We start from the raw sequence: 72,089 nt of genomic DNA, 5'->3' as shown, positions 1-72,089 counted from the left end.
CATCAGACCCTCCTAAGTAGTATCATCAAAGCTCAATTGTCACATAATTATGCTCAATTTTGAACAAATAGAAGCAGTTCTAACTTGTTAATATATAAAATTAAACATATTACAAGTGAATTAGGAAACTTACTTTGAATGAGCGCACAATTTGTTTCACCTACACAGAGAAATAATGAACCACACTTCGATGCCTTGACACTAGAACTAGGGTTTGGATATTCGATGAATTTGGAACTTATGGATGATGGAAACCTAGTTATTCTTGCGATAACCATTATGGAAGAGAGAATGGGAAGAAAAGATGACCTTTGGGGCTTTAGGGACTTAATATACATTTCTTTTAATTTTGGAGTCAGCGCGGGTTGGGTCGGGTACTGGTACTATTAGGTAGCAAACGATGGATCGTGAAGTTGCCCATGAAGGGCATCACGGTCCGTGGACACGTCCATGAATATGAGTTGAAGACAAAGTACTTACCTATGTTTTACGAGAGGCTAGACGGTCCGTACAAATCCTGACAGACCATGAACCTTTCCATGAACCAAGTTATGGCAATTTTCACTAGCCTCAGTTGGCTGTTGTTCAGGATGACGGGCCATGAAGTTGCCCATTAAGGGTATCACGGCTCGTGGGACTGCTTGTGAAGAGCTGTCTGCACCCAGTTTCTGCAATTCTTAGTCCAAAACCTTCCTGCACGCATCAACACACAGTGACTCTTTAAAAATAAACAAAAATGAGAAAAAGGGAAAGTACCCATTATAATGACAATCTTGGGTTGCCTCCCAAGCAGCGCACAATTTAACGTCGCAGCGCTACGTAGGTTACTTGATTACTCAGATTTCATCAAGTTTACATTCCTCCACAATCTTCACTTCTTCTAGAACACCCAAGTATGCTTTTATTCGCTGACCATTGGCTTTGAACCTCTTGCCTTTGTCATTTAGAAGCTCAATAGCACCAAACTAGAAAACCTGAGTTACCTTAAAAGGTCCAGACCATTTGGATCTCAACTTTCCCGAAAACAGACAAAGTCTGGATATGAGATGTAACACCAAGTCACTAGGAGAAAGTTTTCTTCTCAATATGATTATCATGATAAAGTTTCATCCTCTCCTTGTATGATGCAAACCTCTCATATGCTCTCAAACGAAACTCATGTATCTCATTCATCTGATCCAGTCTCAGGTTTGTTGTTTCACCCCAACTATGATTCAATTTCTTCAAAGCCCAAAGTGCTTTATGCTCAAGCTCTACCGTTAAATGATATGCCTTTCCAAACACCAATTGATATGGAGACATACCAATAGGTGTCTTGAAAGCTGTCTGATATGCCCATAAAGCATCATCAAAATTTCGTACCCAATCTGTCATGTTGGCATTCACTATTTTTGCCAGAATCGTGTTAATTTATCTATTGGACACCTCCACTTGGCCACTGGTTTGTGGGTGATAAGGTGTTGCCATCTTGTGTTGTTTAACCCCATATTTGTCCAGAAGCGCACTGAATACCTTGTTGCAGAAATGGGAACCGCCATCGCTGATAATGGCTCTAGGTGGGCCAAACCTTAAGAGGATATTCTTCTACAGAAAGACAGCAACACCCTTGCCATCATTCTCGGGAAAAGCAACTGCCTCAACCCATTTGGACAAATAGTCCACTGCCACCAATATATATTTCTGCCCATAGGAGTTTACAAATGGGCCCATGAAATCAACTCCCCACACATCAAATAGCTCCACCTCCAGAATAGGTGTCATGGGTAACTCGTGGCGCCGAGAGATGGCTTCTTGTCGCTGGCACACATCACAACTCCTTACTATTTCCATCGCATCCTGATGAATTATAGGCCAATAGTACCCACACCGAAGAATCTTGTGGGTTGTCCTAGTGTCACGACCCAAGCCTAGGGCCTAGACGTGACATGGCGAATAAGGAACCCCAAACAAGCCTCTCAAACTTGTCATCACACTTCATAGGTCGCGGAAGCACATTCAACATTAATTAACGGGAAATAGGGACTAAGGGCAAACCATTTCAAAATGACATCATAGAACAATAGTCAAGCTCATTTACAAAATTCTTGTCCAACGCACACCTCTACATACATAGATAGGACGGGGGCCATGACATACTACCGGCTCCCCTCATAGTCAAAATACAATTGCAAGCTAAAGTCTCAAAACATAGGAGTAGGAAACATAACATAGCCCTCGAATCATTGAGGACTCACCAACAAACTCGGATAAGCACCGTACTAGCCACGTGAATGGAGAGAAGGATCAAGAGTAGCTCCGGTCCCTACATGGTGACATCATGTAGGCAAAATATGCGTTAGTACTTGGAATGTACTAAGTATGCGGGGTGCAACACAACAATAGACAAGGACACAATCGAAATACAAGAAATAGTTTCATAGGCATTATGAATAACAATATGAGGATGCATGATCAAAGTGAAGTCAAAACATGTTTAAGTAAATCTATACTAATAGTAGATATCATATGTGTATGCATGATCCAACCAATCTATAACCCCAACTTAGGATGGGGGATGCCGTTCACACCCGGACACCCTGGTGGCAAGGTATAAACCCCTCACATGGTTGATGTTGGTCACACCCCAAGCATCCTAGGTGGTGAGATATAAACCTCTCACATGGTTGATGTTGGTCACACCCCAAGCATCCTAGGTGGTGAGATATAAACCTCTCACATGGTTGTCCGGTTCTTTTCCCCCGGACCGGGCATGGTCATGCAACACTTTATATAGGAAATTCCCATTAGGCTCTAATGCAATCTCACGTATGGAATGAACATATACACAAGCTTAGTTTGTCATCAACACATCTCTGGATTGCCATACATCTCATAACTCAAGCTTTAAAGCATCGATTCATCAATTCTCCATAGTTGGACATTTTGTCAAACACCTTGAAGGCATGTAATGGAATCAAAGAGCATGGAAAATAGGGTAGTAATTATGCAGCCAAACCAGTGAACAACCTACAACAACACCTTTTAACACCCACAATACCACATGAAAATCTCCACATCCATTCCAAATTTAGATTCAAGTTCTAGAGTCACAACATGCTCAAAACAATCACTTTTCATGTTTAAAATTCAATGTGCAGGAAATTATTACAAAGAACAAGACTAATTTATGAATCTTAACTTAAACCATGAATTAGTGAGTAGAATAGAGTCTAGGCACTATGGGTGGAAGGACCCATGAGTTCAACACCACATACCTTGAGTTCTTATGAAGGTCTTGAGAGTGTCTTCAATGGAAGCTTGGAACTTGGAGCAAGAGTCTCTTCAATCTTGAGGAAGGTTTTGGATTAGGGTTCTTGAGAGAACTTGAGAGAAAATGTGTCTAAGTATGGGAGAGGTGTTTTGGGAAATGTTTTAGAGATGGGAATTGAACTAATGGTATATAGGAAATAACATATGCCCTTTGGAAAAATGGTCCAACACTTAGAAAAAAAAATGAGGCGGGTGAACAGTAAAAACGCTCACTGGAAATTGCATTTCCTGCCGGACAGATTTTACGAAAATGGGCATAACTTCTTCGTCCGAACTCCGAATGAGGTGAAACGAAGTGCGTTAGGTAGCTAACTCAAAGGGCTTTCCATGGATATGTTATGGGCCACCCAATTATTTGTGTGCTAGGAGATATGACCCTCCAAAGTAGACCCTCGAAAAAGGCTTCACTTGGAAATTTCGGATTTTGATACGGTTGCTCTAAAATTTGGGTTAGACCCATTTCCCACTCAATTTGACCCCCTAAACAAGAATATGAAGTCGGATTTTCGAAAAACGAAACGGATTTTTTTTGATATAGCTAAACAAGTTTCCGGTAACTTCCGAAGCACATTTTTAAGAACCTTTTGGGTCATTTCAATATCTCCCCCTTGGGAACATTCGTCCCCGAATGTGGAAGAGACGTACAAGGCAAGACTTAGTAAGAACATATCAGCCCCAACATGAATGCAAAAATTTTATTTAAACATCACTTCAAGATTTCAAAACTTAGTGTAAAGCATCCATAACTCATCAATTTAAACATATATGCACATTAATGATTCAGGGGCTGAAATGTAAGACTCAATGGAGTACAAAGGACTTGATTTAATACCTTAGGCTTGAGTGGAGTTGAATAGATAAGGATAACGTCTTTGCATGTCCGCTTCGGCCTCCCAAGTAGCACTCTCCACTTGTTGATTTCTCCAAAGCACCTTAACGGACGCCACTTCTTTGTTCCTCAACCTTTTAACTTGTCTATCTAAGATCTGAACCGGGACTTCTTCATACGTCAAATTATCTTCTACAACACCCACAACCTCAAGAGGTACAATAGCGTTAGGATCACCAACACATTTCCTCAACATCGATACATGGAATACCGGATGAACTAATTCCATCTCCTTGGGCAACCCCAACTCATAGGCTACTTTACCAACCCTTCTTATTATCTCATAAGGACCGACATACCTAGGACTTAATTTCCCCTTCTTACCAAAACGAACCACACCTTTCATTGGAGAAACTTTCAAATAAACCCAATCACCCACTTTGAATTCAAGATCCCGTCTCCTCACATCGGCATAAGACTTTTGACGACTTTGGGCTGTTTTCAACCTCTCCCTAATCATCCTTACCTTCTCAAGAGCATCCATGACCAGATCCGGACCCAACAAGGCCACCTCTCCAACTTCAAACCACCCAACCGGTGACCTACACCGTCTACCATAAAGTGCCTCAAAAGGAGCCATACCGATACTAGAATGATAACTATTGTTGTATGCAAATTCAATCAAAGGAAGATGATCATCCCAACTACCTTTCAACTCCAATACACAAGCTCTAAGCATATCCTCCAAGGTTTGAATTGTTCTTTCGGCTTGGCCATCCGTTTGAGGGTGGAAGGCCGTGCTAAGCTTTACCTTTGTACCAAGACCCCTTTGGAATGACTTCCAAAAGTGAGAAGTGAATTGGGCACCACGATCCGAGATGATAGACAAAGGAATCCCATGCAACCTTACCAATTCATGAATGTACAACTTGGCATACTCTTCAGCCCCGTAAGTAGTTTTAACCGGTAGGAAATGAGCCGACTTTGTCATCCGATCAACCACCACCCAAACCGAATCAAAGCCTCTTCTAGCCTTGGGTAAGCCCACTACAAAATCCATGTTGATTTCTTCCCACTTCCAAGTAGGTATCTCAATGTCTTGAGTTAGGCCACCCGGCCTTTGATGTTCGGCCTTGACTTGTTGACAACTATGGCAACCCGAAACAAATTTTGCAATGTCCTTCTTCATACCGCCCCACCAATACACATCCCTCAAGTCTCTATACATCTTTGTTGACCCCGGATGAATAGAATAAAAAGAATTATGAGCCTCATCAAGGATTCTTTCCCTCACACCATCCACACAAGGAACACATAATCTACCTTGGTACCTAAGGGCACCATCTCCCCCTTGGGAGAAAACCTCCACCTTACCACTACTCACCGAAGCCTTTAATTCTACCAAAGAAGGATCAAGATCTTGCTTGACTATCACCTCATCAACCAAGGAAGACCTTGAACCATCAACAACAACTACTCCTCCACTATCCACCCCTTCTAACCTAACTCCCAATTTGGCCAACCGATGGACCTCCTTAGCCAACTCTTTACTACCTTCCTCCACATGAGCCAAGCTACCCATGGACACTCTACTCAATGCATCCGCCACCACATTAGCTTTCCCCGGATGATAGTGAACACTCATATCATAATCCTTAAGGAATTCTAACCACCTCCTTTGTCTCAAGTTAAGATCTTTTTGCGTGAACACATATTGGAGATTCTTATGGTCGGTGAAGATATCAACATGCACCCCATACAAATAATGACGCCAAATCTTTAAAGCAAAAACCACGGCGGCCAATTCAAGATCATGGGTTGGGTAATTTTTTTCATGAACCTTAAGTTGCCTAGAAGCATAGGCTATAACCTTACCACTTTGCATCAACACACAACCCAAACCAATACGGGAAGCATCACAATAAACAACAAAACCTTCTAACCCATCCGGAAGTGACAAAATAGGAGCGGACACAAGCCTTTCTTTCAAAGTTTGGAAGCTTTCCTCACACTCATCCGACCACACAAATTTAGCCTTCTTTTGAGTCAACTTAGTCATAGGAGAAGCAAGAGAAGAAAACCCTTCCACAAATCTCCTATAATAACCCGCTAAACCCAAGAAACTCCTTATATCCGACGGGGTCAAAGGTCTAGGCCAATTCCTAATAACATCGGTCTTCTTAGGATCCACCTTAATACCATCCCCCGACACCACATGGCCTAGGAAAGCAACTTCCTTCAACCAAAACTCACACTTTTCATATTTAGCGTACAACTTCTCTTCCCTCAATCTTTGGAGTACAACCCTCAAGTGACCCTTGTGCTCTTCCTCACCCCGAGAATAGATCAAGATGTCATCTATAAACACCACCACAAAAGAATCAAGGTAGGGTTTGAAAACCCTATTCATCAAATCCATAAAGAGAGCCGGAGCATTAGTCAACCCGAAAGACATCACCACAAACTCATAGTGCCCATACCTAGTACGAAAGGCCGTCTTGAGAATATCACACTCCCTCACCTTCACTTGATGATACCCTGACCGAAGATCAATCTTAGAGAAGTGACTAGCCCCATGCAATTGGTCAAATAAATCGTCAATCCTTGGAAGAGGATACCTATTCTTGACGGTGACCCTATTAAGTTGTCGATAATCAATACACATTCTAAGAGACCCATCTTTCTTCTTCACAAACAAAACCGGAGCACCCCAGGGAGAATGACTAGGTCTAATAAACCCCTTCTCTAACAAATCTTTTAATTGCTCTTTCAACTCTTTCAACTCCGCCGGGGCCATACGGTAAGGGGGGATAGAAATAGGTTGAGTATCGGGAAGGAGGTCTATACCAAGATCTATCTCCCTTTCGGGAGGGACACCGGGAAGGTCTTCTGGGAAGACATCTAGAAACTCATTAACAACCGGAATAGACTCAATAGGAGGGACTTTAGACTCCACATCATTGACTCTCACAATATGGTACAAGCACCCTTTGGAAATCAACCTATGGGCTTTAATGCAAGAAATGAATTTCCCCTTCACCACAACATCCCGGCTCTCCCACTCAAGGACGGGTTCATTAGGAAATCGGAACTTGACTTTACGAGTCCTACAATCAATAGAAGCATAATATGCATGCAACCAATCCATCCCAAGAATAACATCAAAATCCACCATGTTCAACTCAACAAGATCACAAGGCAACAACTTATTTAATATGCAAACCGGACAATTTCTATACACTTTTCTAGCAACAATAGAGACACCAATGGGAGTGGATACTTCATATGACTCATGCAACAATTCCGACTCGACATGAAATTTTCTAGCAACTAAGGGGGTAACAAAGGAAAGGGTGGCACCCGGATCAATCAAAGTATAAACATCAAGATCAAAGATTTGCAACATACCGGTCACCACATCCGGAGTCTCATTAACACCTTGTCTACCATGCAAAGCATAAAATCGATTGTCCCTTGGGGCACCACTTTGAGAAGCACCTCTACCCAAAGGAGTAGTGTTAGCACTTCGGACCTTGTTGCGGATCTTGGGACATTCAAACCTCTTATGACCCACTTCTCCACATTCAAAGCAAGCACCCGAACCCTTCATGCAAGGACCACCATGCTTCCTCCCACACTTAGGGCATACATCCATAGAACCCACTTCACCTCCCCCTTGAGGTCTAGGAACATTGATAGCAAATCCCCGGTTGACATGAGGGTTTCCTCGGCCTTGATGAAATCTAGCACCCTTAGGGAACCTATTCTCCAATCGGGCCCTCTTGGCCTCGTGCCCCCTTCTCTTCCTCAATTTCTCCTCCTCCATTTGCTCGGCATAAGTCATCAACCGAGACAAATCCATATCTCCAATGAGCATAGCGGACCGACACTCCTCACTAACCAAGTCGGATACACCCATCACAAATTTGTTCATCCTCGACCTAGAGTCGGCCACCAAGTGAGGTGCATACTTGGAGAGTTGGACAAATTTGAGGGCATACTCCCTCACACTCATAGCTCCTTGCTTCAAGTTCATGAACTCCACCAACTTTGCCTCCCTAAGCTCAAGAGGGAAGAACCTATTAAGGAAAGCAAGTTTAAACTCCTCCCACAACACCACATAGCCATTACCTTTCTCACCCTTCCATTGATCAAACCAAATTTGAGCAACCCCCTTGAGTTGGTAGGCCGCCAATTCCGCCTTCTCACAAGCACCAACATCCATAATGGTCAAGATTTTGCATACCTCATCGATGAACTCTTGCGGGTCCTCATCCACCTTTGAACCATGGAAGACCGGAGGGTTCATCCTCATGAAATCTCTCACCCTTTCCCCCGGGGTGGTAGTTCGAGGAGCTTGGGCTCCTTGTTGCACTTGGTTAGCTACCACTTGTGCAAGCATGGTGAGTGCATCACGGAGCTCACCATTGGTGGGTGGCTCTTCCGGTGATCGGGCCCGTCTTCCCCTCATGTTTGGCATGATGATCTAGCAATCCAAAGAACAAGCGTTAGGGAGGAATCACCTTATCGCACTCTAAGCACGACATAGAACATGAAGAAGGGAAACCTTTCCTAAAACGTTTTGTAGCCTCCCATTCATAGTCGTGGCGCGCTTCACAACCATGATTAGGACTCTACTCAACGCGGTGTGTTGGACTCCGAGGATTTAACAACCTAGTGCTCTGATACCAAGCTTGTCACGACCCAAGCCTAGGGCCTAGACGTGACATGGCGAATGAGGAACCCGAAGGAACCCCAAACAAGCCTCTCAAACTTGTCATCACACTTCATCGGTCGCGGAAGTACAATCAACATTAATTAACGGGAAATAGGGACTAAGGGCAAACCATTTCAAAATGACATCATAGAACAAGAGTCAAGCTCATTTACAAAATACTTGTCCAACGCACACCTCTACATACATAGATAGGACGGGGGCCATGACATACTACCGGCTCCCCTCATAGTCAAAATACAATTGCAAGCTAAAGTCTCAAAACATAGGAGTAGGAAACATAACATAGCCCTCGAATCATTGAGGACTCACCAACAAACTCGGATAAGCACCGTACTAGCCACGTGAATGGAGAGAAGGATCAAGAGTAGCTCCGGTCCCTACATGGTGACATCATGTAGGCAAAATATGCGTTAGTACTTGGAATGTACTAAGTATGCGGGGTGCAACACAACAATAGACAAGGACACAATCGAAATACAAGAAATAGTTTCATAGGCATTATGAATAACAATATGAGGATGCATGATCAAAGTGAAGTCAAAACATGTTTAAGTAAATCTATACTAATAGTAGATATCATATGTGTATGCATGATCCAACCAATCTATAACCCCAACTTAGGATGGGGGATGCCGTTCACACCCGGACACCCTGGTGGCAAGGTATAAACCCCTCACATGGTTGATGTTGGTCACACCCCAAGCATCCTAGGTGGTGAGATATAAACCTCTCACATGGTTGATGTTGGTCACACCCCAAGCATCCTAGGTGGTGAGATATAAACCTCTCACATGGTTGTCCGGTTCTTTTCCCCCGGACCGGGCATGGTCATGCAACACTTTATATAGGAAATTCCCATTAGGCTCTAATGCAATCTCACGTATGGAATGAACATATACACAAGCTTAGTTTGTCATCAACACATCTCTGGATTGCCATACATCTCATAACTCAAGCTTTAAAGCATCGATTCATCAATTCTCCATAGTTGGACATTTTGTCAAACACCTTGAAGGCATGTAATGGAATCAAAGAGCATGGAAAATAGGGTAGTAATTATGCAGCCAAACCAGTGAACAACCTACAACAACACCTTTTAACACCCACAATACCACATGAAAATCTCCACATCCATTCCAAATTTAGATTCAAGTTCTAGAGTCACAACATGCTCAAAACAATCACTTTTCATGTTTAAAATTCAATGTGCAGGAAATTATTACAAAGAACAAGACTAATTTATGAATCTTAACTTAAACCATGAATTAGTGAGTAGAATAGAGTCTAGGCACTATGGGTGGAAGGACCCATGAGTTCAACACCACATACCTTGAGTTATTATGAAGGTCTTGAGAGTGTCTTCAATGGAAGCTTGGAACTTGGAGCAAGAGTCTCTTCAATCTTGAGGAAGGTTTTGGATTAGGGTTCTTGAGAGAATCTTGAGAGAAAATGTGTCTAAGTATGGGAGAGGTGTTTTGGGAAATGTTTTAGAGATGGGAATTGAACTAATGGTATATAGGAAATAACATATGCCCTTTCGAAAAAAATGGTTCAACGCTTAGAAAAAAAATGAGGCGGATGAACAGTAAAAATGCACACTGGAAATTGCATTTCCTGCCGGACAGATTTTACGAAAATGGGCATAACTTTTTCGTCCGAACTTCGAATGAGGTGAAACGAAGTGCGTTAGGTAGCTAACTCAAAGGGATTTACATGGATATGTTATGGGCCACCCAATTATTTGTGTACTAGGAGATATGACCCTCCAAAGTAGACCCTCGAAAAAGGCTTCACTTGGAAATTTCGGATTTTGATACGGTTGCTCTAAAACTTGAGTTAGACCCATGTCCCACTCAATTTGACCCCCTAAACAAGAATATGAAGTCAGATTTTTGAAAAACGAAATGAATTTTTTTTTTATATTGCTAAACAAATTTCTGGTAACTTCTGAAGCACATTTTTAAGAACTTTTTGGGTCATTTCACCTAGCACTTCCATGATGGCCACCTACTAGGTAGGAGTGACATGACTCTCAAATGTGCAACATCTCAGCTTCAGGGATGCATTGCCTAATGATGTTATCAGCACACACCCTGTACAAATAAGGTTCATCCCAAAAATACTTACCCACATCATGAAGGAACCTCTTCCTTTGCTGAAATGTCAGCCCCTCAAGCATCAAGTCACAAACAAGGAAGTTAGCAAAACCAGCAAACCAATGAATAAGATCAAGAGTAGTGGCTAATACCTACTTATGCGGGAACAAATCATTGATTTCAAGCTCAAGTTCCTCTTTATTTTCAGCCTCTAATCTAGATAAGTGATTAGCCACCTGGTTCTCACTACCTCTCCTATCCTTAACTTTAAAATCAAACTCCTGAAGAAGTAACACCCATTTGATCAACCTTGGCTTGGCATCTTTCTTTGCCATGAGGTATCTAAGAGTTGCATGATCCGTGTGGACTATTACTTTAGTACCCAGCAAGTAAGCTATGAATTTCTTGAAAGCGTATACCAGCACCAGTAGTTCCTGATCAGTAACTGTGTAGTTTAGTTGTGCTTCATTTAGTGACTTACTAGAGTAGTCAATTAGATGGAACATCTTGATGTGCTTCTTCCCCAACACAACTCCTAAGGCAGTACCACTAGCATCGCACATTACCTCAAATGACATAGCTCAATCTGGGCCAATGATCACTGTGGCAGAAATCAGCTTCTCCTTCAGGCATTCAAAGGATCTTAGACATGACTCATCAAAAGCAAATTTCACCTCCTTCTCTAAAAGTTTGCACAAGGGCCGTGAGATTTTCAAGAAATCCTTGATGAAACGCCTATAGAATCTGGCATGTCATAAGAAGCTTTGAACACCCTTCACACAAATAGGTGGAGGCAATTTTTCAATCACCTCAATTCTTGCTTCATCGACCTCTAACCCCTTTTCTACCTTGTCCCCAAGGACTATGCCTTCCTTGACCATGAAATGGTACTTCTCCTAGTTCAAGACTAGATTGGCTTATTTACATCTCTGTAAGACCCTGCTAAGATTAAGTAAACAGTCATTAAAGGTATCACCTAACAATGAAAAGTCATCCATGAATACCTCCAGAGTGTCCTCCACCATGTCCGAGAAGATAGACATCATACACCTCTGGAAAGTTGCTGGTGCATTACATAGTCCAAATGGCATGTGTTTAAACTCAAGGATGCCATAAAGACATGTAAAGGTTATCTTTTCCTGATCTTCACGAGCAATTGATATCTGGTTTTAGCTAGAGTATCCATCTAAGAAATAATACTACCCTTTTGCGGCTAACCTTTCAAGCATCTGGTCCATGAATTGCATCGGGACGTGATCCTTCAAGGTCCACTTGTTCAGTTTCGTGTAGTCCATACACATTCGCCATCCAAGGGCTAGTGTTTGTGGGACCAACTCATTCTTTGCGTTTCGAACAACAGTCATACCACCTTTTTTGGGCATACATTGCACTAAGCTGACCTAGTGACTATCAGAAATGGGGTACATCACCCCAACATCTAACCACTTGATGATCTCCTTTTTTACCACCTCTTACATTGGTGGGTTTAACCTCCACTAGTGCTCAATGCTTTGGTTGTAGTCCTCCTCAAGTTGGATCTTTTGAGTGCATCTACCCGGAGGTATCCCGAGTATGTCAGCAATGGTCCACCCAATTACCCTTCTGTATCTTATCAGCACTTTGATCACAACTTAAACTTGTTCATCATTTAAATATGTAGCCAAAATTACAGGAAAAGTGTTGTTAGAGCCCAAAAATACATACCTCAGGTGATTGGGTAATTATTTTAATTCCAGCACAGGCGGCTCCTCAATGGATTGTTTTACTGGAGGGCTTGGCTTGTTTTTTAAATCCAGGTCGAGTTTCTTTGGACCATTAGAGTGTGCTCCCATACAATGTAAGGAATTTACGGTTTCCACATAGTCAGTCCAAAAATTTGCTTCAAAATTCATCAATATGACTGCTAATTTTCAACAGGCAGCCTCTCCTCAATGGTTGCTCCCATCTCTTCTTCATCAAAAACCACTATCGCAGACACCACATTCATGTAATGTGGCTATTTCATTGACCTTCAAATGTTAAACTTTACCTCTTTTTTGTTGAGTCTTAACTTCAGTTCTTCTCTCTCAACATCTACCATTGCTCGTCCTGTGGCCAGAAATGGTCTTACCAAAATTATGGGAACCTCAAAATCCACTTTGCAATCCAAGATCATGAAGTCTGTCGGAAAGATGAACGTGTCCACCTTTACGAGCACATGACATAGGATGCCCACATGTCGCTTCACTGACCTATCTTCCATCATCGACCTCATTGTTGTGGGTTTTGGAACTCCTAACCCCAGTTGCTTGTAGAAGGCTAGCGGCATCAAGTTTATAATGACCCCTAGGTCACACAAGGCCTTTGCAAAATTGATTGATCTGATGGTGCACGGTATGGTGAATGCACCCAGATCTTCCTTTTTCTGTACTAGAGATCTGGTAGTAATAACACTACAGTGATGAGCATTGTTAGTCAAATCAATACTTACAACTCTCTTCTTTGTAACCAAGTCTTTCATGAACTTGGCATATCCTGACATCTGCTCAAGCGCTTCCACCAATGGTATGTTCACTGACAACTGTCTCAGTATGGTGATGAACTTCGCAAATTTACCATCTTCGACTTTCTTTTTAACCCTTTGAGGGAAATGAGGAGGTGGTCTTGGTATTTTCTTAAGAGGCCTAGTTCCTTCAACCTCTTTCTGCTTTCCTCCTATTGGTTGTGCTCTTGGTTGAGCATTCTCCAAGTCATCTATTGGTTCATCTTCAGCCTCTTCTCATTTAGTTTGCTCCACCACCTATTCATACTCAATACCTGTGGAGATTGGGTTATTAAGAATCTTACCACTCCTGGTGGCGATAGCCATGCAATGTATGTCCTTCTTAGGATTTTGAATAGTATCACTTGGTAGTGACCCATTCTTCCTCTGGTTCAGTGATGCTGAAATTTTTCCCAACTGCTACTCTATTTGCCTGATGGAGGTACTGTGAGAATCTACCAGTTTACTCATACTGGAGAAGTCACCCCTCATCTCCTTTACCCTTGCATCAGTTGACTCAACTTTTTGGAGTACCTTAGCCATTATGTCTTCTAGCTTAGACCCGCTGGAACTACCATTTGCCCAGTCTCTATTACCTGGTGGCACATATGTAACGACCCTAAAAACGAACTAGTGAAACTAGAGCCTCACATGTGAGTTTGGAGTTGAGAACTTGATGAAATGATGAGAAATGACCGTGACGTCCGGAAACTAGTCAATTGAACTAGTGAGTTGTAAGGGTCAACTTTAAATGGTCATATCTTTTAGTTCAAAATGAATTAGGTGGACCTTTACCTATCCAATTAAAGGTCTTTGAGTCCTCTTTCCAACGCCACCAAGTTTACCCAATTCCGACCTTTGAGTAAAAAGTTATGCCCGAAATATTGAAGCACTGTCAGGCTGAAGAAAAGGGCGAACTAAGATGGGAAGGGGCATAATTTTTAAGTTAAGATTTTATGGGTCCTTAGTCCTTTTCCAAAATTGACCCTATTCTATTTTATTCATTTCCTAGCAACTATAAGACCTTTTTATGACTTAATTCCTTTCATTTAAGTCACTCCTCTTAGAATTAAAAAGAAACCCATCTCCTTTCATATATTTCTTTCAAGTTCAAGGAAGAAGAAGGGTGAAGAACTAGGGTTTCAATTAGAGGCTTCTTTCATCGATTTTCGTGGGTTTTCTCAATATTAAGGTATGGGGATCCTTATCCTTGATTATTCTTTCTTTCAAGGAACCCAATCAAAAGGTTTTCAAGGTTTTTCAAATACACAAAAAAACCTATTTCGATTCTAGCATGGATTCTTGCATAAAAAGGGTTTTAAATGATAATTTACATTGTTATTAATGATTATTAATGGTGTTTAGAAAGATATTCCCATGAACCCATGTTTTCCCAAATTCTCTAAATTTCACCATAAAATGGGTGTATTGATTTTGAGTAGATTATTATAAAACTTGTGTTTAGTATGATATGGGCTGTTCATATATGGTATTATATATGTGAATTGTTAAGAATCTTTATTGAATTGAAGGATGTGGGATGTTGGCCTTGAATGGGCAAAAATTGTGAATTTGTCTTCATGTTGATTATGGGCTTATGCTTAGCTTAAATGGTATAGTTGAATACCATGATTACCTATCCTTTCTATTGTGAATTGTTTGATCATGAGAATGATGAAGGTGGCTTGGAAAGGATGGTAAGTTGACCTACTTTATGAATAATGTTGAATTAGTATGGAATTGAGTAATGTTGGCTATGGCTTTGGGAATGGTAAAATGGCTTAATCTCTTAGTATTGGTATAATTGTTATTGATTGGTTTGATCCACCTTTGGTGGAGGTGGTTATTTGTTGTATTATAGTGAATTAAGGCCATGAAGGGCATTATATAAATGTTATTATATTATTGTATTATTATACACATATGAGGCTATATGTAAAGTCCTATATGAGGCTATATGTACAGTTTCATGTGAAGCTATATGTGAAGGTATGATGTGAATGAGTTTTATGTGAAGCTATATGTGAAGGTATGATGTGAATGAGTTTTATGTGGAGCTACAAGTGAAGGTATGGTGTGAATGAGTTTTATGTGATCTTGTGATGATCCTATGTAAAGTGGATAGCATTGTGAGTTAAAGTATGACTTCTCATGATGTATATATGAAATGATTTGGGATTATGAAGTATCCTTAGATGATAATGATGTGACTTGGTTGATAGACTAAAGTGTCTCTCCTTGTCACTTAAAGTCTTCAATGCATGAATGTGTGAAGTGGGCTAGAACTAAGAAATGGTGCCCTTTCTATAAATGCTAAAAGAGGAATTCTAGGCCAAGACTTGAATCGGCAAAACTAAGAAATGGTGCCCTTTCATAAGTCTAGCTTTCCTAAGTAAATGTAAAACCATGAAATCGGTAGACCTAATTGTGGTAGCCCTTCTCATGTGTGAAATGATGAACCTTGGACCGGTAGGCTTAAGGCACCCTTAATGAAAAATCGGTAGGCCTAAGGCACCCTTCCAGGTGGATTTAATGAGCTATCCTTAATGAACCTTGATCGGTAGATCCTTGTGGTGCCCTTCTTGGTAGATGTGCTATGGGTCGGTAGACCTAATGATGGTGCCCTCTCTAGCACATACATGTGAATGAAATTACTTTATGGGAATTAATGCTAAGCACCGAGTGGATATGGTTAAGATGGTAGCTCTCCCGAGCATGAGGCAAGAGTACAATGAACATCTTTGGATATCCCCTAAACCATGTGCCTACATGGGATGTGTCCTAGTTCTACCCTTGGCAAGTAGAACACCTTCCACGGTGTAGGGTTTTATGACACCGGATTCCATGTCTAGCTCGCATGGTCTATGTCGGTTAATGCCTATTCCCATCATGTGGGATGTGCACTCTAGTTATTGGATAGGTTCTACAACGTGTAGGTAGTAGTATGGGATGCTATCTACACATGGCACGAGTAGGCTTTGAAGATACTAAAGTGAGTTCCCTAAGTCTAACGACTATTATGTGAAAGTCCCCTTATGTGCTTGAATGTCTCCAAAATGGTTTCTTAAAGAATGTTGGTCTATTGATGTTATGTTGTAAAGGAAATGTCCTTATCTAAGGTAATCTTGGGGAACACTTAAGTGTGCTTGAAGAGGTTGTATGGGCGGTCACTTCTTGTCTCACTCAAGTGTGTCTTAAGATTATATTAGGTAGAGGTCCTATGGTAATGAAATGACATGTGTTCTTTTAAAGTTAAGCATGGGTTGTATATGGACATATGTTGAGTATATGTATGGTTGGCTATGGTCTTATATGTTAATGTTGACTTGTATTATGTCTCTTATACTTGTAAAGGAAAGGTTTTATCAAATGATATGAAAGCATTTACTTCCTTGAAAATGTCCTTTTTGGCATGTTTTTGCATGGTCTCCATACTTAGTACTTAATTGTGCTAACCCCTTTCTTTCCCTTTTTGGACTAAAGTGTAGGGATTTGGAGATGATGACATGTCATGGCTATTTGATAGGTTTCTAAGTGTTGAAGATGAAGACTTGGTGAGTCCTCATATATTCGAGGACAATACCCCATATGTTCTTTTATGTCTTTTTAGTATTGTTTAAGTTGTGTATGGGATTGGTCCCGAATTTTGTACTCTAAAGTATTAGATGGTTTTGAGACATCATGTATAATGTCTAGAAAGTCTTCCGCTTGCTATTGTTTCTTTTTTTAAGAAATGTTTTCTTGGTAAAGAAAGTTTTTAATTCCTTATGGTTTTAGTGTCTATGCGATGAATGAATTGCTAAGAGGCTTGTATTAGACCTCTTCGAGGTCGAGTACGCCGGTTATGACTAGGGGTGATTCCGGGTCGTGACAACATACACACCACTGCGATCATTTATATACCCATCTCTATTCTGCCAATTTCCCTACTCTCTACTTGTCGGCCTGTCATATTGTCCTTCCCTTGAGTAGTTCCGACCTGCATTTCAAGAATTGTAACCCTGGTTTCCCGAGTCATAATTCTGGAAACCTACTTGGTTGCCCAAGTATTTAGCCTCCTCATCTAGATCAATGTCTTGATCTTCATACCTGTTTGGAGTTCCTACAACATTTTCCTTTTCAGAACTCGCGACAATATGCTTCGTGAGCAGATCTATATAGGCCCTTATGTGTGCCATGTCATGATCTCTTTCTTCTTCTCTTTTCCATTGTTCAGCTGAAAGTTCAAAAGTGAACCCAAGATTCCCTACTTCTGCATCCCTGGTGTACCATGTCCTATTATTCTTAGACACCTCATCCATAGATACATGCTCTCTTAGTATGGATTCCTCATGAATGATCGTCCACACACTGAATCAACAACAGGTTTAGTAACATAATTTTAAGGATCAATAGAAAGCGTGTTTTAGATGTCTCTCAGTGAGACCATGGTTTGGGAAGTTCTTCAGTTTTTGGTTGAATCTCCGCCAAGTGTCATATATCGCTTCAACTAGTAGCTGCTTATAGGCACTTATCTCATCCTTCATGTGCAGCTCCTTTGATTCAGGAAAGAATCGTTCCAAAAAAGCCTCCTTCAACTCAGTCCAAGTCTTGATCGAGTCATCCGGCATCTCATTCAACTAGTTGATTGCCTCTCCAGTAAGAGACAATGTAAACAACCTCAATCTCATCGTTGTTTGGATAACTCCAGGAACTTTTTGTGATTTTTAGATCGCCACAAAGTTCATCAAATGTTGATTTGCATCATCACCAGTTGCACCCCTGAATAGACAATTCAGATTCAACAGTTGAATCATAGTGCTGGTGATTGTGAATTTCACACCTGGAGGTAGTGCAAGTAACACTATCGCTCATGTGGCTCTATCTCCATCCAAGTCTAAGTCATCCTCTTCTTACATCATGTGAGCTGCATACTGTGCTCTACCCCTTGGAGCTATTGGTTGGTGGTGGGGAGGAATGATTTCATCTACCACTATGTTTTATTCCACCACCCTAGGCAAGTTGTTCAAAGCATTTTGATGAACACCTCTGGGAGCGGTTTCAGCTTCCAGTCCCAGTCTTTGCCTCTGAGCCTCAAGTTCTTATGAATTCACCATTTTGCGGAGTGCCTTCCGAAGTTTCGGGTCGTATGGGATCAATGTGGCTCCGTTACTTCTGATATTTAGCATACACTGTTGAACTCACCTAAAAGAGACAGACAAAGAACAAGACGTAAAATTAGGAAATATAACTACATGTCATATAAAAGCTAGTAAAACACTTTTGAATTATAATTTCCCGGTAGCCGCACCAAAATTTGATACGTCCAAACTTACACTTCAATTAAGAGCTATAAACGATGGAAGTCAATTTATATAGCTCAACGTGAGTTGAGGTCTATCCCACAGAGAATTTCTTTACAGAAATGATCTCATTATCGCGTTTACTCAAATGTCGTTATCATTTCTTAAAGAAATAGTTACGGAAAGTAAAATGGGTTTAGTTGTGATGTTCTAGTAACTAAAATTGGTAATCAAAATCCATATTAAGAATTAACAGAATATTAAGTTTTAAAGTTGTTTCAAGGATTAAATAAAACTACGATTGTGTTCCCCATAACATTACATGTAATGTTCTTCCGTAGTTGAGTTTCAGGCAATTTATCTCTACAAAATACATACAAGTTAAATATATATTCTCAATCTAATCAGAGATTTTTCACTCAAGTCCTCTCGGTCCCAGAGTGTTACTAGCTTTACCCTCGCTTACAATAGTGTTAAAGTTCTTTTCTCTCAAACTCGAACTTTGACTCCATTTCTTCCGGTTAATTTTGCTTTTTCCTAACTATCATTTTTCTCTCAAACAAATGATAGATACAGGCTCACTCCAATGCGTGCACTCATTAGAATACATGAATAACGAAGCTAAATTATAATTTGCAAATATAAATCGCCTATCACTAGGTTTATAGAATTACACTTCGATTTACGTCATAGATCCCATAATCCTAGTTGTTGTATTTAGCCACTCATGATTTCACGTAAACATTCAGAGGATTATAATGAAAATGTGTCGAGAAAAATAGTTACGAAAATAAGAAAATTGATACGTACTTTGATAATTCAAGAACCTGAAATTCAACTTCCAAACTTAGATCGATTTTAATCTTCAAATCCATAAGCTCAGAATAATGGAAAATGTGTTCTACGTTCAAGATAAGACGAGATGAAAACTAAAACAACCTAATTAATTCAAATAAAATGTTTTTAAAATAGTCTTACTCGAATTAGAACTGAACTGTCGGGCACCTTACTGATGCTACCACGGTCCGTCAAGGGCTTCACGGTTCGTGAAGCCCTTCGTTGTCTTCACTTAGAACTCCCCAACTTGGGTCTCAAATGCCTGCACACTGGAAATTGCATTACGGACAACACCATGGACAATTAAAGAGACCACGGTCTGTCTGGGTGTCCATGGTCTTCACTTAGAACTCCCCAAGTTTGGGTCTTCAATGCCATCACACTGGAAATTGCATCACGGACAATACCACAGACTGTTAAAGAGACCAAGGTCCATCTGGGTGTCTATCGTCTTCACTTAGAATTTACCAAGGTTGGGACTTCAATGCCATCATACTGGAAATTGTATCACAGACCGTTATAGAGACCACGGTCCGTCTAGGTGTCCGTGGTCTTCAGTTAGAATTTCCCAAGTTTGGGTATTCAATGCTAGCATACTGGAAATTGAACCATGGATGCTATCACGATCCATCTTGATCTTAACGGCCCGTAAAGGCATCGGTGATTTTCACTTGGTTTGTCGGCAACTCAAATTCCAGCTTGCATTTTCATCTTTTCTATCTTCTTTGACTACCACTTGTTTCATCTGTACAAACACTACCCAACACATTATATCCACATAAATACACTCAATTCTAGTATTAATTCTTAGTTTTAAAGCATCAAATGTGCCAAAATTTCGCGGCACATCACTCAGACCAGCTCATCAACAATGATAAAAGCCATTTCTTGATCCCTGAAAATTCACCAGTTCATATTATTCAGTTCATCAAAGATATTACTGGTTTTACTCAAAAAGGGAACTCTATCACCTACCTTGGATTCCCCCTTTACATAGTAGGCAAAAAGTTATTTATGACTCCAATCTTGTTGCAAAGGTGGTGAAAAAAATCAGTGGATGGCAATCCAAAATTCTTCGCTTTGGAGGAAGAGCTACTTTGACAAAAAAATGTCCTTCAATCAATCCCGATTCATGCTATGACTGCAATTTCACCTTCAAGAACCACCATCAAATACATGAAGAGAGTGATTACAGATTTCTTCTGGGGATGGGATAAATAAAGGAAAAAATATCATTGGGTGTCTTGGGAAACTCTTAGCTTACCCTATGAGAAAGGGGGCATAGGAGTAAGAAATCTTGAAGATATTTGCACTTCCCTACAGTTTAAACAATGGTGGGCCTTTAGAACCAAAAACTCTTTATGGGGGCATTTCCTTAAAGCCAAATACTGTCAAGGAGCTCATCTAGTGGGAAGAAAACTTGACACAGGGCAATCACTGGTTTGGGGATATATGATGAGAAATAAGTCCATTAGTGACGCCAAAATCAGGTGGAAAATTCACTCCGGAAGCTATTCATTTTGGTGGGACAATTGGTTGGGAGATGGTCCTCTTGCTCACCACTGTAGTAACATAACAAGCCTCAATAATATCAATGTGACATAATTTATTAATGTTGGAACTTCGAATGAATCCATGGTGATAAGGCATGCACCCCCTCTTATGGTTCCTAAAATTCTAAACACTAGAATTTACCAATATGAGAATGATACTGATGAAGAATTGTGCGTTCGTACTACTAGTGGACTGTTTTCTTGTTCTTCTGCCTGGGAACTCATCAGAAATAAGAAGGCAAAAAGTATGATTAACACTCATACTTGCCATAAAAATATTCCATTTAAAGTCTCCTTTCTTATGTGGAGAGCTTTAAGATCCAAACTTCCCTCCAATAAAAAGATTATAAAGTTTGGGAGTGACCCTGCCAAATGTTCATGCTGCAGAATACAAGGGTGGGATGACATCAATCATGTATTTGTGACAGGTCACTTTGCTGCACACATCAGGAGTTTCTTTTAAGCATTGGTAGGCACTGATCACAAGCATATTCACTTGAAAAATCATATCATGAAGTGGTGGGGATGGAAACCAAAAATGAAGTGCATAAGCTCCTAATTCAGTCTCTCCCCATTTTTATCTGTTGGAACCTATGGAAGAATAGGTGTTCTGTTAAAATATGGGGGCAAACATTCAAGTATTCCTAGAGTTAAATTCTCTATTCTCAAAGACATCAACAACCTTTTTTCATGCTGCCTTTCCCTATTTCCTATGGCCTAACAGTTGGGATGTATTGCTGAAAGTGGTGGAGGGCTGATGGCATGAAGTTCAGGTTAAGGAAGTCAAATGGATTAGTCCACCAGATAACATCCTCAAGTTAAATACAGATAGAAGTGCACTAGGCAATCCAAGACAGATTGGAGGTGGAGAAATTCTTAGAGACTCTAAGGGTAACTTGGTGTATGCTTTCAGCATTCCTCTAGGAAGCGACCCCAACAACCAAGCTAAAACACTTGCAGCTGCTCATGGAATTTAGTGGTGTATGGAGCATGGTTACAAAAGGATCATTTTGGAAATTGATTCAGAATTGCTTACCAAATGGCTTTCTCACAGAATCAAGCCTCCTTGGAGCTTGCAACAATACATCACACCTCTTATCAGCACTATTAATCAGTTGGATTATTTTAAGTGTAGACACACCTACAAGGAAGCAAACAGTATTGCACATTTCCTCTCCAAAAGAAGTCACAAATCTGACATTGTTTAACATTACTATACCTATCAGCAACTAGCAGTAGAGGCCAAAGGGAGTTTTTTGCTGGAAAAAATGGGCATGCCCAATTTTAGAATGAAGAGATTGAGAAGAATTAAACAATCCCCATGATGGTGCTCTCATTCTTTCTGTATAGATGTCTCTATACCCTAGTTATTTACCCTTTTTAAGTTAACTATTTCAGTTAGTTATAGCTTTTTTGAATAGGTTTTGTTTTTATTCTCTACTTACTTTGTAAGGGGAGAGTCACCCTTATTTATGCTTCCTAGTTTCTTTATATCGAGAGGAGTCCTCTCTTGTAGGTGCATAGAGATTAGGTTTCCTTTTATAGTACGGGGATGAGTTGACTATCCTTAGTAGGAAGGTTGACTCCTGAACCACCATAGGGTCCGAGGTAAGTTTTATGTCCCCCTCTTTGTATTTTGTTTTTTATTTATTTATGGTAAGACCTGGAGTGTTGCTAAGCCCCTGACCCCTCAAGGGTCGTTAAAAAAACATAAAATAAGAACCCAAAACCCTAAATCCTAAACCTAAAACCCTAAGAAATCATAAATCCTACACTTTAAGAAACCCTAAATCCTATAAACACTAAAAACCATTTAAAACCCCTACAAAACCCTATAAAGATCTAAACTCAAAATCCTAAAAATCCATAAATCCTAAAGCTAAAAAACACAAAAACCCCTAGGCCCTAAACCCTAAATGCAAAAAAACCCTAAGAAACACTTAACCCTTAATAACCCCAAAACACCCTAAACCTAAAAAAACTCTAAGCTCTAAACCCTATAAATCCCTAAATCATATATGCTAAACCCTAAAAAAGCACACAAATAAAGACTAAGCCCTAAACCCTAAACCAATAAAACCCTAAAAAACCTTAACCTAAAAAACCCAAATCCCTAAAGCCTAAAACACTAGATTAAACCGTTAACCTAAAACCCTCAACCTAAAAGAACCCAAAGCCAAAAACCCTAAAGCCTAATCGAAAACCCAAAATCCTGAACTTAAAACCCTAAGAAACCCTAAACCTAAAGAAACTCTAAATCCTATAAACCCTAAAATAAATCCTAAAAACCATTTAAACCCCCTACAAAACCCTAAAATAAATCCTAAAAACCATTTAAACCCCCTACAAAACCCTAAGCCCTAAATATTAAATCCTAAAAATTCATAAAACATAAACCAAAAACACAAAAAAACCCTAAGCCTTAATCCCTAAACCCTAAAAAACCCCTAAGAAACACTTAACCCTAAAATCCCCAAAAACCCCTCAGCCTAAAAAACTGTAAGCTCTTAATAACCCTATAAAGCCCTAAATCATATATGCTAAACCCTAAAAAACACACACAAAAAAAAACCCTAAGCCCTAAATCCTAAACCTATAAACCCAGACAAACCTTAACCTAAAAAAACCCAAGAACTAAACCCTACATGCCTAGATAAAACCCTTAACCTAATTCCCTAATCCTAAAAAAACACCAAAATCCCCGAACCCTAACCTAAAACCCTAAACCTTAAGAAACCCTAAGTCCTATAAACCCTGAAATAAAACCTAAAAACCATTTAAAACCCCTACAAAACCCTAACCTATAAACCCTAAATGTAAAAAAGCACAATAAAACCCTGTGCTGTAAACCCTAAACCATAAAATAGCCTAAGAAACACTTAACCCTTAGAAAATCCAAAAACCCCTACACCTAAAAAACTATAACTTATAAACCCTATAAAGCCCTAAATCGTATTTGCTAAACCATAAAAAACACAAAAAAAATTGCTAACCCCAAAACCCTAAACCTATCAAACCCTAAAAAACATTAACCTAAAAAACCCAAAGCCCTAAACCCTAAAAACCTAGATAAAACCCTTAACCTAAAGCCGTAAACCTAAAACACCCGAAGCCCTAAACCCTAAACCGTAACCTAAAACACTAAATCCTAAAACTAAAATCCTAAGAAACCCTAAACCTTAAGAAAACCTAAATCTAATGCACCATAAAATAAACCCTAAAAACCATTTAAAAACCCTATAAAACCCTAAGATCTAAACCCTATATCCTAATAATCCGTAAAGCCTAAACCTAAGAAACATGAAAAAAAAACCTAAGCCCTAAATGCTAAACCCTAAGAAACACTTAACCCTCAGAAATGCTAAAAACCCCTAAACCTAAAAAACTTTAAGCTCTAAATCCTATAAAGCCCTAAATCATATATGTGAAACCCTGAAAAACACAAAAAATAAAAAACCTAAGCCCTAAACCCTACACCTATATAACCCTAAAAAATCCAAAGCCCTAAACCCTAAAAACATAGATAAAACCCTTAACATAAAACCCTAAACCTAAAAAAACCCTAAACCCTAACCTAAAATACTAAATCCTAAACCTAAAACCCTAATAAACCCTAAACCCTAAACCTTTAGAAACCATAAATCCAATAAATCCTAAAGTAAACCCTAAAAACCATATAAAACCCCTACAAAACCATAAGCTCTAAACACTGAATCTTAAAAATCTTTAAACCCTAAACCTAAAAAACACAAAAAAAAAACCTAAGCCCTAAACCCTTAACCCTAAAAAATCCTAAGAAACATTTACCCCTTAAAACCCAATAAAACCCAAAAACCCCTAAACCTAAAAAAGCACTAAGCTTTCCCTATAAAGCCCTAAATTGTATATTCTAAACCCTAAAAAACACAAAAAAAAACCCTAACACCTAAACCCTAAACTTATATAACCCTTAAAAACGTTAACCTAAAAAACCCAAAGCCCTAAACCCTAAAAACATACATAAAACTCTTAAACTAAAACCCTAAACCTAAATAAACACTACAAGAAATAACACTTTTAGTGGCAGCTAAAGTCGCCTCAAAATCCTCAAAAGTCGCTGCAAATTACATTTAGTGGCGACAAAAGGGTCGTTGGCGTTATGACTGAAACTAAAGGTTATTTGTGGCGACAAAGCTGAGACGCCACAAAAAGACAACTTTTGTGGCGATATTTATTGCCACAAAATCTTATTTATATCGTCACAAATATATTGGACAAGGTGTCCAATAAAAAGGTCGCCACTGATGGAAAGGATATAGCAGCAACAACAGTCGCCACAAACACTACTAGGGGCGATTTTAACCCGCCACAATAGAGTTAACTTTCAATATTGGGAAAATTGTCTTTTGGCAGCGACTGTAAGTCGCCATAAATACTAATATATTTTGAAAAAAAAAATATTTATATATTAAGTACTAGTTGCCTAAAAATATAGCAATTGTTCATTACTCATACAAAGACATAACCAAAATACTTCTCAGTAAGGGAATGTGATATCTTAAGACTCCTCTGTCAATAATTTTTCATCACTTGAAGAACCATCCCTGTAACAGAAAAAGAAAGTAAAGATTCACTTCAATCAATTTGAAATTAAGCAGGAAAGGGATTTGAGAACAACATAAAAAATTCATGCTTACATAAATGGAATACTAACTTCTTACTAACAGTTGCACTATACATGGATGAACAACACTTTTGGTATTACAATAATTTTCTTAATCAAAAGATAGAAGGAAAAAATCTGATTTCTTATTATATATTCATATAAATAACAAAATTTTCTTTGTCATTAACATTAATTTATTTCTTAAAGATAAAAGGCATATTGTTGTAACAATAGTCATTCAACTACAGAGTAGATGAAATAAACAATCAACTTAAAAATAGAAGAACGTGATATTTACTACAATTTATATGGGTGTCTTGTACATGTTGATGTTCCTATATACCTGATTAACATCAGACTTCATTTACTTGTACTGAGTGATATATGTATGCATCTGCTTCAACTTCTTTTTCCATATAACAGATTCATCAATTTACCTTAATGAAGACAATTACCTTCATTTAGGTGTATCGAGTAGCACTAAAAGAATGCACCTGATTCAACTTTTGCTTTTCCATGAGTTTGGTATAAGCTAGATATTCAAAGGTATTATCCAATCAGGGGAAGCTAAAAAATGAATATATAATCGAAGGTACATTGCCTAGCACCTGCTAACTGATGGTGATAGTACTATTCAAAGAAAAAGATGCCATGAACATCAAAACTTGCTAACAACAATCTGATTTGAGACTAGTGAAAAATTACTTTCAAAATGTACAGCATGTGCTCATTTCACTAATGCAAATCAGAATCATACATGTTAGCTTTCAAGGAATTAAACTATATCCAAAGTACAGTGTCCTAAGGAATCCTCATAACTTGAATCAATGAGAAAGGCAAAATGTGCTAAAAGAATACAACTGATTCATTAAAATAAGCACCAGAAACATACTTCCTCCATTTTAATTTATTTGTCTGAACACAGGGTTTAAGAAAGTAATAAAGAAGAATTAAATAGTTATAAGAAAATAATACCAGTTCATGAACAATATTTTACTGGAATTTTTTTAATTTACAGCAAGGAATTAAATAGCTATAAAGAATTTTAAAGAAATAAGCACAACCCACTGTGAAGAATTTGGTCAATCTAGTACAAGTCTCTTTACACCTCTTTCATACCATAAATTACATTGGCATAGGTCAAATAAATATGACACTAATACACAATCTCCCACTTTTGTAGATTACTCATGCTTGGGTGAGGTCAAGTTCTTGAACAACTCAAAAGTTGGTCGTCTAATTCTTTTTAGATAAATATAATTGAACAAGGTAAATTTTACAATTAACAACTAAATACTAGTACTCTAAATAGTGCAACTTTCTGTGCATAAATACCAAAAGGAAAGGAAAATAAAGAAAACAACATGAACCCTTCTTAAATTTCATGAAATAGTGCCCAGATTAAGTATCTAACATACAACTTGAACCCTTCTTAAATTTCATAAAATATTGTACCCTGATTAAGAACAAAACACATAAGTAGTGAAGATTAGTGTAATGAAGAAACTGCAATAATATGAAACTCATGCTAAAAGAAAATTCACTAATAGTTATTATCAATCAGTGATAAACCAAAATAACAACAACAAATAACAGAGCAAATATCAAAAAGGGACGTAAAGAACTCATTAAAAATCATTTTGCTGGACGAACTAATCTTATCTTATCAAAAGAATCCATCATATATTTTCACGAAAAACTCAAAGGACGTGTCTAAAGTTTTAGCAGTTATTGCCCTAAGAAATTACCCAACCAGTAGCACAAAAAATCTCTTATGTGCATATAACAAAGAGTCAAACCATTATATATATCTATGTAGAACTTCAACTTGAAAGTACACTATCCTCTACGATGGCCTTTATATCATCTAACGTAACCACATTTTGGTTAATTGGAGCCAAGGTCAAGGAGATGATAAATTGAAAGTATTCAGGATAAAAGGTATTATGTAAAACACAATTGAAATAAGAACGGAAATTGTTTTCATTAAAATTACCAAGCCTAGAGTATGTTTAGTCGTTATAAACAATACTTTAAGTACATCTCACCCCAATCCATCATGTATTACAGTAACAAGGACAAGGTAAAGTGCAAATATTATTTTACCTTGAGATGAAGGAAGAAGATCCAACATTTCCTCGTAGAAGGAGCCCATATGAATAAACTTACTATATTTATTTCCCCTATAATTGTAAGTATTAGCTTGCTAGACTATTTTAGTTCATCTTTTCCCTGCAAAATTGAAAGCACACTAAAATAGTTTCTCAAATCTATTATCAATAAATTTGGTTTTCAAGCCAAGGACATATATCATATTAAGCTTGACATTTGAGTAGCTTTCAATTTGCATTATCGTCATCCCAATTTCTTTTTATCTATAACAAGTTATTAATAATTTAAAATTAATTGAGATTGTACTTCTAGTTCACCTTTATCATAATTCAGGTTATCAAAATGGAAGTAGAAATTTTCTCTCTTACACAATAATTCTGTAACATTCATTTAAAAGAGAGAACATTCATTCAGAATTACTTTTAATAATAAATATAAAATAAATAATCTAAACCCTAGTCGTCTGTATCTCTTGTCCCAATTTCAGTGCTTCACAATACTGAACAGTATGGATTATAATTCACACTCGTTAATTTTAGCAGAAATGAACAGTATGGATTATAAAATATGTATCACTAAAAGATATGTAATTTCAAAAAGAAACTTTCAGCTTACCAGGAAAAGAAGATATCTGAGAGATGAATATCAAAGCCGAAAATTCACAAAATAAGTTTGGCGAAGAAGCCATCCTTCTGTGCGGAGGGGTGGAGATCTGTCAATTCCTCAGAGATAAGGGCTTCAGATGACTACTCCTGTGTGAATTTCAAACTTGTCAGACAAATTGGAGAAAAACTATCTGAGAATACAAGTGTATAAACGTCAACATTTATAGATTTTCAAGGCCAAATTCATGTACCATCAAAAAGGATTTGAAATTTAAGTAACTACCTGATAGATTTGAGCTATTTGAGCTGCGCGAGAATTGGGAATTTTGAAGAGAGAGGACCGTTTTCTAAGAGAGATACAACTAGTGTTTTACTTCTCCTTTAATTGGGTTGTTCTTTCTCTGTACTTTTTTTTATATTAATTTAAAGTAAAATCATTCACATGTAGTGGCGATCATGTCGCCACAAAAATTCTTCTGAGGCGATTTCTCATAAGTTGCCGCTATTTTTTAGAGTTAAAAAAATTACTTTCACCCGGAATGAAAAACTCAACTATATTAGAGGCAACCTAAGAATAGTCGCCACTAAAGGTTTAATCATTTATAGAGACTTCAAAATGTCGCCACTAAATGTTACCAATTTGTAGCGAGTTTAAAAGTCGCCACAAAAGGCTCGTCTTTTGTATCAATTAACCAAGTCGCCACTAAATGTCGTCACAAAAAATTGAATTTCTTGTAGTGAAACCCTAAGCCCTAAACCCTAAACCCTAAACCCTAACCTAAAACCCTAAATCCAAATTCCAAAACCCTACGAAACCCTAAACACTAAACCTTACGCTACAAAAAAATGCTTGAATAGCGGGAGTTTAAAAACGTAGGTCAATTCCAACCCCCGAAATTATATTAAATAATGGTGGTTTTCTAAACTGACGCAATTATAAATATTTAGTAGCGGTTCAAAACCTTCATAGATCCTAAAAAAATCGCGCGCAACAGCATTCCTGCTTTTCTTTTGGTTTCCCTAAATTTTTCTAGTAAATATTTGGGATAAGGGTCTGAAAAATACCTCAATTTTGGTCGAATTTGTTGTTGCGATACTAAACATTCAGGAGGACCTACTAACTCCCTAGACTATTTAATACCGTATTTTAAACATATATATTTGCCCACGTGGACATAAAAAATAATGTAAAATTATAAATAGTAATGTGTCCACGTGGGCACATATATACCTTTAAAATACACTATTAAATAGTTTAGGGGGTAAAAAATACGGTATTAAATAGTCTATAGAGGCAATAGGTCCTCATGAAAGTTTAATATCGCAACAACAAATTTGACCAAAGTTGAGGTATTTTTCAGACCCTTATCCCTAAATATTTTTAACATCTCAGAAACCTATCTCACTTTGCAGTTCACAAGTTTTCACGCTTGAATTTTTTTTTTTAATTTCTCCTTTGCAGTTCACAATGAAAGAGTTCTTGTTTGCAGCTTCTCCACACAATCTAGTACACAACTTTATGTTTATCTTTCAACAAAATAAATGCTATTTTTTGAGTTTGTTCGAATTTTGATATGAGAATATCAAATTTTTATATGGGTATCTCAAATTTTGATATTGATATCTCAAATTTTTGTATGGGTATCTCAAATTTTGGTATTGGTATCTCAAATTTTGATAGATTTATATTTAGTACTCGTTTGAATTCAGAGTTTTTGTAGATGGGTTTAAAATAGGTGAAGGAGGCCGTATGTTCTTGAGAAGGGTTCTCATTAGTGGAAGATGTTTGTTCCCTTATTTTCACAAATGGGTTTCCTATCTACTGATTAGATTTTCATTATTATTTTTTCTTGTAATTTTGCAGTACATTATTCTACTGATTGTTTTAGAGCTTAAGACCATTGTTTTGACTTATATATACTGAAACGACCCAAAAAATGCCCGAAAATGTGCTTCGGAAACACCTATAATTGTAATTTCCATATATCTCAAAATCCGTGCATGATTTCAGAAATTCGACTTCATATTCTTATTCAGGGGGTAAAATTGAGTGGGAAATGGGTCTAACCCGAATTTTAGAGCAACCGTATCAAAATTCGAAAATCGCAAAAAATGCGATTTTCAGGGTCAACTTTAAAGGGGCATATCTCTTAGCACACAAGGAACTGGAAGGGCCGCTACCTATTAAATTAAAGCCCTTCGAGTTATCTTTCCAATGCAATTGGTTTCACCTCATTTCGAGTTAGGATGAAGGAGTTATGACCATTTTCGTAAAACCTGTCGGAGCAGATTTGCAAATTCCAGTGAGCTACGTTACTGTAGCGGCTGGGACGTTTTTCTTTTATAAAAAAGAGGATTGTCCCATACTTAGTTATATTTCTTTCTAGCTTCAAAACACTCAAAAACACTCACTAATCCCTCTCCAAAATTCCACCAAGATCTTCAACCAAATTCAAACATCTCAAGTTCTAATTCCGGATTCAAGACTCAATCTCAAGCATCAATTCTCCATTCCAATCTTCATCAAGGATTCTCCAAAGTTGAGGTATGTGGGTTGATTGTGGAAACCTTCCTTTCCACAAGTCCAACCATTTATCCTCTATTTTACTTCAAGTTTATGGGTCCTTATGATCATTTATGAACTCTTGAATTATGGAATTACTACTACACATTCTATTATGGTCTATTTTTGCATATTATCATGAAATGGAATTATTATGTGATGTTTATGGTTTTCATGCTTCCATGATCAAATTATGAAGGTTGATATATATATGTATGTTGTTGGTGGGCTGATTTATATGTATTTCGGAATTGGTTGGACTTAATACTCTTGAAAGACATAATTTTATCTACATGAACAATAGCCCACCATGTGTTTGATAAAATGCCATTGATAGAATTCTTAGGGAATGGAATGTTCAATGTACATCCTATGAGTCGGATGATTATATAATTATTGAAATGATGATGAAAGGGATACATGTATATGATTTTCTCTATATAAGTGTTGTGAGTCGACCAAGCCTAGCTCGGGGGGTTGTAGGCCCGGGTAACCGTATCAAGGGGTTGGTACCTTGGTTGCCTAGTACGGGGGGTAGTAGGCCCGTATAACCACATCGAGGGGTTTGTACCTTGGTCCCTAGCTCGGGGGGTGGTAGGCCCGGGTAACCACATTGAGGGGTTTGTACCTCTTTCGCCTCTCCAAGGGGGTGGTAGGCCTTGGAAAATACTATATTGATGGTCACTCACCACACATGTACTACGTCCCACTAAATATGATTTTTATGTAAGCGTCATTATATATATCATTTCATTAATGTGCTATCTATCGGGTATGATTATGCATTTTTCCTATGATGTCCATCTATTGTAGCATTGCATTGCATCCCATATACTTAGTACATTCAAACGTACTAATGCATACTCTATGCCTACATGATGTCACCATGTAGGGACCGGAGCACCGCTTGACCATCCTCCTCCGCGTGGCTAATACGATTTCCTATCAAGGTTATTGGTGAGTCCTCCATTCCGGGGACGTTGCTCATGATCTTTTGCTATGTATAAGACTGTTTCTTTTTAGTTATGTTTTGACTATGAGGGTGAGCCCGGTAGTTTGTCTTGGCCCCCGCTAAGTACTCATGTTTAGAGGTGGTGTTGGACAAGTTGTGTTTTATGCTTGAGCTTGACTCATCTATGGTATTTATGTATCATTCCTTTTTTTTTCTTGCTCCCTTAGTCCCGATTTCCCCTTGATTATGCTTATCGCTTATGGTCATTTTAATTGCTTCCGCGACCAAGGATGTGTAATGATATGCTATGAGGCTTGTTTGGGGTTCCTTCGGGTTCCCCATTCGCCGGTCACGTCTAGGCCCTAGGCTTGGGTCGTGACATATACTTAGAGTTTTTATGAGTTGTAACTTTTACCTTATCTCCTTATGTTTTGATTATGGCTAATTGAAATTATGTAAGTTTATAGTCAATCAATTGAGCTAATAAGATTCATCTAGATGCAAGTGATATGATCTATTGAAAATGAATTTTCAGTTTTTTGATGTACTTTGATGCATAGGGTTGAAAATTTATCTTAGTTATTTTTATGGTTTGATTTTAGATAGAATGATAACATTGTAGAATTAAATGTTCATTATATTTAGTCATTTTTGTGTTGGTTGTTTGTAGAATACTATACCTAGATGTACTTTTTATTTCAAAATCTATTTTGAAGGCTCTACCATATGATATGTTGATAATTTATGGGAGGAACGTCTTAGTGTTGATCCTACTTTGAAGTTTGAACCAACTCGAGTGGTTATTGTGTTTGTTTGCTGTCAAAAAAAAGGAATTATGATAAATTTTGTTGGTACATAGCCACCGCACAATGTGATTTTGTTGTGTTTTAGTTTCCAATTAGGTAGTTAAAGTTATGAGATTCATATTTATTGTATATTTTATAAGCTATAAGTTCCTAATTCTTTTGGTTATTTTAATAATTTTTTGAATGGAACTTTTGCCGTATTATAGGTTTATTTTGAATATGATTTTATACATTTATAAGACAATGTCTCATCATTAACAAGGAGGATTTGGCATCAAGTGTGAGTTTTGTTATGAATTCTTTGATTGTGTGTTCTCTGTTAATTAACTTTTATTCTCATCAAGTGATGCTAATGGACACTCATTTTCTTACTCATGAAATCTTTTAGGTGATATTCTTGCACGTTATTCTAATTTTTCAATGGATAAGTCTTGGATTGGAATGCCAATAAACACATCGGAGTATTTGCTTGGTCTGAATCAATTTCTAAATTTCGCATTTAACAATGGAGCTGTAAGTGATAAAATTAAATGTCCGTGTCCTAAATGTGGTCTTGCAAAGTGGCAAACTAGAAATGTAGTGTTTGACCATTTGACCAACAAGCCGTTGCCGCAGAATTATGTCACTTGGGTTATGCATGGAGAAATGAATGTGTTGTCTAATTCGAGAAACATAGAGACCACTCAAGCTACACCACCCATTGAAAATCCAATAGAATTATCGGTTAATGAAGAATTCAGGGGCTTAAGGCATGAGTGTGTTGATGTAGGTCCATCACCAATAGTGGAAGAAGAAGAAACATTACATGATACGCCTTCTTTAAATAAGAAAGATTTATTTGAGTTGCTTAAAGATGGAAGTCAAGAACTGTATGAAGGTTCCAAGTACTCAAAGTTGGAATTTTTGTTAAAGCTTTATCACATTAAGTGTTTGTCTGGATTAAGTGATAAGGGAATGACTATGATCCTAGATCTACTTAGGGATGCATTTAAATTTGAAAAGATCCCTAATTCTTTTTATGAGGCCAAGAAAACCATCAATAAGTTGAGTCTTGATTATATCAAAATAGATGCTTGTCCAAATGATTGCATGTTGTATTGGTAAGATGATGTTAACGCCTAGACATGTAAGTACTGTCACACTTCTAGATGGAAGCCCCAGAAGAAGAGCATTACAAATCATACACCTACCACAAGTAAGAATAAAAAGAAAAAGCAAAAGAAGAAGCTTGCAAAATTTTTGTGATACTTTCCCTTAAAATCAAGATTGCAAAGATTGTTCATGTATCAGTGCATATTCAATAACCATTATCTGTTTCTCTCATAACTTTAACTTATCTTTGTTTTTATTACAGATTTAGAAAACAATGTCAAAAAGCTCAAAGTAAAAAAAAAACAGATGTACTTAATTTATCAAGTGATGAACTTATAGTGGTTAATTTTGATTGCCTGAATAAATCATTTGGAAAGGCTCGCAGCCTTCTTTCAGGCTTTTGTGGAATTTTAGCATATGATTGCTCTTTATTTCTAATAAACTTTGAGAAATGATCGAGTGTGCCTATGTCATACTTAATCGCGTCTTCGATCAAATTATAAATGTATAAACTTACAACTAGACTCTTACTCTATTTTACTTTTTGGTGAGAAAGATTATTGGTAATTTGATTATTATATTTTCAAGCAATAGATAAGCTAGCTAATATATTTTTTCTTGAAGCCCAAGTTTTCCTTTAAGACAACATAGTCAAATGCGCGGCAACATATTTATAAATCTATTGGAAGTTCATCGAAGACCCACTTAAAAGTAAAGTTGAGACTATTGATAATGTGCCAGATGGAATTCCACAAGATCAATGAATTTCTTTTGTTGATTACCAATATAAAGATTCAAAAAGGTACTTATGCTACTGTTTTTACTAGTCTTTATTTTCATGAAACTATTTGATTTTTTAATTACGTTTTGTATATTTTTTATAAGGAAATGCATAGAAAAAAATACTAAAAATCAGAAAAAACAAACAATTCCACACACATGTGGCTCCAAAGTGAATGCTACAAGAAGGGTAGAAATGGTGATTAGTAAATTAACTTATTATGTATTCATTTTTGAGTATTAAATTATTCTTATTTGGATTTTTTATTTGTAGATGGCTGAAAAAGGACAAAGTCCTGGACGAGCACAAATATATATTGCTACTCATAAAAATAAAGATTGAGTATATGTTAATGAAGCTACAACAGAAATATATGTAAGTTTCTTCATGAATTCTAATTGTATTATGATGGCATGAGAAACGTTTTATGTTTTTTTCTATCTATGAGTGTGAATCTATTGTTACTGCAAGAGTAGATGTCTTCTTTATCCAAAAAAAAAAAAAGAGATGATATTTGAAAGACAGAATATCTTGCTTAGCTTGTATTTTTTTATTACCTGATATTTGTTATCTAGAAAGCTTGTGTTTCTTTTGTTATCCAAAAAGCTTGTGGTCCCGTACCTCTACCTTCTCATGTTCTTTTTTGTACATGGAATGTATAGACATATACATATAAGTAGTTTTTATCTTTCTATCTTTACTACGGTGATTCCAATGTTACTGATTGTTTACTTGGGGCATTGATTTTTTATGTATAGGAAAAAATTGAGCTAACTTTGAGCCAAGGTACCATGGATGAGTCTCAAATTTCGCCAAATGATGTTGTTGGTAAGGTTTTAGGAAAAGAGCACTCTGGAAGGGTTAGATGTTTGGGATTAGGAGTCGTCCCCAGTAATGTTTTTAAACAAGTAAGACCGCATTTTGGTGGTGCGAGTGCTTCAAGTAATGAAGGCTCATGTTTGTCCCAATGCCAAGAGAACTACAATCAAATGATAAATTCTCATAATCAAATGATAAATGTTTTTAAGGCGTATATGATAATGAAAAATGGGATGATACCAGAACGATTTACGGGGTTCTTTGCTTCTCCTTTGGCAAAATCTTCTACAACAACTGTCAGTAAGGTTCTTACATTTCTATTTTCATTTGATTTGTATATTACTTCTCCTTTCTTTATTGCAGTTTTAGTTGACATATATTAACTGATGATATGTATAGTTTGAAACATAATATTTGCCAATGATTTCACATTTTTTGATATCACTTAATTAAATTTATACTTTATTTTTTTATGCAGCCAAGTGATGCTTCTAGTGAACCAATTCCACCTATGCACACAAGAAGATCAGGTGATGGTGATAGTAATCCTAGGCATGAAAACCGTTGATTATATTGTAGTTTTCTTAGCTAATTAATTTGATGACAAGATTGTGTGATTGGAGGAGATGTTAAAATGTTGGATTGGATATTTTGTGCTTAGATTTAGTGTTGATTCTGATGAAGATATTTTATGTTGACAATATCATTTTAGCAACTAATGATAATGCAATATTTTTGTGACTTAATGATAAGTCGTTAAAGAATATATATTTCTTGATCTTGAGATATTTTTTTGATCTGATTATGATTTATAACTTAATTAGTGATTCTATAAATAATATGTGAATAAAAGTATATTGAATGAATTGTGGAACATATGTGATTGCCCAGATCATTCAATATAAGCAACTTACAAAAAATGTGGAGGTTTTAAACCCCCGCTATTTGTACCTAAAACCCTAAACCTAAAAATACGCTAGTCCTTAACCCTAAACCCTAAATCCTACACCTAAAACACTAAGATACCCTAAACCTTACGAAACCCTAAAAAGATACTCTAAAACCCCTATAAAACCCTAAGCTTGAAACCCTAAATCTTAAAAATCCATAAGTCCTAAACCTAAAAAACACAAAAAAAAACCATAAACCCTAAGAAACACTTAACCCTTAAAACCCAAAAAAACACAAAAACCCCTAAACCTAAAAAGCTCTAAGCTCTAATCCCTATAAAGCCCTAAATCGTATATGCTACACCCTAAAAAATACAAAGAAAAAAGAAGCCCTAAACCCTAAACCTATAAAACTCTAAAAAACCCAAAGCCCGAAACCCTTAAAACTTAGATAAAACCCTGAACCTAAAAAAATCCTACGCCCTAAACCCTAAATCCTATCCTAAAACCCTAAATCATACACCTAAAACCCTAAGAAACTCTATACATTACGAAATGCTAAATACTATAAACCCTAAAATAAACCCTAAAACAATTTAAAACCCCTACAAAACCATAAGCTCTAAACCCTAAATCTTAAAAATCCATAAACCCGAAACCTAAAAAACACAAAAAAAAGCTTAAACCCTAAAAAACTTGTAGAAACACTTAACCCTCAAAAACCTCAAAAACCCCTAAACCTAAAAAACTCTAAGGTCTTAACCCTATAAAACCCTAATTTGTATATGCTAAACCCTATAAAACCCTAAATCGTATATGGTAAACCATAAAAAACACAAAAAAACCAAAGCCCTAAACCCTAAACCTATTAAAAAAACCTAAACCGTAAACCCTAACCTAAAACCCTAAATCCAAAACCTAAAACCCTAAGAAACCCTAAACCCTTAATCTTAAGAAACCCTAAATCCTATAAACAAAAAAAAACCCTAAAACCCTACAAAACCCTATGATCTAAACCCTAAACCTAAAAATCTGTAATCCCTAAACCCAAAAACACACAAAAAAAAACCCTAAGAAATATTTAACCCTTAAAAAACCGAAAACCCCTAATCCTAAAAAACTCTAAGCTCTAAACCCTATAAAGCCCTATATCTTATATGTTAAACCCTAAAAAACACAAAAAAAATCCTAAGCCCTAAACCCTAAACCTATAAAACCCTAAAAATACCTTGACCTAAAAAACTGAAAGCCCTAAACCCTAATAACCTAGATAAGTCCCTTAACCTAAAACACTAAACCTAAAGAAACCCTAAGCCTTAAATCCTAATCCCTAACCTAAAACCATAAATCCTAAACCTAAAAACCTAAGAAACCCTAAATCCTATAACCTTAAAATAAAACCAAAAAAGCCCTACAAACCCCTAAGATCTAAACCATAAATCCTAAAAATCTGTAAATTGTAAACCTAAAAAACACAAAGAATCCCTAAGCCCTAAACCCAAAACCCTAAAAAACACTAAGAAAATCTTAACCCTTAAAAACCCTAAAAACGCAAGAACCCCTAATCATGAAAATGTTTAAGCTCTAAACCCTTTAAAAAGCTAAATTGTATATGATAAACCCTACACAACACAACAAAAAACTCCAAGCCCTAAACCTATAAAACCCTAACAAACCTTAACCTAAAAAACACAAATCCCTAAACCCTAAAAACCAAGATAAACCCCTTAACCTAAAAAAATCTAAGTCCTTAACCCTAAACCCTAACCTAAAACCCTAAGAAACCTTAAAATTTAAGAAGTCCTAAATCCTATAAACCCTAAAATAAATACTAAAACCCATACAAAACCCTAAGCTCTATACCCTAAATCCTAAAAATCCTTATACCCTAAACCTAAAAACCCAAAAACACCCTAAGCCCAAAATCCTAAACGCTAAAAAACCCAAAAACGCGTAAACCTAATAAACTCTAAGAACTAAACCCTATAAAGCCCTAAATCTTATATGCTAAACCCTAAAAAAGACAAAAAAAAATGTGAATCCCTAAACCATAAACCTATAAAACCCTAAAAACCTTAACCTAAAACACCCAAAGCCCTAAACCCTAAAAACCTAAATAAAACCCTTAACCTAAAAAAACCCTAAGCCCTAAACCCTAAACCCTATCCTAAACCCTATATCCTAAACCTAAAACCCTAAGAAACCTTAACACCTAAACATTAAAAACCCTAAATCCTATAAACCCTAGAATAAACCCTAAAACCATTTAAAACCCCTACAAAATCTTAAGCCCTAAACCATAAATCCTAAAAATCCGTAAACCCTAAACCATAAAATCACACAAAAACACTAAGCCCCAAACCCTAAACCCTAAAAAATCCTGCGAAACCTTAACCCTTAAAACCACAAAAACCCCTAAATCTTCAAAAAAACTCTAAGCTCTTAACCCTATAAAGTGCTAAATCGTATATGCTAAACCCTAAAAATACACAAAAAAAAAACCTAATCCTTAAAACCTAAACATTTTAAACTTTAAAGACCTTAACCCAAAACCCCAAAGCCCTAAACCCTAAAAACCTAGCTAAAACCCTTAACCTAGAACCCTAAAGCTATGAAAAAACCTAAGCCCTAAATCTGAAACCAAAAACCCAAAGAAACTCTGAACCCCAAACCTTAAGAAACCCCAAATCCTATAAACCCTAAAATAAACCATAAAAACCATTTAAAACCCTACAAAACTGTAAACTCTAAACCCTAAATCGTAAAAATCCGTAATCCCTAAACCTAAAAGCACAAAAAATCCATAAGCCCTAAACCCTAAAATACTCTAAAAAACACTTAACCCTTAAAACCCCTAAAAACCCCAAAAACCACTAAACATAAAAAGCTCTAAGCTCTAAGCTCTAAACCCTATAAAGCCCTAAACCGTATATGCTAAACCCTAAAAAACACAAAAAAACACTAAGGCCTAAACCCTAAACCCTTAACCTATAAAACACTAAAAAACCTTAACGTAAACCCTAAAACCTACATAAAACCCTTAACCTAAAAAACCTAAGCCCTTAACACTAACCTAAAAACCTAAACCTAAAACCCCATGAAACACTATACCCTACACAATAAGAAACCCTAAATCCTATAAACCCTAAAAGCCTTTTAAAACCCCTACAAAACCCTACACTCTAAACCCTAAATCCTAAAAATTCATAAACCCTAAACCTAATATCACAAAAAATCCCTAAGCCCTAAACCCTAAAATACCCTAAGAAACACTTAACCCTTAAAATCCCTAAGAACCCCAAAAACCACTAAATATAAAAAAAAAACTCTAGGCTCTAAACCCTACAAAGCCCTAAGTCGTATATGCTAAAATATTAAAATAAACCCTAAGCCTTAAACCCTTAACCTATAAAACCCTAAAAAACACAAAGCCCTAAACCCTAAAAACCTAGACAAAATCCTTAACCCATCACCCAAAACCTGAAAAAACCGTTAGCCCTAAACCCTAAGCCCTAACCTAAAACTCTACATCCTAAACCTAAAATCCTAAGAAATGCTAAACCCTAAACCTTAAGAAATCCTAAATCCTATAAACCCTATAATAAATCCTAAAACCCATTTAAAACCCCTACAAACCCCTAAGCTCTAAACTCTAAATCCTAAAAATACATAAACACTAAACCTAAAAACATTAAAAAAAAAAAAAAAAAAAACCTAAGTTCTAAACCCTAAAATACCCTAAGAAACACTTAACCTTTAAAAACCCCAAAAACCACTAAACCTAAAAACTCTAAACTCGAAACCCTATAAAGCCCTAAATAGTATATGCTAAACCCCAAAAACACAAAAAAAAAACCCAAAGCCCTAAGACCTAAACCTATAAAACACTAAAAATCCTTCACGTAAAAAACCAAAGCCCTAAACCCTAAAAACCTAGATAAAACCATTAACCTACAGCCCTAAACATAAAAAAAGCCTAAGCCCTACATCATAAACCCAAAATCCTAAACATAAAATCCTAAGAAACCTTAAGAAACCCTAAATCCTATAAACCCTAAAATAAACCCTAAAAACCATTCAAAACCCCTACAAAACCATAAGATCTAAACCATAAATCCTAAAAATTTGTAGACCCTAAACCTACAAAACACAAAAAATCCATAAGCCCCAAACCCTATGTAACACCCTATATTTTACATGTACTAGTTCTATCTATATGACACTTATAAATTTCGTTGTGGTATAGTTATGGACTCGGTTTCCTATGCAACCAGTGAAAATAGTAAATAGGTTTAAAGTGAACTGTCCATAGATTTTGATGCAAGTTGACGTCAATGGATGTCTAAACTTGATATCATAACGTGGTATTTGAGTCTAAAGTTTAAAATGACATAGTGTATATAAGTTTTAAGTTAAGTTTAAGGTATTAAGGTCTAGAAATGGAATAAAATATTGAAGTTCTTGCTTTGACTTAATTACTCAGATAGTAGGTGACAAGTAGGTGCATCACCTACTTTGACTTATTGACCAGTCCAAAGGACCAAGTAGGTGCATCACCTACTTTGACTTATTGACCAGCCCAAAGGAACAAGTAGGTGCATCACCTACTAAGACTCTTTTGACAATGCAATTGGGCCAATTACACTACCACTTACATGCATAAATCTGGCCCAAGTTTAGTAGAAGGCTAAGGGGAAAATGGACAACCAAGGCCCAATATTCTTAAGTCCAAAAAAGGCCCAAGTGAAAAGTCCAAGTAGGTGGATCACCTACTTGCATTAATTATGGCCCATATTGACAAGAATAGAGGGATAATTGGCAGCAAGGCCCAACAAGTGTTGAAGTCACAAAGGCCCAAGTTAAAAGGTCAAGTAGGTGGTCACCTACTTGACAATATATGGCCCAAAATTGACAAGAAAGTCGGTCAATGCACCTCCTTTTTAAAGGGATAAAGATCAGATCTTTTGCTTCATTTTTAACTTGCAAAATTTCAGATTTATTAAGTTTCTCTCTTGGTCTTTCTTGTATTAACACAGCATCCCTAAAACACCTTAGGGTTCTTGAATATTGTCACCTTTTTCAAGTTAAAGTTTGAAGGAGAGTTTCAGTTCTTGAAGTTCGAGTTTATAGGATAAATATCCAGAAACTAAGGTAAGGCTATTTCCCATTTTTGCCTCTCTTTAATTACAGGTTTCGGGTGGAGAATTTTGTATATATTTGTCAAAAACACATAAATAAATATAAATCCTTGAATTCATTATTCTCCTATTATGTTGAAAGATTTTTGGGGAATGATAGTGGCTGCCTAATGTATATTGTTGTTGGGGGCAACTTGGTATCTTGGCAAAAGATGTATGAAGTTGTATTAATGTATAGAAGAAGGGTGTGGTGGTTCACCATTTGTGTAAGGGTTGTATGGGTCTACTTTCCGTCAAGTGTTTAGCTACTGTTTTTCGAGGGCCTTAATGTGATTAGCTGCTAACATTAGATTAATCATGACTATATTTGTAGAATAACACCCAAAAGGGAGGCTGAATCGTGATAACTATATTGGTCAGAAAATAAGGTATGTAAAGCTATTTGATTTCCTATTTCTTTGGCATGAATCCAACACTTGTATTACAAAGTAAGATTTCTAAGTGTCCTTGGTTGTGACTTATCAATAGTTGTAGGTCCTACTCCCTAGAGCATTAAAGTGAGTACTCTAATATGAGTTTATTACTATATGTACATGCTTACTCTACCTAGTATTAGCATGCACGTATCCTAAATTACACATGGTGTTGGATATACAATTTGCCCATATCTTGCCAACTTGCGTGAATTTTCTATTTTATCATATATGTCATCTTTTCACATGTTCATGTGTTCCCTTTATTGGTTATTACTCCCATTGTGTAAGAGTACAATGTTACCTCACAAGATCCCTACTTGCTCTATTGTATATTTTATATGTACATACTTGGAATATGTATCTGTCCTTAAGTTGAATCTGCCCACGTTCTCCCTTGGTTTCATGTATACGTTGTACTTAATGTTAGTGAGTATTTGTCTATAATATAGAGTTCAAATCTGTTGGCTGAATATTAAATGTCTTTACTTGATATGTGTTTCAATTTAGGATGTCAAAATGCTTACTGAGTCATATAAGCTCCTAATTATTATGTTTGTGTCACATTTGCTTCCCTTGGCATTGTTATTATCATAAGTCCATATTTATGTCTTCTATTACTGGTCCATAGTACCAAATCTCAACAATAATTATGACCACCAAAACAACAATCTCAAAAGAGTTATGATCATCAAAAGAACAATGTCAAAAGAGTGATGAACACCAAAACAACAATCTCAAAGATTAAAGAATCTAAGTGAAGCAATCTGTATAATTATGGGTGGCAGTCCAAGGGCAAATGCCTAGCATGGGTTGATCACAATTTGTATAGAAAGGTGGCAGCTCAAGGGCAAAAGCCTAGCATAAGCCGATCCCAATTGGTATAAAAGGGTGGCAGCTCAGGGGCGAAAGCCTAGCATGGGCCGATCCAAATTTGTGGAATTATGAGGACAACATTCCAAGGATTAAAATGCCTAGCATGGGTCATCCTCTTCTACTACTGATCAGCTAGCCATTTGTATCATATGTCTTATAAAGATTATAATGCACAGAAAATTAAAGAGAAGAATGTAACATACAATATTTCATAAGTATAAGCAAAGGTGGTCTCTAATCCTAATCTATTGGTATTTTGTTTCACTTGAGCTCTCATTTTACATATGGTTGTATTTTCATTTACATATTCAGTACATTCTTTTGTACTGACGTCCCTTACTGGGACGCTGCATTTCATGATGCAGGTAGATGTACTCAACTAGTAGATCCCCCCAATAGAACCACATTATACTCAGCGGTTGTTGGTGAGCTCCAGGTTGATTCGGGAGTTTTCCGAGTCTTTATTATGTGTATTTTCATAGTGGTACAGTCATGGATCCCAGTAGAGGCTTTGTAAACATTGTAAAGCTGTCATTTGTATTCATAGTTTCACTTGTCACATGTATCGGTTCAGCTAGTCGACAGGTGTTGTATATGAAGCTTCTCATTAGTAAATCTATCAGCATAATAGTTTACTTTCTCATCATAGGTCACTTGTAAGGCATGTGTTCATATGGTACTTATCTGTCTCACCTAGGCTTGGGGTTTGACAAAAAGTGGTATCAGAGTAGTTTGTCCTAGGGAGTTTACAAAGCTGTGTATTGTAGAGCCTTACTTATGAATGTGTTGCGCGCCACATTTATAATTAGGGGGCTACTTGGGCTTTTAGGAAATGTTACTTTTTTCATAATCCAAATCATGTGATAGAGCAAAGTTAAGAAGTCAATTTGCACTTGCACCAAATCATATTATTCATATTATGCTTACTATGGTTAGGTTAACGGTAGCTAAAATGTCAACATTCAACTACATAAAAGGATCTTAAGTTATCAAATTTAGACTAGATTGAGCTCATTTTATTCAACCGTCCCACTCCACAAGGTATGTAAAAGGTTTTTATCTTATTTGCATTTTAAGTTGCATTTATACAATTTGTATCACGTTGGTTCAATTGAGAAAGATATAGTATATGCTTAAAAAATGTTTGGTTACCTAGTTACATATATGAGTTGTAGCATTTCCAGGCAGATTTAGGAGGATGTAACCAACTCTTGAGTTCTATATTTCCTCCATATTTATATAATCTATTCCTATAGAGGGCACTTGTTCTTAGTCTGTTCTATACATTGAATTGTCGGTATTACACATGTACTCGAAATTGATGTTATTGAACCAGTTTCTTTTAGTTGGAAGAAGGCAGTGGCACAATCTGATAGGTGAATGTATCAGTGCAATAGTGTTGCTAGTGATACCCCTAATTGGCTGACAAGGCCCAAATTCTCACCATATATCATCCCGAATATGTTAATAGTTGGATTTTTATATGTTATGTACCAGCCACCATGAATAAGTACTAATAACATTTGTATTCTTTTTATGGTTATAAAACTTAGGGATAAGTGCACTAATTGCTGCAAATGATATATGTATGGTAGTTCCTATTATTATCTAGTGTTGGCCATAGAGGATTAGTATGTGACTTAAGGGTAAGGTTAACAAAAGGAAAATTGATTTGTTAGACCTGAGTTGTGATTAGTCGGTTGTACATAGTGTTATTAGACTACATGAAGCTACTAGTTTCGATTAAAAGGTTCTTGTTAGATAGGAAGCATGTGAGAATGAAGCTTGAATGACAGAGGCCGAATATGTACGTAGATCTTCTAGTTGGAAAGAGATTGGATATATCAAATGCCCTAAACATACGAGTATGGGCGATATGGCATGAACTAAACCCTAACGAGTTATAATGGCGCGCGCATCTGGGAACAACTTTGTGAACCTTTGTTAGACTGAGAAGTCAATTTTGTATTGATTCAAGTCTTGATATTTGGTCTTGATAACAACAAGGAAAAAAAAGGTGAACAGAAAGGTTGCCTAGATAGAAGATACATGGGCCTAGTTCATCCACATCATTAGTACAAAAGAGAAGTAGAGCATTATACACATGTATAGAATTCCATCAAATTGAATAGAGCTACTATAGGGTTCATTTAATATATGCCTACAGTATTTCGTCAGTCATAGTCCAGTTAAGGGAGAGGAAAAATTGATCATATGCTAGTTGTTCTTATTCACTATCTTGCATGGGAAAAGAGTTGGAGCACCCTCACTTGTTTAAAAAAAAGAATCTATTAGTATGGCAAGACCTATCAAGTTAAGCCCAAAGCAGCTAACTCTAAGACGTTATGAATCATGATATAACTTTATAGGTACCTAACATTTACATGTTATTAGAGTTCATGTTTTATGGTGCGTTCAAGCTTCACTATTTATTTTCTATTTCGACCCTCAAAGGGCACCAAGAATTGAGCGTAATATAACATAAGCTAGTAATGAAGGCAAAGTTGAAGTCGACCTCCTACTCCAAAATATGAACTGAGGATTTTCTTTTTCTATCTTACCAATGGTATTTATATTGACCTAGAGGGAAACAGAGTCCCAATAGAAAAACACCTATAAGAATTCTTAGGAGATTGAGGTGAGTAGATGGGAAAATCAATTGTATGTGCTTTGAGGTGAGTAAGGAATATGAGCTATTCTATCCGTAACTTAACGCTTAAGACAATGTGTTTGACCTTAATATGGTAGAGTGGTTCTATAGGATATCTCATAGTTTCTAATGATGGATTGTAATATAATTATCCATGTTGCATGTTCTACAACTTATCTATTTGTATGTCATTTTCCCTTTTGTGGATTACTTTCTCACATGTTACCTAATGTCATTGAATGCTTGCAGTAAGTGTTATCCTCTCTGGAGCACCCTTGTTTATATTGCTATATGTTTCCATAGGACCTTTTCCCTACATGTTATTTATTGCACTAGTTACTTTCCACATGTCACTTGTCCATATTGTGTGGGTACTGCAGGCTAATTGATCATATGACCATTTCTATATACTTTACATGCCTTATAGCTTTTCTAGCGATGTGTATGTGCTCACTTGCTCATATTTCATATGTGTACTTATTGACATGTTAGTCCACCTATCCATGCAATATGACACACTTGCTCAATGTGATATGTGTTCCGTAGTCCATTTTCTTATATGTCTACATGTCATATAATCTACTGGCTTACGTATTACATATTTCTTAACTTATGTACTCATGCATCATGTGCTCATCTAGTCCATTACTACATTCCCTGTAGTTCATTTGCTCATACACTATCCTATAGTTCATATGCGCGCGTACACCACATATTTCTATAGCTTAATGCCCATGTACCATGCGCTCCCTTTTGGGCTAGTCTGCCTATGTTGCATGCCTAATGTGACTTATCTATCTGTATACTATGCCCCTCTGTGCTTATTGATTTGAGTTTTGAACAATTTGGGCAAACGTTCCTTGTATCATTATGTAGTGAAGATTTTGACCAGAAAAGGTTGGGCATATATGTAAATTTTATCACAACCATAGATAAATAACTTAGCATAATGCCTTATCGGAAGGTGTGACATAAAAATTTAGAGTTTATATTGACAGCTATGCGTTCTTATAGGACTCACCCTTGGAAAGCGTCATAAGTTAAAAGAGAAGCGAAAGCAGAGCCCCGATAGGTTAGACCTATGATTTTATATGTCCGTTCCGTATAATTTTTTTGGGAGATGCTATAGTTATTCTTGATTGTTAAGGCTTAGAAGCTAAGCTGAAAAGGTGTAATCTCCACTGAAGTATTGTTGAAGGACTAGAATATAACATAAGATACTTGGGAATAGAAGATGGTTGAGATCCTAAATATACGTCCTCATTCTAAATGTCAACATAAGGATCAGAGATCATGTGGTCCCGGATATGTTCATAAATCCTACAAGCATTTGTTCATTTGATATGTCATTTGCATGTCTTGTGCTTAGGTATATTAAAGTCCTTATTTGTATGAGTTCTACTTGTGTATATTCAGTGAATTACATGGTCAAGAAAGGGGTTTACTTTTTCATATTATTATTTTATGAACCAAATCAATTGAGACGTCATGCTAGACTTGTCTATACGTGTTTTAGGTTAGACTATGGATTTTGGATAGTCCTATTTACAATGGGAACTCTCACAAATCTCTATATGAAATTTCAAGATTAACCGAACTATCATGTGCACCTATCATTCGAGGATGAATGATGATAAGGGGGAAGGATGTAACACCTCATATTACACGTGTACTAGATTTATTTATATGAAACTTATAAATTTCGTTGTTGTATAGTTATGGACTCGGTTTCCTATGCAACTAGTGACAATAGTAAATAGGTTTTAAGTGAATTGTCCGTAGATTTTGATGTGACCCGATTAAGTTGACGTCAATGGAAGTCTAAACTTGAGATCATAAGGTGGTATTTGAGTCTAAAGTTTAAATTGACATAGTGCATATAAGTTTTAAGTTAAGTTAAAGGTATTAAGGTCTAGAAATGGAATAAAATATTGAGGTGCTTGCTTTGACTTAACTAAGCTAGTAGGTGACAAGTAGGTGCATCACCTACTTTGACTTGTTGACCAGTCCAAAGGACCAAGAAGGTGCATCACCTACTTTGACTTATTGACAAGCCCAAAGGACCAAGTAGGTGCATCACCTACTAAGACTCTTTTGACCTTGCAATTGGGCCAATTACACTACCACTTACATGCATTAATCTGGCCCAAGTTTTGTAGAAGGCTAAGGGGAAAATGGACAGCCAAGGCCCTATATTCTTAAGTCCAAAAAAGGCCCAAGTTAAAAGTCCAAGTAGGTGGATCACCTACTTCCATTAATTATGGCCCAAATTGACAAGAATAGAGGGATAATTGGCAGCAAGGCCCAACAAGTTTTGACATCACAAAGGCCCAAGTTAAAAGGCCAAGTAGGTGGGTCACCTACTTGACAATATATGGCCCAAAATTGGCCAAGAAAGTCGGCAATTGCACCTCCTTTTTAAAGGGATAAAGATCAGATCTTTTGCTTCATTTTTAACGTGCAAAATTTCAGATTTATTGAGTTTCTCTCTTGGTCTTTCTTGTATTAACACTACAGCCGTAAAACACCTTAGGGTTCTTGAATATTGACACCTTTTTCAAGTAAAAGTTTGAGGGAGAGTTTAAGTTCTTGAAGTTCAAGTTTAGAGGATAAATTTCCAGAAACTAAGGTAAGGCTATTTCCCATTTTTGCCTCTCTTTAAATACAGGTTTAGGGTGAAGAATTTTTTATATATTTGTCAAGAACTTAGGGATAAATATAAATCCTTGAGTTCATTATTCTCCTAATATGCTGAAAGATTTTTGGGGTATGATAGTGGTTGCCTTATGTATATTGTTGTTGGGGGCAACTTAGGTATCTTGGCAAAAGATGTATGAAGTTGTATTAATGTATAGAAGAAGGGTGTGGTGGTTCACCATTTTGTGTAAGGGTTGTATGGGCCTACTTTCCGTCAAGTGTTTAGCTACTGTTTTTCTAGGGCTTTAATGTGATTAACTGCTAATATTAGATTAATCATGACTATATTTGTAGATTAACACCAAAAAGGGAGGCAGAATCGTGACAACTATATTGGTCAGAAAAAAAGGTATGTAAGGCTATTTGATTTCCTATTTCTTTGGCATGAATCCAACACTTGTATTACAAAGTAAGTTTTCTAAGTGTCCTTGGTAGTGACTGATCAATAGTTGTAGTTCCTACTCCTTAGAGCAATAAAGTGAGTACTTTAATATGAGTTTATTACTAAATGTATGTGCTTACTCTACCAAGTATTAGCATGCATGTATCCTAAATTACACATGGTGTTGGATATACAATCTGCCCTTATCTTGCCAACTTTCGTCAATTGTGTATTCTGTCAAATATGTCATCTTTTCACATGTTCCCTTTATTGGTTATTACTCCCATTGTGTTAGACTATAATGTTACCTCACAAGATCCCTACTTGCTCTATTGTACATTTTATATATACATACTTGGAATATGTATCTGTCCTTAAGTTGAATCTGCTCACATTCTCCCTTGGTTCCACGTTCATGTATACCTTGTAGTTAATGTTAGTGAGTATTTGTCAATCATATAGAATTCAAATCTCTTGGCGGAATGTTAAATTTCTTCACTTGATATGTGTTTCAATTTAGGTTATCAAAATGCTTACTGAGTCATATAAGCTCCTAAGTATTATGTTGGTGTCACATTTGCTTCCCATGTCATTGTTATTATCGTAAGTCCATATTTATGTCTTCTACTACTAGTCCATAGTTCCAAATCTCAACAATGATTTTGACCACCAAAACAACAATCTCAAAAGAGTTATGATCATCTAAAGAATAATCTCAAAAGAGTGATGAACACCAAAACAACAATTTCAAAGATTAAAGAATCTAAGTGAAGCAATCTCTATAATTATGGGTGGCTGCCTAGGGAAAATGCCTAGCATGGGTCGATCCCAATTTGTATTGAAGTGTGGCAGCTCAGGGGTTAAAGGCTAATTAACATGGGCCGATCCCAATTGGTATAAAAGGGTGGCAGCTCAGGAGCGAACGCCTAGCATGGGCCGATCCCAATTTGTGGAATTATGAGGACAACATCCCAAGGGTTAAAATGCCTAGCATGGGTTATCTTCTTCTACCACTAATCAACTGGTCATTTGTATCATATGTCTTATAAAGTTTATAATGCACAAAAAATTAAAGAGAAGAATGTTACATACACGATTCCATAAGTATAAGCAAAGGTGGTCTCTAATCCTAATCTATTGGTATTTGGTTTCACTTGAGCTCTAATTTTACATATGGTTGTGTTATGCCTTACATATTCAGTACATTCTTTCGTACTGACATTCCTTATTGGGGACGTTGCATTTCATGCTGCAGGTACAACTACTCAACTAGTAGATCTTCCCAATAGCAGCACATGATACTCAGCGGTTGTTGGTGAGCTCCAGGTTGATTCGGGGCTTTGCCGAGTCTTTACTATGCGTATTTTTAAAGTGGTACAATCATGGATCCCAGTAGAGGCTTTGTAGACATTGTAAAGTTGTCATCGGTATTCATAGTTTCACTTGTCACATGTATTGACCTAGTCGACATGTGTTGTATATGAAGCTTCTCATTAGTAAATCTATTAGCATAATAGTTTACTTTCTCATCATAGGTCACTCCTAAGGGATGTGTTCACACGGTACTTGCCCGTCTCACCTAGGGTTGGGGTGTGACAACCTGAACCCTTAAAAACCATAAAAAACGTAAAAACCCCTAAACATAAAAAATTTCTAAGCTCTAAACCTTATAAAGTCCTAAATAGTATACGCTAAATCCTAAAAAACACGAAAAAAACCCAAAGCCCTAAACCCTAAACCTATAAAACCATGAAAAAACTTAACCCAATAAAACCAAACCCTAAACCCTAAAAACCTAGATAAAAACCCACCCTTAACCTAAATCCCTAAACCTAAAAAACCCTAAACCCTAAATCTGAAACCTATATCCTAAACCTAAAACCCTAGGAAACACTAAACACTTAACCTTAAGAAATCCTAAATCCTACAACCCTATAAAAAACCCTAAAAACCATTTAAAACCCCTATAAAATCCTAAATCCTAAAAATGAGTAAACCCTAAACCCAAAAAACACAAAAAAACCTAAGCCCAAAACCCTTAACCCTAAAAAATCTTAAGAAACACTTAATACTTAACACTTAAAAACCCAAAAACCGACAAAAACCCGTTAACCTAAAAAAAATCTAAGCTCTAAACCCTATTAAAACCTAAATCGAATATGCTAAACCCTAAACCCTAAACCTATAAAATCGTAAAAACCAAAAAAAAAAAACCAAAGCCCTAAACCCTAAAAAACTAGATAAAACCCTTAATTTAAAACCCTAGACCTTAAAAAACCCTAAGCCCTAAACCCTAAATCCTAAGCCTAAAACCCTAAGAAACCCTAAACCCTAAACCTTAAGAAACCCTAAATCCTATAAACCCTAAAAATTATTTAAAAGCCCTACAAAACGCTATAAAGCTCTAAACCTAAATCCTAAGATTTGTAAACCCTAAACCTAAAAAACACAGAAAAAAAACCTAAACCCTAAAAAAACCGTCAGAAACACTTTAACCCTTAAAACTATTAAACCTAAAAACTCTAAGCTCTAAACCCAATAAAGCCCTAAATCGTATATGCTAAATCCTAAAAAACACCAAAAAAACACTAATCCCTAAACCCTAAACATATAAAACCCTAAAAAACCTTAACCTTAAAAACCCAAAGCTCTAAACCCTATAACCCAACATAAAACCCTTAACCTATAACCCTAAGCCCTAAACCTTAAATCCTAACCTAAAACCCTAAATCCTAAACCTAAAACCCTAATAACTTAAGAAACCCTAAATCCTATAAACCCTCAAATAAACCCTAAAACCCATCTAAAACCCCTAAAAACCCAAAGCTCTAAACCCTAAATCCTAAAAATCTGTAAACCCTAAACCTAAAAACACATAAAAAATCCCCAAGCCCTAAATCCTAAACCCTAAAAAACCAAAAGAAAATCTTAACCCTTAAAAACTCTAAAAAACCCAAAAACCCCCAAAACCTAAAAAAACTCTAAGTTCAAAACTCTATAAAGCCCTAAATCGTATATGCTAAATACTAAAAACCACAAAAAAAACCTAAGACCTACACCCTAAACCTATAAAACCCAAAAAAACCTTAACCCAAATCTCTAAACCTTAAAACCCTAGATAAAACCCTTAACCTAAAGCCCTAAACCCCAAACCCTAAACCCTAACCTAAAACCCTAAATTCTAAACCTAAAACCCTACACACTAAACCTTAAGAAACCCTAAATCCTATAAATCATAAAATAAACCCAAAAAACCATTTTAAACCCCCACAAAATATTTAGCTCTAAACCCAAGATCCTAAAAATCTGTAACCCAAAACCTAAAATACACAATTTACCCTATGCCCTAAACCATAAAATATCTTAAGAAACACTTAACCCTTGAAAGCCCTAAAAACCCCTAAACCTAAAAAACTCTAAGCTCTAAACCCTATAAAGCCCTAAATAATATATGCTGAATCCTTAAAAACACAAAAATAACCCTAAACCTATAAAACCCTAAATAACCTTAACCTAAAAAACACTAAGCCCTAAACCCTAAACCCATAAAACTTTGAAAAACTTTAACCTAAAAAACACAAAGCCCTAAACCCTAAAAAACTAGATAAAACCCTTAAACTACATCTCCAAACCTAAAAAACTCTAAGCCCTAAAGCCCTAACAAACCCTAAACCCTAATTCTTAAGAAACTCTAAATCATATAAACACTAGAATAAACCTTAAAACCTATTTGAAAGCCCTACAAAATCCTAATATCTAAACCCTAAATCCGAAAAATCCGTAAACCCTAAACCAATAAAACACAAAAAATGCTAAGCCCTGATCCCTAAACCTTGAAATAACCTAAGAAACACTTAACCCTTAAAAACCCTAAAAAACCCAAAAACCCCTAAACCAAAAAACTATAAGCTCTAAACCCTATAAAGCCCTAAATCGTATAAGCGAACCCCTAAAAAAACCTAAGACCTAAAACTTAAACCTATAAAACCCTAAAACACCTTAACCTAAAAAACCAAATACTTAAACCCTAAAAAGCTTAATAAAACCCTTAACCTAAAATCCTAAACCTAAAAAACCCTTAGCCCTAAACCCTAAAACCTAACCTAAGATACTAAAATAAAATATATATATATATAAATACCTAAGACCCTAAATCCTAAACCTAAAACCCTAAGAAACCCTAAATCCTAAACTTTAAGAAACCCTAAATTGTATATACTAAACTCTTAAAAACACAAAAAAAAAACCCTAAACCCTAAATTGTATATGCTAAACTCTAAAAAACACAAAAAAAAAAAAACATAAGCCATAAACCCTAAACCTATCAAATCCTAACAAATATTAACCTAAAAAATCGAAAGCCCTAAACCTTAAAAGCCTAGATAAAACACTTAACTTAAAATACTAAGCTCTAAACCCTAACAAACCCTAAATCTTGAGAAACCCTAAATCCTATAAACCCTAAAAACCATTTAAAACATCTACAAAACCCTAAGCTCTAAACCCTAAAGCCTAAAACATTGTAAACGCTAAACCTAAAAAACACAAAAATACCCTAAGCCCTAAACCCTAAACCCTAAAAAAACCCTAAGAAACACACCCTTAAAACCATTAAAAACCCAAAAACCCCTAAACCTAAAAAACTTTAAGCTCTAAACCCTATAAAGCCCTAAATTGTATATGCTAAAGACTAAAAAACACAAAAAAAAAGAAGCCTAAGTCCTAAACCTATAAAACCCAAAAAAATCATAAACTAAAAAACCCAAAGCCCTAAACCCTAAAAACCTTGATAAACCCTTAACCTAAAACCCTAAACCTAAAAAACCCCGAAGCCCTTAACCCTAAACCCTAACATAAAACCCTAAATCCTAAACCAAAAACCCTAAGAAACCCTAAACTTTAAGAAACCATAAATCATATAAACCCTAAAATAAACCATAAAATGCATTTAAAACCTCTAAGCTCAGAACATTAAATCCTAAAAATCCACAAACCATAAACCTAAAAACAACTAAAAACCCTTAACCCCAAAAAACACTAAGAAACACTTAACCCTTAAAAACCCCTAAACCTAAATAACTCTAAGCTCTAAACCATATAAAGCCCTAAATCGTATATCTAAATCCTAAAAAACACAAAAAAAAAGCCTAATCCCTAAACCCTAAGCCTATAAAATCCTAAAAAACATTAACCTAAAAAACACAAAGCTCTATACCCTAGAAACCTAGTTAAAACCCTTAACCTAAAACCCTAAACTTAAAAAAACCATAATCCCTATGACCTAAACCCTAAGCTTAGACCTTAAGTCCTGAAGCTAAAACCCTAAGAAACCCAAAACCTAGAGAAACCCTAAATCCTATAAACCCTAAAATAAAAACTAAATGCCATTTTAAAACCCCTTCAAAATCCTAAGCTCTAAACTCTAAAGCCTAAAAAATTGTAAACCCTAAACATAAAAAACACAAAAATACCCTAAGCTCTAAACCCCGAACCTTAAAACACCCTAAGAAACACTTAATCCTTAAAAACTCTAAAAAAAACCCAAAACACAAAAACCTAAAAACTCTAAGATCTAAACCCTATAAAGCCCTAATTCGTATATGCTAAACCCTAATAAACAAAAAACAACTAAGCCCTAAACCTATAAAACCCTAAAAAACCTTAACCTAAAAAGACCAAACCCCTAAACCCTAAAAACCTTGATAAACCCTTAACCCAAAACCCTAAACCTAAAAAACCCTTAAGCCCTTAACCCTACCCTAAAACCCTAAATCCTAAACCTTAAGAAACCCTAAATCCTATAAACCCTAAAATAAACCATAAAACGCATTTAAAACCCCAAAGATCAAAACCTTAAATCCTAAAAATCCGTAAACCCTAAACCTAAAAACCATAAAACATCCTAAACCCTAAAAAACCCTAAGAAACACTAAACCCTTAAAAATCCAAAAACCACTAACCCTAATTAACTCTAAGCTATAAACCCTATAAAACCCTAAATCGTATATGCTAAACCCTAAAACACACAAAAAAGCCATAAACCCTAAACCTATAAAATCCTAAAAAGCTCAAAGCCCTAAACCCTAAAAACCTCGTTAAAACCCATAACCTACAACCCTAAACCTTAAAAAACCCTAAGCCGTTAACCCTAAACCTTAACCTAAAACCCTAAATCCTAAACTAAAACTCTAAGAATCCCTATATCCTATAAACCCTAAAATAAACCCTAAATCATTTTAAGCCCCTACAAAAGTCTAAGCTCTAAACCCTAAATCCTAAAATTTCATAAAGAGTAAACCTAAAAAACACAAAAAAAACCCTACGAAACACTTCACCCTTAATAACCATAAAAACCATAAAAAACCAAAAAACCCCTAAACCTAAGAACTCTAAGCTCTAAACCCTATAAAGCCCAAAATCGTATATGCTTAATCCTAAAAAACACAAAAAAAAACTAATCCCTAAACCCTAAAAAACCTTAACCTAAAAAAACCAAAGCCTTAAACCCTAAAAACCTAGATAAAACACTAAACCTAAAAACACCCTAAACACTAACCTAAAACCCAAAATCCTAAACCTAATTATGGTGGGCTTCACACTCATGAACAAGACTCTATCTGACGTGGCTTATGTGACATCATCCTAGGATCATTCTAAACCTTGTACTCTGAAACCAAGTTTGTCATAGCCTAGGGGTAACCGTAGATGTAACAAGGCGTGTAGAACCCTAAAGGACTCCATATAAGACACTTAGTTCTCTTATCATAAGAAATAGAATAATAAGAATAAGCACATTTCAAGTATAAAAAGGTTTTCATAAAAGAAAGCAGAAGTCTTCATTATAGCCATCTATTACAATATTAAATGAAATTAGGCCTAAACCCATACATAGTGTCCAAAAATAGAAATACATGAACGAAACTAAAAAATGGGAAAGTTCATCCTCGAACATGAGGACTCACCAAGCTCGAGAAACAACAATGTCCAAGCTCTAACCATAGAAATGTCGACCCTGACTGTCGAACCCTACATTTGAGAAAAATGTAGGCAAAAGTATGTGTTAGTACAAAAATGCACTAAGTACGATAACTATGCATAAACACATTTAAAACATGCTAAAAGGGACATTTCATTTCAAAGCATGTCATTTACTAAGTTTAAACATCATTATAAAGGTAGTTGGAAAATATAAGTCATAATCATCATATTCAATGCAAACTAGCATCATATTTAACATCATTGAACACTTACAAGATACTTTACTAAGCATGTCTTAGTTCATCATCAAATCTTATTGTGGGAGATAATCATTAACCGACATGAGACCATGTGAGCTATAACATGATCACCCGGTGTTACCCACACCGAAAAGGGTTGTCCTACTTGCCTAAGGTAGACCCATAAACTCTTAGCTTAGGTGGATCCATTATCAAGATAACCTATGGGGGAACGTAGTTTATGGGATACAGAGATTGCTACTAGAAATCCGAACTCAACGGATGTAAAAGGCTTCCACCTCATGAGACATACATGGAAGCCCGGACTTAACTGAAATAAAGGCTTCCATCTCATTTCAATATCCACTCGGTGCTAAGCATAAATTCCACGGAGTACTTATTAAGTCTTACTTAACTCATGTCTCATGGAAAGGAGGTCCTTGGCAACTAATCCAAATTTGTTCATTAGGATATCTCATTAGATCATGCGTGAGAAGGCCTTTCACTGTCCATGTCTACATGTACATCTTAGATTCAGTTAGGTGAGAAAGCCTTTCAACCTTAGAATCCTAATTATGTGAGCAAACCTTTCACATCATGCTCATTATGTGTTCATGAGAATGTTCTTTTAATCAACACAACAACATTATCATAATCATTGACACTTTACTCTCAAAGTATCCTTAAAGCATTTACTTAGATTTCATAAAAACATGCATAATCTCATACTTTACCCTTTCAAGGTTTATAACCTACTTTCAAACATCACATCTAGAATTCAAGCATTAGACATGGATTTCATTATGAATCGTGTGATTCTATCATCTCATGCATCAATTCATCAAATTCACCATTCATCAACAATGACCCACATCATAAGATCGCAATTGAGAAATATGGAAATTTCGTGGGTTCATGGGGATACATCATAAAACCATAGGGAATGATCAATTCATGCTTATAATAACATAATTTAACCACTAGAATCAAGTTTAAAAGGAACCCATGAGTTTGGTATCAAACCCTAAAAATGGGGGATCTCTATCTTTCTTTTTAATTTAAATATTTAAGGAGCTCCATGGATGCAAGGTGTCCATGGATGAAAACTATCATATCTTAGCCACAAAGCCCAATATTAAGTTTCAATAGAGGAATTAAACCTTGACCGTAATCCTAGTTGAATTTCCTTCCTCTTCTAATTTCTAGAAAGAGAAATATTTGAGAGGAGGTTTTGGTTTTTTTCTTAGGATTTAGGAAGAATGCATTAATTGGGGTGAAATTTGAAGGTAAAAAGACTTATATAGGGGTTCTAAATATATGCAAAACGACATAGTATAGAAACTAATTAATTAGGAAAAGACCCAACTGCCCCCAAAAATAACTGCCAGCAGTCAACCCACGACCCACCACCAACGGACTGTGGATGGACTTGCGATTCGTCCTGCACGTTCGTGGTCGGTGGTCAGAGAGTTTTGGAAAAACTACCAGCCCTTGGGCCACGGACCGTGGACCTACCTACGGCCTGTAGGTCCAGTCGTGGTTCCTAATCTAGAACTTTTTAGTGTCCCATCCACAGACCCCACCTATGGTCCTTGGGTCCACTTACGGACCATATGTGATCGTCGTGGATGGCATGTGTAGGTTATGAATTTTTGTTCATTATGCTTATTCGGATACGGGGTGTTACAATATCTCCCCCTTGGGACCATTCATTCTCGAATGAGATTCGAATTGGTTCTAAAGAGTAGGAAAGGAACTACATACCAAACCTAACCATGCAACACATACAACCAATGAGAAACTATCGACTCCAAGCTAGGACATTATCAAAACATCACATAGGGGTGAATCTAACTCTAACAACACATTATGCACGCAATACACATAAATAAGGAGAAAACATCAACTCCAACCTCAATATACTCAAATGCATAAAAAAGGAAGTAGGAACTAAATCTAACAACCCAATATGCATGAAATTCAAAATATCTCATATCCAAGGAGGAACTACCATCTCCAAGCTAAAAGCATGCCCAACACAATCTCATGGAGCCTATATGCAATTTATTCTCAAAGAACATAGCTAATGTATGTTCAACAATCACCTCATGAAGTGTATAGGCAACTCATATTCAATGCACAACCACATGAGGAAAAATAAACCGTACAAGTCATTTCTTTCAAAACTTAAACTTTTCAAGAACATGCATAATCATAAGGAAATCATCGAAACAAATACATCATACATGACTCTCAACGTACACTTAAAACAAACAAAGAGGAACTCATTACCTCAAGCTAGAGTAATAGTAAAAGGAAACATATGAGGATATCGGGACTTCATATCAGTGTCGGCCTCCTAAGTAGCAATAAGTGATTCCTCCACAACACTTTTACACTTTTACAGAAGCAACTTCTTTATTTCTTAACTTCTTAACTTGTCGGTCAAAAATCTCAACCGAAACTTCCTCATGAAAGTGACTTTTATGAACTCCCATCCCTTCTAGGGGAATTATGTATGTCAGATCTCCAACACACTTCTTAAGTATAGAGACGTGGAAAACTGGATGCACCAATTCAAACTTGCTTGGCAAATCTAACTCATAGGCTACCTTACCAACATGTCTCAAAATTTAATATGGGCTTACATACTGGGGACTAAGCTTCCTTTTCTTACCGAACCTCATTAAACCCTTCATAGGTGAGATTTTCACGTAAACCTATTCATGAACATCAAACTCAATGTCCCTTCTTCTAACATTGACATATGACTTTTGTCGACTTTGAGCCGTTTTCAACCTTTCTCTAATAAGCAAAACTTTCTCTATAGCTTCATAAACTAGCTTGGGAACTATCAAAGAAACTTCACCCACCTCAAATCAATCTATATGAGATCTACACCTCCTACCATAAAGAGCCTCAAATGGAGCCATACCCATTCTTTAATGATAGCTTTTATTATTGGCAAATTCTATCAATGTCGAATCGTAATCCCAATTACCGTTAAATTGATCACACTAGCCCTCAACATTTGTTCCAAAGATTGGATAGTACGCTCCACTTGCCCATCGGTTTGGGGATGAAAAGCCATTCTAAGCTTAACCTTTGTACCAAGACCTTTTTGGAATAACTTACAAAATTGAGAAGTGAATTAGGTACCACAATCGGAAATGATAGACAAAGGCATACCATGAAATTTTACCATCTCTCTCAAGTACATCTTAGCATAGTCTTCCGCCGAATAAGAAACCTTGGCGGGAAGCAACTGAGACAATTTCGTCATTCAATCTACTATTACCCATATTGAATCATGTTGTCGCCGGGTGCGAGCCAAACCAACTATAAAGTAGATATTCAAATCTTCCCACTTCCAAGTAGGAATAGTATTGTCTTGGGACAAACCTTTCGGTCTTTGGTGCTCAACTTTCACTTATTGACAATTAGGAAACTTGGCCAAAAATTCTGGAATATCTTTCTTCATCCTATTCGACCAATAGACTTCCTGTAGATCACGGTACATCTTGGTGGCTCCCGGGAAAATAGAATTCCAAGAACTATAGGCTTCCTCTAAGATTTATTCCCTCAATTCATCAACATGTAGAACACATAAATGACCTTGATACCTAAGCACCCAATCTCCCCCATGGGAGAAAGCCTCAACCGATTTCTTAAGTACCTCCTTTTTCAACTCAACAAAAATGGGATGAATACATAACTTAGCCTTCACATCCATCACAAAGGACGATTCGGAACAATTATGGACCATGACACCACTCTTGGTGGAATCCACTAGTTGAACACCTAGTGGGGACAACCTATGAACATCACGAACCAGATATTTCTTTTCTTCATCTATATGAGCAACGCTACCCATCAACAATCAACTAAGAGCATCCACCACCACATTAGCTTTACCCGGGTGATAGAGAATGCTCATGTCATAGTCCTTCAATAATTCTTGCCACCTTCTTTGGCGAAGATTCAAGTACTTTTGACTAAACATGTATTGTAAGATCTTATGATTGGTAAACACAACTACATGTACTACATAAAAATAATGCCTCCATATATTTAAGGCGAAAACAACCGCCGCTAACTCAAGATCATGGGTAGGATAATTCTTCTGATGGAATTTAATTTGCCTTGAAGAATAGGCAATCACTTTACCATTTTGCATAAGCACAAATCCCAGCCTAACTCTAGAGGCATCACAATACACCACAAAACCATCTGTACCTTCCGATAATGTCAACACTGGAGCGGAAGTAAGTCTATCTTTCAACACTTGGAAACTTTTGTCACAAGCTTCCGACCAGACAAACTTAATCTTTTTTTGAGTCAAAGCCATCAAAGGACAAGCAATGGAAGAAAATCCCTCAACAAACCTTCTATAGTAATCAACCAAATCCAAAAAGCTTCTAATGTCCGAAGGAGATAGAGTTCTAGGCCAACTCTTGACCGCATCCGTCTTTTAGGATCTACCTCAATACCCTTGCTTGACACAATATAACCAAGGAAAGCTACGGACTTGAACCAAAATTAACACTTGCTAAACCTAGAAAAAAGTTGTTGGTCCTTAAGAACTTGCAACACAATTCTCAAATGGTAAGCATGTTCATTTTCACACCTTGAATAGATCAAAATATCATCAATAAACATAATTACAAACATATCAAGTTATTGTCTAAACACCATATTCATCAAATCCATAAATGTCATCGTAGCATTAGTCAACCCAAACGACATTACCACAAACTCATAATGACCATACTGGGTTATAAAATCGTCTTTGGAATATCATCCCCTCTCACCCTCAATTGGTGATAACCCGAATGAAGATCTATCTTAGAGAAATAACTAGCCCCTTGAACAAATAAGTCATCTATCCTTGGAAGAGGATACTAATTCTTGATGGTCACTTTATTCAATTGGTGATAATCAATGCACATTCGAAGAGACCCATCTTTCTTTGTAACAAACAATACGGGAACACCCCATGGAGAGATAGTTAGTTGGATAAAACCCTTATCTAACAAATCAATTAGTTTCTCTTTCAACTCTTTTAACTCTGTCGGGGCCATCCTATAAGGACGAATAGAAATAGGTTATGTATCCGGGAGAAGGTCAACACTGAAGTCTATTTCCCGCTCGGGAAGAATATCGGGTAAATCATCATGGAAAACTTTCGGGAATTCATTAACCACGGGAACCGACTCAAGAGTAGGGGTTTCGGAATCTACATACCTCAACCTAACAAGATGTTAAAAGCAACTTTTTGAGATCATCCTTCTAGCTTTAAGGTAAGACACAAATTAACCTCTAGGCATAGAATTTCCCCCCTTGCACTCTAGGATAGGCTTATTTGGGAATTAGAATCTAACTACCCGAGTCATACAATCAATGGGGGCATAACATTCATGCAACCAATCAATATCAAGAATCACATTAAAGTCTAACATGCCAAGCTCTACCAACTCAACAATAGTAACTCTATTGGATAAGGAAACGGGACATCTTATATAAACCCTCTAAACAAATCTTGAATTCACTACATTAGACATGGATATAATCATAATTCAAGTAACTCAATCACTACATGCATAATCTCATAGCATTCTTTTATAATCAACAAACTCACATCACAAGATCATAATTCAATAATATGTGGGTTTCATGGGTTCTTGGAGATTTCAATATAACACCATAATAAATCATCAATTAAATGATAATATATAGTAATTCAAACATTATAATTGTTTTTAAAAGGAACCCATGACTTTGGAATCAAACCCTAACTTTTGGGGATTTCTATCTTTGAAATTGGGGTTTTGAAGGGACACCATGGATGAAAGCTATCCATGGATGAAACCATACCTTAGCAATGAAACTCAAGGAATTTGAGAAGAAAACCTTGCTCCAACTTTCGTCTTTTTCTTTTACTTTTTCCTTGAAGTTCTAGAGAAAGAATTTTTGGATGGGAGATGAACTCTGGGAAATATTTGGGTGTTTGGAAAATATGACTTATTTTAGGTGAATTTGACTTAAAATGACTTATATAGGTGTATAAAACTAAGGAAAAATGACTTCACTTTAATAAGACTTAAACCAGAATTACCCAAAACACCCCCCACTTTAAGTGAGCTGCCAAGGACCACGTGATGCTCCACGAGCCATGGTCATCACCATGAGTTGTGGTCCCCTTCATGGACTTGAGGCAGTGTCTAGGCAACAAGTTCCTTTATCCCACAAGCCCAAGGAACCTTCACGAGGGGCTTCACAAGCCGTTGTGCATGCCATGAGCCATGGTCCATTTCTTGGGCCTTGAGCCAGTGTTTAAGCCACTTTATTTCCCTCCTCATACCACCAAGGCATGACCAAGTCCACTCCCACGAGCCATCTAAGGCTTCACATGCCGTGAAGTGGCTCTTGTGGAGGAACCAATTTGGGGCAGCCTTGGGGAGGCTACTGCCTCACCAGCATGAGAGGAACCACCAGGCGTGGTGGCCACCATGGGTCGTGAAGACCCTCGTCGTCATGGTGGGTAGTGCCTTGGCAAATTTTGGGCAGCCTTGGCCCCTTGCTTTGGCCCTTTCCCATTTTCCTTGGCTCTTTCCCTTCTTCCTTGATGTTAACCATAATGTTTAGCTCTAGTTTAATTTACTAGATTTCGGGTTTGAGAGGTTCTAGGATGTCTCAAACCACGTCTAGTAGAGTCTTGTTCATAATTGTGAAGCGTGCCACATTTATGAATAGGAGGCTATTAGCTGTTTAGGAAATTTCACTCCTTCACTTCTCTAGGTCGTGCCATGGATTTTAACTCTATAAGTCTTTCTCCTAATACGTGCTCGATGGTTTTTAGGAAAGGACTACTAGAAGGGTGAATGCTAGAAGGTTGGACGAAGGCAATGTTGAACAAGAGGTTCCTCCTTATGCTCTAATTGATCCATTGAATAAGAATGTGATGAATGCGGAATTTAGGTTGGCATTCCATGTTTTGGCTCAAGCGGTGACGATGCAAGCTAACATAGAGGTGGTATCCCCTTGAATCCAAGTGGTGGATACTACAGCGGCAAGAGTGAGAAATTTCACATGAACTCGCCCAAATTTTATCACTGCAAACTTGAGGAAGATCCTCAAGAGTTTATCGACGAGGTCTATAAGGTACTTGCTATCATGGGTGTGACTTCGGTAGAGAAGGAGGAACTAGCCGCTTACCAACTCAAAGGGGTTGCTAAGATTTATTTTAACTAGTGTAAAGAGGCAAGGCCGCTGGAAGTAGGACCCATAGAATGGAAAAGGTTCAGAAGTGCTTTTCTTAACCTATTCTTCCCTCTTGAGATGAGAGAGTCCAAGGTACTTGAGTTCATAAACCTTAGGCAAGGAACTATGAGTGTAAGGGAATATGCCTTGAGGTTCACTAAACTATCAAAATATGCTCCTTCCATTGTGGCGGATCGTAGGGCCAAGATGAGTAAGTTTGTGTCGAGAGTGTCCAACTTGGTTATCAAAGAGTGTCGCACCGCTATGCTTGTTCATGACATGGACATTTCTCACTTATGCTTCATTCCCAATAAATTAAGGAAGAAAATCTCAAGGAGAGATCTAGGGAGGTAAAAAGGGTTAGGGTGGATGATGGCAACTATTCTCATGCTAGGTCTGGTGGACGGGGTGTAACTAGATTCCTGCAAAGGTTCTCTGGGTAAGGTTCTACAAGTGCTCCTTCGAGGCCAAAGAATGAGAGGGTGTCTAACCTAAAACCGCAAAGATATGGTTATAAGCCACTGATGCCGACTTGTGCTAAGTGTGGGAGAAAATCATGAAGGGAAGTGTCTAGCGGGCTCTAATATGCTTGCTTCGGGTGTGGTAAAATGGATCATAAAATAGGGAATTCTACTTCGGTTGCTAAAAAAGATGGAGACACTCGTCGTAGGGCTCAACCCTACACTTCATTCGGTCCAAATGGCTCAAGTGGAAATGCTCCTAAGAAAAACCATTTTTATGCTCTCCAAGCTAGATGTTACCAAGAGAGCTGCCCGAATGTTGGGACTGGTATGTTAAAAGTCTTCCATATATATATGTATACTTTACTTGATTCGGGTGCCACTTTGTCATTTGTGTCTCCTTTTGTAGCTATGAGATTTGATGTGCTCCCCGAAGTTTTGTTAGAACCTTTTTCTGTCTCTAGCCCTGTTGGTTATTTTGTGATGGCTAAGATAGTCTATAGGAGATGTCCCATTTCCTTATCCCACAGAGTAACTCTAATAGATTTAGTGGAACTTGATATGATTGACTTCGATGTCATCTTAGGTATGGATTGGTTGCATTCTTGCTATGCCTCTATTGATTGTAGGACTAGAGTGGTCAAAATTCAATTTCCAAATGAGCCTATCCTTAAGTGGAAGGGGGAAATTCTATTCCTAGAGGTCATTTTTTTTCTTACCTAAATGCTAGGAAAATGATTTTGAAGGGTTGTGTATACCATATTGTAAGGCTGAGGGATGTGGACTCTGAAACTCCTATTCGTGAGTCGGTCCCTACTGTAAAAGAGTTTTCGGAAGTTTTTCCTAATGATTTACCCGGTGTTCCTCCCAAATGGGAAATAGACTTTGGAATTAAACTTCTCCCCAATACCCAACCTATCTCTATTCCTCCATATAGAATGGCTCCGATGGATCTAAAGGACTTGAAGGAACAATTAAAGGACTTATTGAATAATGGTTTAATTTGACCAAGTATCTCTCTATGGGGTGCTCCGGTGTTGTTTGTTAAGAAAAAAAATGGTTCACTACATATGTGTATTGATTACCGCCAATTGAACAAAGTGACCATAAAGAACAAGTATCCTCTTCTGACAATAGATGACTTATTTCACCAACTCCAAGGGGAAAGCTATTTCTTTAAAATTGATCTCTGGTTGGGTTATCACCAATTGAGGGTGCAAGAGGAAGATATTCCAAAAAAAACTTTTAGAATCTGATATGGTCATTATGAGTGCTTGGTTATGTCTTTTGGTTTGATTAATGCCCTGACAGCGTTTATGAACTTGATGAATAGAGTGTTTAGACAATACCTTGATATGTTTGTGATTGTGTTTATCGATGATATTTTAAACTATTCAAGAAGTGAGAATGAGCATACTGATCATTTGAGGAATGTATTGCAAATTCTTAAGGATCAACAACTCTATGCAAATTTAAGTAAATGTGAGTTTTGGTTAAGGTTCGTAGCTTTCCTTGGTCATATTGTTTTGAGTATGGGTATTGAAGTAGATCTAAAGAAGATGGATGCGGTCAAGAGTTGGCCTAGACCTCTATCACCGAAAGGTATTAGAAGTTTCTTGTGTTTGGCTGGTTATTATAGAAAGTTTGTTGAGGGGTTTTCCTCCATTGCTTCTCCTTTGATGGCTTTCACTCAAAAGAAGGTCGAGTTCCTATGGTTCGAAGCTTGTGAGAAAAGTTTCCAAGAGTTTAAAGATATACTTACTTCCGCACCGGTGTTGACTTTACCAGAAGGTACAAATGGCTTTGTGGTATATTGTGATGCCTCTAGAGTGGGCTTGGGATGTGTATTTATGGAAAATAGTAAGGTGATTGCCTATGCTTCAAGGAACCTAAAGGTTCATGAGAAGAACTATCCTACCCACATTCTTGAATTAGAGACGATTATATTTGCCTTAAAGATTTGGAGGCATTATTTGTGTGGGGTCCATGTTGATGTTTTCACTGACCATAAGAGTTTACAATATGCATTTACCCAAAAAAATCTAAACTTCGCCAAAGAAGCTGGTTGGAGTTATTAAAAGATTATGACATGAGGGTTCTCTATCACCCTGGTAAAGCAAATGTGGTGGCGGATGCCCTTAGTCGGTTATACATGGGTAGAGTTGCACATGTTGATGATGAGAGAAAAGAGTTGGTGCGAGATGTTGATAGGTTGGCCCGATTAGGAGTTCAACTATTGGATTCCACCAAAGGTAGTATTACGGTCCATAATGGTTCCAAATCGTATTTCGTGGTGGATGTAAAATAAAAACAATGTCTTGATCCGACGTTAGTAGAATTGAAAGAAGTGGTACTAAAGAAGTCTATAGAGTCTTTCTCCTAAGGGGGAGATGGTGTCCTAAGGTCCCAAGGTCGTTTATGTGTGCCAAATGTTGATGACTTGAGAGAACATATTTTATCTGAGGCGCATAGTTCTCGGTATTCCATTAACCCGGGAACCACAATATGTACCATGATTTGCGGGAGATCTATTAGTGAAATGGGATGAAGAAGGATTTTGCGGGATTTGTGACTAAGTGTCCTAATTGTCAACAAGTGAAGGTTGAGCATTAGAAACCGGTAGTCTTATCCCAAGATATTAGGATTCCTACTTGGAAGTGGGAAGATGTAAATATGGACTTTATACTTGGTTTTCCTCACACCCGGCGCCAACATATCTATATTTGGGTGATTGTAGATCGGATGACAAAATTGGCACATTTCCTCATTGTCAAGGTTTCTTATTCGGTGGAGGATTATGCTAATTGTACTTGAGGGAGATGGTAAGGTTTCATGGAGTGCCCTTGTCCATTATCTTAGAAAGAGGTACTCAGTTTACTTCACAGTTTTGGAAGTCGTTCTGAAAGGGTTTTGGCAATAAAGTTAAGCTTAGCACAACTTTTCACCCCCAAACCGATGGTCTGGTAGAAAGAAAAATCCAAAAATTGGAAGATATGTTGAGGGCTTGCGTGATAGATTTCAAGGGATGTTGGGATGACCATTTTCCCTTGATTGACATTGCCTATAATAATAGTTACCATTCATGCAATGGTATGGCTCTATTTGAGGCTCTTTATGCTAGGAGGTGTAGCTCCCCTATCAGATGATTTGAGGTATGTGAGTTGCCTTTATTAGGCCCAAGTTAGTTCATGAGGCTATTGAGAAAGTTTGACTCATACAAGAGAGGCTGAGAACGGCCCAAAGTCGGTAAAACTCTTATGCAGATGTTAGAAGGAGAGACCTTGAATTTGATGAGCTTGATTGGGTTTATTTGAAAATCTCACCCATGAAGGGTGTAATGAAGTTTGGAAAGAAAGGGAAACTTAGTCCCCGTTTTGTAGGCCCATATCAAATTTTGAGATGTGATGGCAAGGTTGCACATGAGCATGATTTGCCAAATGAGTTGGCATCAGTGCATCTGGTTTTCCATGTCTCTATGTTGAAAAAATGTGTTGGAGATCCGACAACCATAATTACCCTAGAAGGGTTAGAAGTGAAAGAGAACCTTTCTTATGAAGAAGATCCGGTTGAGATTCTAGACCAGCAAGTTAAGAAATTGAGGAACAAAGAAGTTGCTTCCGTGAAAGTGTTATAGAGAAACCATCTAATTGAGGGTGATACTTGGGAGGACGAAGCCGATATGATTTCTCGGTATCCTCATCTTTTTCCTCCTATTCTAGCTTGAGGTAATGAGTTCCTTTTGTTTTGCTTATGATTGAAGTCATGTGTGTTTTATGCTCTCCCATGATTTCCTTAAAATTACATGTTCATGAAAAAGTTTAAGTTTTGAAAGAAATGGCATTTATGATGTTTGTTCCTCATGTTGTTGAGTATTGAGTATGCGTTGCTTATAGACTTCATAAGACGAGATATTGAACATGTTTTAGTTTGATTGGAGATTTCCCCCTAGAAATGGTGCTTTTTGAGATTGAATTGCATATGAGCTCCATGAGATTGTGTAGAGTATTGTTTTGAGTTGGAGATGTAGACATTAGAAATGTTAAAATTTCAATCATATTGGGTTGCTAGATGTAGTTCCTACCTCCTTAAGGTCAATTGAGTAGATTGGACTCGGAGTTGATATTTCTTCCTTAGTTGTGTACATTTAAATGTGTTGTATTCATGATGGGCTGCTAGTCTTGAGTCTCTTCGTTTACAAATGTGCTTAGAATCTCATTCGAGGATGAATGATCCCAAGGGGGTGATAATATAACGCCCCATACCTGAAAGAGAAAGGCTTAGCAAAATTTCAAGACTTTCAGGTGTCACCCATGAGGGCCAACCACGCCGCATGGTTGGACCTACGCCTTATAGATGGCTCCGTGGATTGGACTTCCTGGAACACTGTTAGGCAGTGAACCATGGTCAGCACCACACCCTGTGGCGGGTCCACGATTCGTGGATGGGGTAGTCGTGGTTTGGCAAAAAGTCTTTGACCATGATCCGTAGGTCATGGTCTCGTTGGTCATGTAAGGGAAATTATTTTGGGACTTAAGGCTCCTTTCCGGTTTTAATTAAATCAATGTGGTGTCGTTTTGACTAGAATGAGACAACCTATATAAGTATTTTAACCCCCAAAATCCCCCAATTAAGTCATTCTCTCAAATCACAATAGAAAACCCAAATCCTCTTTCAAATATTCTCTCTCTAGAAGGTAGAAGAAAAAGAAGGAGATTGAAGCTAGGTCAATATCAATTCTTCCAATTTTCAAGCTTTTGTAGGCTATTTGACTAAGGTATGATGACTTCTGATCCATGGGATCCTTCCTCTCATGGAATCCCCTAGAATTCCACAATTTGATGAAGAATTTTTCTATTTAGGGTTTCTTCCATTGTTGTGGGTTATGATGAATGTTGATCCAATTGAGTGGATTATGATTGTTTATGGTTGAATTGGTAGAATTTCATGTATTTAGGATGAAATTACATGTACCATAATTTTAGGGTTGAATTGATATAATGGGTTTCATGCCATGTGACTGAAACTCTATGGGTTTGATATCACCATATTTGAAGGATGAATTATGAATAAAATTGCTCTAGATTGAAGCATATATGATGAATATGATGTTAATTGCTTGATAGTAAAGCATAGATGATGATCATGAGATGTAGTACTTTGAGAATAAAGCCTAGACTATGCATCGTTGATTGTAAATGCAGTGATGTGGAAGAGATACTTCCTATAATGAATTGATAAGCATAATTGAATGAATATTAAAGGTTTACTCACATGAATGATTCTAGGTTGAAAGGATTGCTCACCTAAAATGAATCTAGACTAAAAAATTTAATGAATGATGAGGCTAGAGGCGATTAGCATTGACCTCCATATGAAAGGATATGAGGCGATTCTCCTACTTCTTAGACTTGAACAAGAGGTGACTCCCCGCATTTTTACTATGATGAATGGACATGGAGGCGAGTACCCATGATCCTTATGAAATGATGTGGAGGCGAGTACCCGCATCATATGATGAGGTTGTGGAAGCGAGTACCCGCAATCTAAAATTAAGTAAGGCAAGAGGCGAATACCCATTAGCCTCTATGAACTAGGAATTGAGGGGAATCCCCATGTCTTTAAAAGTACGTATGATTAATGAGATTATGTTATGAAATTGACTTGTGTGGAGTGTAGCTAGATATGCCTTCCATGATTTAAGCTTGACTAAAGGTGGACAATCTATGTCTTAGCTAAGCTTAAGTGAGGTTACTTAAGGAAGTATTCCTCTTTCATTTTGATACTTAATATGTATTGATTATGCTTATGTCTTATGTACTTTGTTGACTAATGCTTATGTTTATGTTGTTTATGCTAGCCATCATATTTAGTACTTGACTGTACTAACGCATACTCTTGCCTACATTCTAATCAAATGTAGGGTCCGACGTTCGAAATTCACACACTTGTGGCTAGGTTCCTAGAGGATTGTGAATTGAAGCGTTGGTGAGTCCTCATTGTATTCGAGGATTGGATCACCCTATCTATTTTATGTCTTTCCTTTTCATTTCGAGACTATTGTATGGGTTGCGTCCCAAGATTTCTATTTCGTATGTTTAGATGGTTTAAGATAATGTCATGTAAGACTTCTGCTTGCTTCTATTAATGACTTTGATTGTATTTGAAAAGTTTTAAATTCCCACACCTTCTCTATTACTTTATGTTATGATATGCTAAGTGGATTGTATGAGGCCTCTCGGGGCCTTATACGCCTTGTTACATCTAGGGGGTACCCATGGGTCATGACATGTCATGAGAGGAAACTGAGATTTCCAAAAGAGTTTTGAGTAGTTTGAGTACCATCTCTTTGAACAGAAATATTTTTGAGTAATAATCTCAAACCACAAAAGGTGTTATTTTTTTTTAAACATATGAGCTAGTTATATTTTTGGAGTAGTATTGAGCACCAATATGGAACGAGTTTGGGCTCAGATAATTCAAAGTCTCTTAAACCATGTAGCCAACATGGGTAGAGAAGGATCATACTTTTTAAATGATTCCTTAATGCTTTTAGCATAGACTAGTGGATCCACTTAGTAAGAAGGTTTTATACACTGGCAAATTATAGGACAGCCCTGGTTGCGTGAGGCAAGACGATGCATCATCACATATCTCATAGTGATGGTTGTCGGTTAGAGAATCTCCCCTAGATATATTTTGTATTCTTATATACACAGAGTTTATTTTGTATTTTCATATACAAACCGAGTTTACATTGTATGATTGCATACAAACTGAGTTTTTATTGATTTTTTCAATACATTGAATTGCTTTCTACTGTATTAAAAGATTTTCATACATTGCATCTGTATTGTTGTTTTATATTGAGTTTAGTATCCAGAGTTGCGTATCAAGAGTTGAGTACCCAGAGTCGAGTATCTTATTACTGAGTTGAGCTTATTTCACTAGGTTGAACATCTTATTATTGAGTTGAGCCTTATTTCACTAAGTTAAATATCTTATCATTGAGTTGAGCCCTATTTTCGCTTATTTGAGTTGAACTATGTTTCCTTGAGTTGAATTGAACTATGTTTCTTTGAGTTGAGTTGATGAGTTGAGAAGAAGTGAGCATGTTTCTTTTTCACCAATTCAAGCTTATGTTTATGCTTTACAATTCCTCTTACATGGTCGTACATTCCACGTACTGAGCCATTTAGCCTGCATCATTTCATAAGGCAGATACAGGTATTCACAATCATCAATTGACGTTTCGTTGAGGTCATGTGATATTCCAGTCAGCTTTGGTGAGACTTCTTATATTCCGAAGGACTTTACCTTTACCTTACAGTTAGTAGTTTTGACATGTCGTAGGTCTTGTCCCGATATCTTTTTGTAATAATAGAGGCTTCATAGATAGACAGAGTTGAAGAGTTTTCTGTACTTACTTTCTTTTGAGTATTGTTCAGACTTTCTTAAAGTTCACTATTAAAGTTCAATGAACTTAATTAAGCTTTTAACCTTTTGTATTCTTGAGTTAGTCTTCTACCTGTAGTCATCTAGAATGAGGGTTCGCTTGGGGACCAACAATTGTTCTCCCGGTCACGTCCAGGATGTAGGTTCGGGTCGTGACAAACTTGGTATCAGAACACAGAGTTCAAGTTTCTTTGGGTATCTATGAAGCCGTGTCAAGTAGGATCTTATTTGTGGTTGTGAAGCCCCCCCCCCCCCCNCCTTCTATAAATAAGTGACTACAAACATTTAAGAAAAGCTTCACATATTTCATACTCTACATCGTGCAATAGAGCTATGTCATAAAGATTTATTCATTCTTGTGTGTTCTCATATCCATTCGACTACCCTTAATACTAGATGTGGTTGTAAAGCAAATCCAGTCCTTTATCAATGAGTTGTTCTTAGATAGAGTCTTTAGGAAGTCATAAGACTCTAGAGGGGCTTCAGAGGAGCCCATGAGTGAGTTAAGTATTGATTTTTAGAGGAATGCACTCATGTTCCTATGAATCGTACATTTGAGTTAAAAGCGAGTTGTACTCCTTTCCCTAAACCTTGTTTCAGTTGATATATCCATATGAGGATGTATGTTTAGAGCTTGGATAGATTTTCACTCAAAGAGGTAGCCTGAGTTAGAAGATCATAAGCAATAATAGTGAAATGCCCAGAGTTAGAGGAAAGTATGCATATGTATATTGATCTATGTAAGGGAGATAGTTATGGGGCATAATATGTTATTATAGTCAGGCACCCAGTAAGTTATTGATGAGTATTTTTCCCTTATGGGTTGACTAAGAAGCGATGATTTGTGAAGATCTCATGATCGGAGGTATAGTAAGAGTTGCTAGTCAAGATGAGATAGAGTATATATATTTTTAACCAGAATATAGTTGTTGTCGATATGCCATTGTATTAGAGGAGGCTAAATATATGTGTTGAATACAAGCACATAGTATTCATGAAGTGATAGATCTAAACTAGGCTTATGATGTGTTTGAGAGGGTCATGATGTTCAGA

General features: G+C 36.9%; 1 long non-coding RNA gene across 1 annotated transcript; it reads right to left on the bottom strand.

Annotated features, from left to right (window-relative positions):
- Positions 1–27,945: 27,945 nt before the first annotated feature.
- LOC125863385 (uncharacterized) lies at positions 27,946–28,914 on the bottom strand. The gene is made up of 3 exons (XR_007446134.1): positions 28,811–28,914; positions 28,538–28,674; positions 27,946–28,042 (listed from the first exon to the last, which is right to left on the bottom strand). It is a non-coding gene; the product is annotated as an uncharacterized LOC125863385 (long non-coding RNA).
- Positions 28,915–72,089: the final 43,175 nt, after the last annotated feature.

The sequence above is a fragment of the Solanum stenotomum genome, chromosome 4, assembly GCF_019186545.1.
Source record: "Solanum stenotomum isolate F172 chromosome 4, ASM1918654v1, whole genome shotgun sequence".
Taxonomy (NCBI): Eukaryota; Viridiplantae; Streptophyta; class Magnoliopsida; order Solanales; family Solanaceae; genus Solanum; species Solanum stenotomum.
Note: the sequence above shows the minus strand (reverse complement) of the source record. Positions and strands in the feature narration are given on the sequence as shown.